General features: G+C 43.1%; 4 protein-coding genes and 1 long non-coding RNA gene across 16 annotated transcripts in view; 2 read left to right on the top strand and 3 right to left on the bottom strand.

Annotated features, from left to right (window-relative positions):
* Positions 1 to 1988, bottom strand: part of pgap1 (post-GPI attachment to proteins inositol deacylase 1) — a 17909-nt gene extending 15921 nt beyond the window's left edge. Inside the window, exons 1-2 of the mRNA XM_072700376.1 lie at positions 1881 to 1988; positions 213 to 660 (exon numbers count right to left, since the gene is read on the bottom strand). Coding sequence (XP_072556477.1) covers positions 213 to 344 — 132 coding nt within the window. The 5' untranslated portion in view covers positions 345 to 660; positions 1881 to 1988. The remainder of the gene's footprint in view (positions 1 to 212; positions 661 to 1880) is intronic.
* A 767-nt stretch (positions 1989 to 2755) lies between these two features.
* tyw5 (tRNA-yW synthesizing protein 5) lies at positions 2756 to 6842 on the top strand. 2 transcript variants are annotated; one of them, XM_023823837.2, is made up of 8 exons: positions 2756 to 2913; positions 3166 to 3320; positions 3801 to 3870; positions 4152 to 4196; positions 4284 to 4421; positions 4550 to 4637; positions 5844 to 5960; positions 6135 to 6842. In XM_023823837.2, exons 1-8 carry the CDS (start codon positions 2830 to 2832, stop codon positions 6470 to 6472), a joined length of 1035 nt encoding a protein of 344 aa, XP_023679605.2. In that variant the 5' UTR covers positions 2756 to 2829; the 3' UTR covers positions 6473 to 6842. The 2 variants fall into 2 exon arrangements, with proteins under 2 accessions (XP_023679605.2, XP_023679606.2); XM_023823838.2 differs by lacking the exon at positions 2756 to 2913 and having other exon boundaries at positions 3178 to 3422.
* Positions 6843 to 8306: 1464 nt separating this feature from the next.
* On the bottom strand, positions 8307 to 35555 carry LOC111850190 (leucine-rich repeat flightless-interacting protein 2-like). 8 transcript variants are annotated; one of them, XM_072700832.1, is made up of 18 exons: positions 35152 to 35500; positions 34558 to 34709; positions 26539 to 26627; positions 23872 to 23932; positions 22736 to 22780; positions 22541 to 22591; positions 22173 to 22205; positions 21704 to 21814; positions 20165 to 20335; positions 19905 to 19997; positions 19599 to 19691; positions 18822 to 18914; positions 18183 to 18324; positions 10786 to 10835; positions 10560 to 10674; positions 10114 to 10193; positions 9520 to 9624; positions 8307 to 9446 (listed from the first exon to the last, which is right to left on the bottom strand). In XM_072700832.1, exons 2-18 carry the CDS (start codon positions 34645 to 34647, stop codon positions 9336 to 9338), a joined length of 1533 nt encoding a protein of 510 aa, XP_072556933.1. In that variant the 5' UTR covers positions 34648 to 34709; positions 35152 to 35500; the 3' UTR covers positions 8307 to 9335. The 8 variants fall into 8 exon arrangements, with proteins under 8 accessions (XP_072556933.1, XP_072556932.1, XP_072556928.1 ...); XM_072700831.1 differs by lacking the exons at positions 22736 to 22780; positions 23872 to 23932; positions 34558 to 34709; positions 35152 to 35500 and adding an exon at positions 29242 to 29352 and having other exon boundaries at positions 26541 to 26627; XM_072700827.1 differs by lacking the exons at positions 8307 to 9446; positions 9520 to 9624; positions 10114 to 10193; ... (2 more) ...; positions 22736 to 22780; positions 23872 to 23932 and adding an exon at positions 13648 to 17175 and having other exon boundaries at positions 26541 to 26627; positions 35152 to 35555.
* A 17169-nt stretch (positions 35556 to 52724) lies between these two features.
* LOC111850214 (melanophilin) lies at positions 52725 to 67902 on the bottom strand. Of its 4 annotated transcripts, XM_023823880.2 has the most exons (14): positions 67769 to 67902; positions 63587 to 63808; positions 62108 to 62244; positions 60139 to 60180; positions 59221 to 59276; positions 58026 to 58118; positions 57742 to 57844; positions 56548 to 56744; positions 56272 to 56355; positions 55894 to 56136; positions 54029 to 54199; positions 53643 to 53804; positions 53464 to 53532; positions 52725 to 52888 (listed from the first exon to the last, which is right to left on the bottom strand). In XM_023823880.2, exons 1-14 carry the CDS (start codon positions 67876 to 67878, stop codon positions 52832 to 52834), a joined length of 1746 nt encoding a protein of 581 aa, XP_023679648.2. In that variant the 5' UTR covers positions 67879 to 67902; the 3' UTR covers positions 52725 to 52831. The 4 variants fall into 4 exon arrangements, with proteins under 4 accessions (XP_023679648.2, XP_023679650.2, XP_023679649.2 ...); XM_023823882.2 differs by lacking the exon at positions 54029 to 54199; XM_023823881.2 differs by lacking the exon at positions 60139 to 60180.
* LOC140578704 (uncharacterized) lies at positions 60122 to 62500 on the top strand. The gene is made up of 2 exons (XR_011982969.1): positions 60122 to 60539; positions 62115 to 62500. It is a non-coding gene; the product is annotated as an uncharacterized lncRNA (long non-coding RNA).
* Positions 67903 to 70846: the final 2944 nt, after the last annotated feature.

Below are 70846 nucleotides of genomic sequence, written 5' to 3'. Positions count from 1 at the left end.
TCTTCTCTGTATCGGAGAAATGACACAGTACGCCACTTTCACAACATGTGCAGAACAGCTGCCTTCGGAGCGGTCCTTTGCAGGCTTCTGGCTTCCGTAAGAAAGATATCTGTAGCACCGTGCACGCTACGTATACTCATGCATGCCGTGCATCACGTTATACCCAGCCGCCCCCCACCTCCCACCCTCACGGACCCCCACGATCCACTCACCCGGTATTCGGGGTACTCGAACATATAGGTCATGCTGCATCTGTTCTCCTCGAATCCCCACATCAGCTCCCGGAGCCCCATCCCCAGGAGCCCCAGGACACAGCTGTAAAAGGCAACCGTGACGCGTTTCATTTCTCTGCCTCTTTGTTTCGGTTGCTTCCCGGCAGCTCTCGCTTAAACCACTGTCATTCCGAGTCCATGTTCAGCCTTCCTCATTCCAGCACCTGGCGTCAACCTGAACCTATGGTGTTTGCGAACGGCAGTTTCAGCCTCTCACGATGACAGACGCGATTGACGGCCAATAGCCGAAGCGGTGCGGAAATGCGAGCCAATGAGGCTGCGAAATGTTCGGCGACGTAAATAAAGGGCGGGGCTTCGGCTGATCACTGTCCAGAGTAATACACAGCCGCGGGCAGTAACTGTAGATTCTTCATCTGTGAATGTAAAACTGAAAAGATGTTAAATGACAAAGGGCACAAATGACGTTTGCGTCCCGCAGTTGTTACAATACAAATGAATAGTACTGTATACTATTATAATATAAATTTGTTGTGTAGCTCAATATATACAATCTAATATATGTTGCAATATTCTGTAAATGTAGAATATTGCTAGGTATGTAAGCACAATTGCTTACCCGTGAGCAAAAAACCTATTCCATTTGGCATGCTTAGATAAACTATCATCAAACAGAACGCAGGCATGCTTTCACAAAAATGTATTACATTTGCAATGTTCGTCGTTTGATGCTCTACATAGGCCTATTCCAATGCAAATGAAAATATGCTACATTCAAATAAAACTACTTCCTCTCTTTTTTCCACGAGATTTATCTTTTGAGATCAATGGGGATTTGACTGAAAAGAGCTGAACAAGTTTTGCATGTGAAATAATAATTCGTTGTAAAATTATTCTACAGCACACTGGAAATGAAATTATATACAATCATTCATGATATGAAAAGTTGTGAATAAAATAACATTTTTAATCATTCTGTTCATGGTGAATTGTTTTTAGTTTCACAGACGTATTCACCTACATGGGTGGATTTCATTGCTAAATCAGTTTCGTGACCTTCATCTGAAACTATCTTTTATCAAATTATGTAGAATTTCCTGCTGTATGATCTGATTGTTGTGTTATGTATTCTCAATGCTAAGTAACTTTGTGTGGCACTCATTTTCAGGGAGGCTTTAAAAATTTAAAACGCCATTAACAATCATCCACTAAAACTTATATCTCGTATTTTTCGATGTTTAGTACATAGCCTATCTAATCGGTCTTTTTCCCACATAACACAATTTAACTCTATTGAATGAAGTCAGAATTTATTAATATCACTAGAAGGCATTCCTTGAAAAAGCTAGCAGAAGCTGTGCTTGAACAATAAAATTTTTCTACTTTGCAATACTTCAATTGCGACCTTTGGTAAGATTAAAAATGTGCCGTCTCCCAGTGTAACCTATACTGTTTCATTTTTTTAAATAAATGCAGGTCGTATATATTTCCTCAAAAGTTACAAAGAGTTACTGACTAAAATGTTGCAGTTACCAACTTATGTTACTATTCCCGGTTTTCTATTTGGAAGAATGCTTCATGTTACAAATCTATTTCTAATCTATGGTAGCCTACTTGCTTCCAGAGGATTGCAATAGGATACACACTTACCATTTATTCAATTCATTTGAGCTTTGCATATAGCGCCTTTAGCAAGAAAGTTGCTCAAAGGGACTTGACAAGAGTGTGTGGCAATCCACTGTTACATTATTTTATATATATAAAAATCGATCTATGTATTGTGACGCAATTGCATATCCGGTCTTTCATTTCCTGCTTCCATTGGCTGAGTTTTCCTACTAAAATAAAAGTTGACAAACGCTGATGTTTCAGCTACTTTAAAAGGCGATCGAAATGTTAAATAATTAAATGCACGAATTAGGAAATTTGAACGGGAACTGGTGATTAAGTACATGAATTAGGCAGAGCTTAAAAACAACCGCTGTATTTTCTATCTGAGCGCAAGGATTATATGTCCATTCAACTGAACATTATTATCTTTATAGTACACGTATAACGATTTAAATATAGGTATATGTACACATATAACGAAAAAAATGTCTTGTGACTTCTAGAGCTGATCCCATAAATTTAAAACAGAAAAATAATAGAATAGTAATTTGTATCCTTGTTGTTATCCATTTTTCGTCATTTTAATGTATAAACATTTTCTAGTTTTCTCTGCAGTCTGGGATATTTTCGGTATACTTGAACGCTGAAACCCAGCAACGGTTTTAAAACCACATTCATGTGACACACTCAGACCGCGGTTTACTGGGGTGCTTAAGGGAGGCGTGCATAGCACCCTCAAGTTATTTATATGCACCCTTGGATGGAAGTAAATCAGTCTATGACTGCGATATGATTGCAGGGACCGTGTCACACTCACTAATTTCAATTTGGACACGAAACTGCATGCTTATAGAGATATTATTAACTAGAACTTTTATTTTGAACGGTTAAAACCGGAAGTTCGTAGTGTTCCCAGTGTAACACGTGCTTTAAAATCGTTCTAAAGAGCGACAAGTCGTGTTCTGTGGATTTTGTATTCTGTAAATCTATGATGGATTGCCAAGTGAAGCTGACTGTGCCTGTTTATACAGGGGTGGATAAAGAGCTATTTCTTCGGGAGATTTACACAATGGTAAAATCACAAAAGGGCATAAATAACCACAGATCGCGACTGTATTTAGATAAAGGAGCCGTTGAAATTCCTCAGTGTATCGTTTGAAAGTTTTGCAAACTCTTAATAGTCAATCTTAAACAAGATTTTTTGTTAAATAGTGAACAACCATATATAACTAAATAGATACGCCATAATCGATTATCCATTGTAATCCGTGCATATCCTAGTACAGTGCTAACCGAGCTTATTAAAGGTGCCCCTTCTTCCCAGCGCCGCCCAGCCCTCATGAAGGGCGTAGCCCTGGGGTCTTGCTGTGACAAGTGGACGGTGGACTACCTGGCAGACCGAGGCGGAGCCAAGCCGGTGACAGTCCACGTGTCCCCCGAGCCACGGATGGACTTTCTGCACAAGAATTTCCTTTACAGGTGCTTTAAAACCATGGAGAATCGTGAATGTATGATAATGGAAGTGCAGGAAATGTGTACCAGCTGAATGATGATTTCGCACATCCAATCAAAAGAGAGCAGGTGCTATTTTTATAAGTCTGTCTGTCCTTTTCCAAATATCTTGAATAAACATATGAATGGAAATAACAGAGATATTACATAAACTAACAATTAACCCCTATTACCGGCTCAAATTGAATTATCCAATAGAAAGCAGCGCATCACTCTCGGATTAAGGATTATTAATTACTAGATATGACACTGCCACCGTGCCATCTCTATTAATTACATTCAAACTATGTCACATTGTAACTGTATTAAATACTAAAAAGTACAGGCTTTTATAAAGGTGGCTCTATCAGCTGTGATGCAGTCAGGCCTTTTTATTACCTTAATGCTACTACGGATTTAAACTACTGTTGCTCCCTCACCTTCCCGCCCTAATCTGTGCTGAATCAGGACTCTGCCATTTGACAAGCTTATCAGGAGGGCGGCAGAGGAGACACACTCCGACTTCTTTGTCTCAGAGGTCAGTCACGCTACAATTTACACACCAAAAATTAATACATTTTATACATTAATGAAGAACAGAATCGTTGAACAGCTGGGCTATTATACTGCTCCTGTATTCTGATCGTAATACAAGTCCTGTTTTAGTCTTTGATGGGCCTACCGGCATATCTCCCTGAACTAAGGCTACGGTTAGCACAACCTCTGTGTTGGTGACATTTGGCCCTATATGCTCAATCTGGCACTCTTGGTTTTCTGAGAGACGTTTACTAATGTGTTCTTGCCATCTTGTCCACGCAGAATGAAAGTTACTATCTCCGCTCATTGGGAGATGACCCCCGCAAAGTGAGTGTCTGCGATTCTTCCCGTTTGACCTTGTGCTAATGCCCAAAGTGACATTTGTATAGCTAAGGTGCCTACTCTTTCAATCAGGACCCAGCTGATTTGAGGAAGCAGTTTCCAGAGCTGGCAGAAGACTTTTGTATCCCAGAGTTCTTTGAGGCTGAGCAGTTCTTTTCCTGCGTGTTTCGGATTAGTTCCTGTGGCCTGCAGCTGTGGACACATTATGATGTGAGTTGGAGGGAAAAATCATGCGGCATTGGAGACCCAGATAACTGAAGAGCTGTGATTTTTATAAGATGGACAGGAGGAAGAGGTGGGAGAGAGGAACTGTCAGTATGAATGGCTTCTTCTCATAGGTGATGGACAACCTTCTGGCCCAGGTGAGTGGGAGGAAGCGTGTGGTTCTCTACAGCCCCCGAGATGTACAGTACCTCTACCTATCAGGTGAGACCTCCACAGCGAGCTTGCAATCACATCGTACCTGCATGTCCCAATGAATGTGCCGAACTCTCTTACATCTCGTTTCCACCAATATGGAGCCAGTGTTGGGCTGGTTCTGGCTTGGTGCCTTTTGAGAACCGGCTCGCATTTCCACTGCTTTCAAAAAATAATGGAACAGAAATGTTACACAGGCGGAAGTGAGAGTACAGGGTCATATGAATATTTTGGGGGGGATTTATTTCAATATATTTCGGATTTTAAGTTTTTATAAGCCGCCAAACCGAAATTTGCCTGTATCCACTTTTTTCTCCTTAAAAACTGTATTTCTAACGAGTTTGTGTGTGAAAGTGAGTTTATTCTCACTCGTTGTTTTACTGCTGTCCTTTTAAGGAGTCTGCAATAAAAATGTCCACTAAAAAGTGAACTTTGTTGTCCACCTTATGATCTCTCGGCCACTCGAGTGTCACTATTTTATTTATTCAACCTGCGACATGTTTATAATTTATTATTAAATCTGGCCAGCAGATCAATTTTCTTTTTCCAACAGAATAAATAAATGATTTATCATTATGCCACTAATAAGCTGGCAAGTTGTTTCATTGTTGGCAGCAGTGATATTAGACAAAACTAAGTCAGTTTTGGATTGTATTTTCCCAGTATGCGGAAGGTTTGGATGTGATAGCTCACCCCAGTTTAGTTGACGTTACAGGTCCAAATTTTGAAACCGGCATTTCTGTGGTGTCATCGAGCCATTATTTCTGGCCCAGGGCCAATTTTTTTTTTTACGTGAAAATGTGCAGAACCAGTTCTGGATTGGGAAGAAGCCTGGCACCAGCTCCGGCACCGTGTTGGTGGAAACAAGGCGTTACAGTCTCATTCACGGAGCCTCAGAGGGCTGCTTCACCTTCTCTCTAATGCTTGGCGATTGTGTATCAGCTCTAGAGGGAAAATGGAGATGAACTTTTCTCACCATATAGACAGGATATGACCATCAGCCAGTCAGCTGCTGTACTCGGCTCTGTCGTGAATCTCTGTGTCACAGAAGGATGTTGTTCTATCGCTTGCCATTGTTTGGAGGTACGAGTTCAGACTGTGATTTGCAGAGATTGAAAGCCCTGAAGTAAGCAGCGTAGTGTGGGGTGTTAGTATTGGAAATACGGATGAAGGTCACAAACTCTGAGTGCTGTCGACACCACACCTTCCCTACAGGAGATAAGTCTGAGGTCCTGGACATCGACACTCCTGACTTGGATCGTTTCCCTGACTTTGTGAAGGCCAAACGATACGAATGTGTGCTGAACCCAGGAGACCTGCTGTTCATTCCTGGTAAGAAGGCCTCAACCTCATCAATGTTGCATCAGAAGACGCAGTACGTTACCTGCTATTGAATATCTTAAGCCATTTATCGTTGCTTTTAAAATTTTGCTTAGTTTCCTTGTCACGCACTGAGTGCTCTGTCCTAAGCTGTTTACTGTCTCTTTCTTCCTGGTGACCCCCCAGCCCTGTGGTTCCACAACACCCTGGCTCTGGAATTCGGGGTGGGGGTCAATGTCTTCTGGCGCCAGCTGTCCGTCGAAAGCTACGACAAAAGAGACCCATATGGGAACAAGGACCCGGTAGCAGTGAGTCGGGCCATGCAAACTCTGGACCGGGCCCTACGGGCACTGGATGACCTGCCCCCTGATTACCGCGACTTCTATGCCCGTCGCATGGTTCTACAAATCCAGAGCCGTGCCTACTCCACTGATCCGGAAAGAACAGGGCAGCCACACGAGAAGGCAGAAAGTATGGCCACGGCAGACATGGAAACTTCCGGGTATAGCAGCCCACTTTCTTAAATTGACCAACTTGTGACCTCATCACCTATGGTGTTTATGACTGCCAGTGTCTGGGAATTGGAGGGAAATAGAGATCGAGTGTTTCTCATATCACTCAAGTCAAAGTTTGACCTCGAGAGGAGTGATATCCGTTCCTCTACAGGCCCTGAGCTGGTTCGTCTCCATAAGAGCAGATGGAGCTGTGATTAACTCTGACCTCCGCAGAATAGGGAGAGAGTGAGCGAGACACTTGTCTGAATCAGACAAGATTTTCTGACTAAAATACAACATGCCTTTTGTAAGAGGTTCTGACAAGCAGATTTCCCTGTGTATGTGTTGTGGAATTTTAAGGTGCATTTTATCTAAATAAAGCTGAATACTTGGCCTAAAAGTTCTGGTATCTGGTCACCATAAGGTTATCCCACCTCTACCCTGTCTGCTCTTGGGTCCTGACACTAACCCTCTTCCATACCCTATGCTTCTTATGGACCACGCCAGCTTCTCTTAAGTCTTCGGACAGAGCTGCATATTTTGTGTCCATATTACATCTATTTTTAAATACGCAAGTATGTTTATCCATCCACCCATCCATCTATTTTGGTTTCTCTCTCACACTGATATATTACACATAAACTATCATGTTGCAGAGCTGCATGGACTAACCAGTCAAAGGCAGCAGTGTGGCTATGGGTGTGCAGGCGTGAAATCGTAAACTTTTTCATAAATAAATATTATTTTTATTGAAGTGTGAGATTCCTTGCACTTGGTTCAATGTGACTTACTAATTTGTACTCGGTCAATGACAAGTTTTAGTTCAATGCTTTTCATAGGCTATAAAGGACAAACAGTGCCATCTACAGGCAATAGCATCACCTACAACTCGTTAACCAATACGCTGCATGGTGATATTGCAGCATGACTATCACTAGGCTTTCGGTGTATAGTACTTCGCTCAGATGTCCTGTGGCCATCAGTTCTTCAAAAAAAATACCAGCTCCACACGTGGGAAAGACACATGTAGGGGGCTCCCAGTGTCTCTCCGCTGTTTCCAGACCAGTGCTCGCCATTTCAGTTTATGGGAGATTCATCTTTTTGATGACACTTCAATGGACTGGCATCCCTTCCGGGGTCTACCCCAGCCTTGTGCCCTGTGATAGGCTCCAGACCCTGACCACTATAAGCAGTTGGAAGGTGGCTGGATGGATATTAATGATACTTCATACACTTGAAGCATTTGAACTTTGTCTTAACCAAATTCAGATCGGTTAAATAAATAAAATACTATTTTATACTGCTTAAATGTAACAAACGATCAGTTTTTTTTCCTCCAAAATTTTCATTACTCTAATGATTCTGCAAACAGCTGGAATGTAGCCTATATTACTAAGTTCTCAATTATCTCAATTGCTTCAAAATTAATAACCAATCAAACCTTAATCACAGCTAATTGAGAGCTTGGCTGGCTTTAAAGCCAACACACTGAGCTTTTGTGAGGGGGGTTATGCTTTTGCTGTAGGGAGAAATGTACTGGATGTGGCGAAAGGTTGAATCTATGGTGTTAATGCTAACGAGATATTAAAGATAACTGAAATCGGGTCAGTAGATTTGAGGCTTCTGGTAGTTTCCCACTCAATGCAAGGATTTGTGTTTGGAAGCTATGAGACTGATCATGTCTATATCTTTGCAATGGGTATGTGGCGACATTTTCATGCTAATCCTACTGTTTATACAAACCTGACCAAGCTTTAGGATGCATGAGAAACCAGCAGGAATCTTTAAGATCGAGCGATTCACCAGTCACTCAGCCATGAGCATCTCACATTACGCAGTCTCCCTACTAAACGCAACCCAGCCATTCCAGTTTACTCTTTAATACACACTTCAATAATGCACAAAGTTTACATCTCTTCTAAAAATATGTAAACATTGTGGTGCTTCCCAGAGCTGTCCGTCCCCGTTACCGGAAGTGAACGAGGAAGGGGGGGGGGAGGGGGTCGCTCCACTCTGTCTCCAGGGGTGTACGTCCACTTCGACCCCCAAGGGGTCACACAGGGCGTTTCCTTGTTTTAATATTCGATAATGCAGAACTGAGTCTAACCCTTTGGTTTGAAATGATGCCACAACTAGAATGTTCCGTGAGAAGTCCGTATCGTTGCGTTGCATTCTTTGCTGTCAATTACAAACTGTTATTACATTACAAGCTGGTGAGATCACAGACGGCAATATAGTTTATATTCGAGCTTTGTGACAAAGAAAAAACACAATGTGGACATTAAGTCCCTGACAAACAGGACTCCACCCATCTCCCTGTACGGCCCCCATCTGTGATGGAGGTTGCAGCCACAGGCACGCACATGGACACACACGCACGTCGAGTTTGGCTTAAAATGAGGTCAACGCTCTTAGCACAGTTTTTATAAGGAAACAAACACCAGCCTCCTCCAGGAAAAAATGTGAAGTATGAAAAGCCTGCCCGTGGTTAGCGATGGCGCTTCAAGGCGCCCCGATCGTGCTCCAACATGGCCGCCCGCATGGTCCGCAGAGGCCCTGTCCATGTGCTGCAGCCTACCTGCCTGTGAGGGGGGGGGACAGCAGCACAGGAGAGGGGGCCTCCAGGCTGCTACAGACACCCAACAAATTCCCCATAGTCTCATTCCCCCCCCCCAGCCATGACAGCAGGGTCGTGCTCACCCCCCCCAAGTCATCTGGAGACAAGTCTGTCATTCAGCATCTCCTAGGACGTTCATGACCTAGCGAGCGTATTTGAGCAGAGCGTTTGTCCAGGGAGACGGAGAAGCAGACACAGGTCAGTCGGTGTGTTCAGTCAGGGATGATGTGTGCGGAGCTAACAGGAGGAGATGCGGCCGTGGTAGGGACCGCCCGCCTACTGCTGAGCAAACATAGGGCTCCTGTTCGCTTTCATCTTCTCCAGCCGCTTGGTCAACAGACTGTTACTCGCCTCCAGCTCGTCGACTTTGTCCAGAGCCGACCTGAGCTGAAATGGCAAGGGGGGCCGGGAAGTAAGAACAGCGCTTAACGAGCGGGACCACATGAGGAGCGACTGTTACCTCTCTCTGCAGTTTGCGTTTCTCCGCCTTCAGGTCATCCTCGACTTTCTCCGCATTCTCAGAAGCCGATTTGTAGCGCGTCACCTGACCTTCCAAACGTATGACCTGCAGAACAGGAGACCCTGCTTATGGGGGGTACATTTTTGTCCTGCAACACATCGAGAAGTTTGGGCGGAAGCCAAAAGAATCATCCTTTACCGCCAACCACATGAGGCAGACATAGTCATTCCCTAAAAACCACACTAAGACTGGTCTGCTTATGCCGTTACGCTGAGAAAAGTGTAAAATAATACAACTCTAAAGGAAACACCCTCTGTGGCTTTTAATGTGTAGGGCAGGGGTGGCCAATCTTATCTGCTAAGGGCCGGTGTGTATGCGAGATTTCACTGCAACTGCCTAATTAGATTACTAATTAGAGGACTGATTGGCTGAAGAGTCCTCACACCTGAGTTTGAACAGCTGACCTACAGGTTATCCCAAAAACCTGCATACACACCGGCCCTTTGCGGATAAGATTGGTCACCCCTGGTGTAGGATCTAGAGCACAGAGCATACGCATCTCCAAATTACACGTAAAAACCTTGAAACACTTACATTTTGTTCCAAAGCTGCAACTTCCTGCTCCGATTTGACCAGCTTAAACCTGAGCTCACTAATTTGCCTGTTGGCATCTCCTGTAAAGGGGAATTTTTAGAACTGGCATTACTCTGGCATTACACTTATTTAGTGGTCAATATGCTTAGAAGTATTTATAAATTGTGTTCAAATGAAATACAAGATACTCTGACTTTATTTCGTGGTAGATGGCATCTTGGGAAACCAAAATGTGTGGGATAGACTCAGACAAACGATGGGATGAACATGCGTGTGTTTAACAAGCACAAATCCAAGGTGAAAATAAAAATAAAACCCACCACCCTGAGGACCCACCCACTCATTCTTAATGTTATTAAAACAGAAAAATACCCCTTGATCTGTTTTCGATGAGTCTGTATCATATTCATATGATGTGGACACTGGCAGTGAAAGGATGTCCTTACTTTGGATGTCCAGGATGTGTGGATTGGTCCCGTTCTCTAACGTCACATCATCAGGGGCCACCGCCTCGTCCCTGCCATTCTGTTTCTGATCCAGCTGAGTCTTTAGCCTCTTCACCTGGGTAAGTGCAACGGATCACACGGCTTAAGGTCTCCCTGGCATGTGGCCTGGGAGCGAGACCTTCCCCTGACCACGCAGACACGCGTGTGACGTGGTGGCCGGTCTCACCTGTTCTACCAGGTTCTCCCTCTCGTCCACCAGCTTTCGCAGTCGTATTTCTGGAAGAGACACATTAAGGTAAGCTCACGTAGACAGCAGACAGCAGTTTCACTCTAGTTTCTAAATATCTGCAGTGGCAGCCATGTTTTTAGTAGCTGTTATGAATGTAGGTTTTTCCAATATGGCAATGAACCACAAACATGCAGAAAATGCTAACATTAAGCACATTTTAGTCTATTCAACTACAGTCCAGCATCTTGAGATTACACCTATTAATAGACAAATAAGGCTAATTGTTACATTTTTAAATCACAAGCAACAGAATACTGCGTTCTGCAAAAAGAGCCCCACTATAAATAAAGCAGATGTTTTGAAAAGAAATGGGACATTTCTGATTTAATGGACCCAGTATTCAGATGTTTTATTCTATTTCTGTACCAGGACTTCTGGTGCACAGATGCTATTAAAAATGCCAAAGGCATGCTTTGGCGGTACACAGGCCAAGCCCTCAAATGTCACAAACCTCTCCCTTTCCCAAAAAGCAGACTTAAAAGGCCATCATGGAGTCCAGAAATCCAGTTCAGGCATGGAACTGCTTGTACTTTTCTGGTGAACCAGGATCACTTAATCCAAATTTAACTGACTAAAATTTGCCTAGAGATATTTTTTGGGCCGATTCACTATATCTCTACGTTCCTTTTTTTTTTTTTTTTCTTCCATTTTTCCAATTATTATATAAAAACTGCTGTGCAAAACAGGTCAGTTCATTATTGGATATACATTCTAATTTAGCATCAATGTCATGGTATATATAGGCTGCTGGTATATATAGGCTGCTGGTATATATAGGTATTTATCATATATATGTTACTACCTGTAATTCTAACTATTAAGCAATCGACTTTGAGACTAGAGATCAGGAACACCTGACCCAAGGAGGTCATCAGACGTTTCCTTTAGAATATCAGAAAGCCTAATACAAACAGGCAAACTAGTTACATGCAATAATTTATAGTCCCTTTGGAGAAGTGAACACAGTATTTCAGGGTAACAAAACATGTCAAAAAAAAAGGAAATGTTACCATACCAGAGGAGATGAGAGGAGGAGGAACGCCAAGAACACGGAGGATGGGAGCTCACTCAGGGTGGGGGGGGTTTAGGTCACGTGACGCATGCAAAGGGAAGCGATGTCCTCTAAGGGTTAGCATGCAAGAACTGGAATGGAGATGCAGCTGAGGCACAAGCCCAGCAGGGGCTCCAGCCATGCCGTGAGACAGCACCAGAGTGTTACGTTTACACTGTTATGAACTTTTAATGAAGCCCACCAGTGGTTGTCTTTGTAAAGCCCGAGACAGTATCCAAATAGGTGTAGGGTTATACCACCATCTATGTCATTAAAACAGGGTCTTCCCACCCTAACCTGTATCATGTTCCAGCGGTAGCCCATAAACATTCCATTCCCACTCCAGTAAGTATTCCCCGTAGCTATTTTATGCTAAAATGCCCACCACATGTTCGAAACAAGGCTGGACTGAGCAGAAAAGTCAGCCCAGTAAGGAAGGTGTTAAATGCAAGGACAATGCAAACACATTCCCTAATTAACATCAAGCTTAAAGCTGATTCCCCTGGTCATCCATTACATTGTTGCACAGGACAGAAAACATCGATCTACCTGTTTAAGATAATATGGGCTTCAAATTTCATTGTTTAATGCTCCAGTTGTATTGCCTTGAAAATTCTGAAACATCTCAAGCACAGCTGATGTGATTATCTTTACATGCTAAAACACAGATTATACCCCATGCCTATCAAACCAAAACGGTGTCGAACTGTCAATCGAATGCTATTACTGTCCAGCCTTAGTCTCTGATGGTCTGTAATAAGAAATTTACAAACGAGAGGAGGCCATTCGGCCCATCAAGCTCGTTTGGGGAGAACTTAACTAATAGCTCAGAGTTGTTAAAATCTTATCTAGCTCCGATTTAAAGGAACCCAGGGTTTTAGCTTCCGCTACACTAGCAGGAAGACTATTCCATACTCTAACTACACGCTGTGTAAAGAAGTGCTTCCTCAAATTTGTTTTCAAATGTTCTCCCGCTAATTTCCACTTATGGCCACGAGTTCTAGTATTTAAACTAATATTGAAATAGCCATTTGGCTGAACAGCATCCAGACCCGTTAGAATCTTATATACCTGGATCATGTCCCCCCTTAGTCTCCTTTGCTCAAGGCTAAACAGATTCAGCTCAGCTAACCTCTCCTCATAAGACATTCCTCTAAGACCAGGAATCATTCTCGTAGCCCTCCGTCGCACCTTTTGTAAGGCAGCAATGTCCTTCTTAAGGTATGGTGACCAAACCTAGGAGGCTTCAGTGTCACAACCAACCAAGGTTTCATTAATATTTTTCAAAGAAACATTTTATTTCATTATAAAAGTAATTATACTTCAGAGACACAATTCCACATTGATTGGTACATCTTTGGTCAAGAAAAGAACAAACTCCTTTCTTTAAAATTTGCTGCAAGACTGGACATGGAATACTGAACATTTAAAAAAAAAAAAAAAAAAAAAAAGTTTGCTAAAACAGAAGATAAAACAGGATTGGCATGAAATACCGCAGTAGCTTTTATATTTATGTACTGCAACCAGGGTGGATAGGGTGGGATGGGCAGAGTAACCAGTCATGGGCCTCCAACCCACATTAAGAGGAATGCAGAAGAAAAACTATATATAAACACTCAATTTAAGTCGGTTCATGAGCTTGGAGTGGACCTAATAAGGGCTTATCTTTACTTATCAAAGTGATATGTCTTTTATAAAGTCGTCTTTGTGCATCGCCAGATACTTTAAATTCTTAAATTCTTGTATCATCATTGTACTGGTGTAACGGTCATCGACAGGCAACAGATTCTCAGATACCTATAAAGGCCCTTTCTGAATGGGGCCATGGATTCCACTGCAATATTTAGACCATCACTGGCTGCAACACATTAATACATCAGTCATTAATACACCATATTACACACTCCTATATACTCAGCTCGGGTGATGGAAACAGGGTTACAAGGCACTAAATAACTTAAAAAGGAGAAATTTGCTTTGTAAAGAAAATACAAAGTGTACAAAAAAAATGTAAAATGCAACATAAACACCGTCTAGTACTGCACATGGTATTGGTCGACATTCTGTATGCGCTCAGCAAATACCATGTTGCTATGCTAACAAAATCATGTAACAAAAGCCCAGATAGCCAGTGGATATTTCACCAGCCATTAAAAAATGCTAGGAAAAAAAAACTGGATTATCTCTACAGAAATAAATAAATTTTCATGGATGCAAGCTGGTTTAAAGTGATCATTTTTTCCTCTTGTACTATCCCAAATAATATTAAACAAATGCAATCAAAGTGAAATGGAACATGGCTGGAACATTCAGTGCAATTCAGACTCCAGCTGACCAATTTCTGTACGACAAAAAGTGTTCCCCAAATTTGTGAGCCATAGTGTTACTGGGTTTTAAACCTCCGTAATTATTGACTTAATCAATCTGTTTCAGGATTTTTTTTCTTATAAACAGAGCAGAGACTGATGGAAAATCAAATAAGAAAAACAAAAATCAAAACGGGACACTACATTGTAGCCTTACATGGCATAATTTAGGAACTTTTATATGTTTAATAAATTACTGTAATCAGCGTTTACTCAATGCCTACCCAGCAGGATGTGTCCATAAATGTATTCAAACGTTTATGTCATGTACCCGGACATAACCTTATTACAGTTCATTTCCTGTGCATATGGGTCTTCCACGATCTGGCATTTCAGGCTGCACTGACCTGCCTAGGAACTAGGCCATGCGACAGTCTTCTTTGCCCTTGGCCTTGCCCTTCTTACTGCCTTTTGCTGAGCCTGCGTTGACTTGCTCTTCACTGCCCTCCGGTGGCTCTTCTGTTGGTTGGCTCTCCTGATTCTCAGCGGAATGACTCCCTGTCACAAATGCCACGGCCTCTTCCCCTTCCTCTACGGAATTCTGGACTGACTGTGACCCATCAGACATCTGCTCCACCTTCACTGTTCCCAAAACATCTGCAGATGAATTCCCCTCATCCTGTACTTCAGGGCAGTCTCTTATACTGGGATTCTGGCACTGACTGTTTCCAGATTCCTTTTCTGGTCTGGAATCAGGGTTTTCTCCTAACTTCGCTTCTGTGTCTTCATCAGCTTTTCCTTCATTTGTGGATATTTCTTCCAAACTATTGTCTTCATGTGGCCTACTGCTAATTGTATTATTAGATGCTTCCAAATTCGAACCTAAATCATCATCAAACTGGAATGACTCTCCTCCTTCTTCATCATCGTCCAGCTCTTTTGGTTGCAAGTCCACCTCTTCTAACTTTAATTCGCCCTCATTGTATTTTTCAGATATGCTTGGATTCACCATTTCCACTTGGTTTGGAACTGTTGGTTCAACAGATGTTGACTCTGTGTTTTGGGAATCTGTTAATTCAGCACCTTCCTCCATTATACACTCAGGTGGCTCCTCACAGGAGTCATTTTCCTCCTCAAACAAATTCTCAGTTTGCCCTGCAACGTCGCTCTCAAGCCCGTTGTCCTTGACCAGAACGTCAGCAGCAAACTCCTTACTTATAGTTACATGTCTTTGAGCATCTACTCTTTCCTGCAACTCAACATCTTCACTGCAGGCCTGGTCTTCTTTGTGATATCCTGACAGCTGTTCTTTTTCCAGCACCTCAGCTTCTTCACAGCTATCCATCTCCTCAGTCTCTGTTGCTTCAAGCAGTGCACCTTCACTCTCAGTGACATATTTTATTAAGTTATCCTGAGCACCCTGAATCTCCTGGACATTTCCCTCAGCCTTATTCAGATCACAATCACTTCTATTCGGGTCTTCTTGTGGGATTTGTACCTCCTTAGGAAAATCAGAGCCAACAGGTTCCTCAGTAAAGGCCTCAAGGCTGAATGTGTTTCCTACATTAGCATGCTTGATCCCATCAGCTAAGGCTTTGCTTGTCTCTTCCTCCAGGAGGGAAGAGCTTTCTGATGGCACATCCACTTCATGCTTGATGCCTATGCCACCTGCAAGGATATCTGTTTCTTCAACGTTCTTGCCCTCCAACACTTCACTGTCATTTCCTCCTTCCTGCTCTGTTTTTTCCTCCTTGTCCACCCTCTCATCATCCTGCAGTGCCTGATTTAATGTTTTGATTTCAGTTTCCTCCACAGTTTCAGTCTGACATTCCTCAGCTGAAGGATCTACTGTCGATAGATCGGTCTCCATCTCTTTGACCAAAGGAGTCCCCATGCAATCATTTGCTGTCTTCTCCTGCTCCTCCTCATCTACCTGCTTAGCTTCCTCTGGATTTTCAGTGAGTTTTTGTTTCTGTTTGCCTTTCTTTTTCTTTTTCTTCTTCTTACCAGAAGCACCAGTATTCTCTGGCTGTGAAGACGTAGTAACGGCTTGAACTGAAGCTCTCTCGGTCGCCCCCTTCTTCTTTGCCTGTTGCTGGGTGGTCTTCACACCTTTTCCCTTCTTCGGTTTTTCCTTTGGTTCCAAAACCACATCAGCAGTTTCATGCTTCAGGTCACTAGACACACTTTCAGCTGTCTCATCACCCCCTTCAATCAAAGTTGACTCCTTCGGACATTCTTCTTTCTGGTCCTTGTCTGTGCTTTCTGCAGGAGGGGTCTGTGGTTCAGCACATACAGGAGAAGCTGCACCAGCCTCCTCATCCATGTCTCTGGTGCCGTCACTGGTTTGGTTAGATTTATCTTCTTGCATAACATTTCTGACATTCTCATTCTCAGATTCCATATCTCCAGTCTTATCACTGGACTCGCATTCTCCTTGATCCACTGGTGCCATGGTTTCCTGGCGGTTCCCATCGGCTGTGCTGTCTGAGCTATTTTCTATTTCCGTTCCACCCTCCAGACTTGCCGTTTGTCCTTCGGTACTCAACATCCTCCCGTCGACCAGATCTGCGTTCCCCACCCCATTGTCTCCACCCTCTTCTTCCTTTGTAATAGAACCCTCTGTGCCATTAAGCACCATCAATTCATAATTGTCTTGAGCTACAAAGTTAGCCTCTGAATTGTGCTGACTGTAATGCATCCCAAGCCCAGACCCCATGAGGGAATCGGATTGTTCTCTCTCGGGATTCCCTGTAGGAGGCACACTGGCCTGGCTGCAGGAAATAGGTGAAGACGGCTCTCTTTCACCCTGGTTCTGCTGTGCACTTTCAGCGGCACTGCATTCCAGTGACTCCACCTCCTCCTGTTGCCTCTGCTGTTCATCTATGTGGTTCTCAGCCTTCTCCACCAGCTCTCTACTGCCCCCTTCCTGTAACTCTTTACCTTCCATCTGCCCCTCCGCGGCTTTGCCTGGAAGACCATTGGAAGAGAACTGTAGGGCCAAATTGTGTGCAGCTGCAACCAAAGTTGTAAAAATGGAATTCTTTTCAGCTGCCTTTTTTTTGCGGCATCAGTTAGTACAGAAAGAGAGAGAGACCGGTAACCACTGGGGAGGAAAATCAGCAAGGAGGGAATATAGACAGGAGACCCAAAGCAAAGTTCTTGGCCCCAGACAATTCAGAAGAAACACCAGAGAGCTGCAGCAGAACATCAGAAAAGTCCTCAAAGTCCAATAAATCTCTGCTGTGGTTCTTTGGGTAAAAGCCCCGCAAGAAGTGCAAATATACCTGCATTCGCATGAGAATCAGCCAGGGTGCTGTTTGCGTTGGACCAAAGGTGTTAATGTATCCCCACCATTCTAAACCACATCAGATATTTATGGAAGCAAATTGAGAGAGGGGGGAAAAAATAAAGTTTGACTAGCAAATCATCACATCACTCATTTTAATTTTGCGGATACGTTTGAATATGTATTATATTTTTAGGTTTTGTTCAATGATATTCCTATATTAGATCATTTTGGAACCCACTTAATTAAACCAGGGGCAGGTAATCTCAAGTCGCATGATGTGCTGTGAAATTCTACCTCTTCATTGTTAAACTGAACTGATTATCTTGATAGTGATAAACCTGGATTAAAAGGACACTGGGACCTCAGACTTCAATGCTCAGTGACAGGGACTGATCACCTCTCAACAAATTAGCAAGATAATAAATAATGAAAAACAAGAGCTTGAATCTATACAGAAACAGAAAAAAAACTAGATTTGCATGGTGCTCAGAATAATGGGGAGCAATGAAGGAAGTCAGAAAGTTTGCCCAGAAGTTGAATTTGATCGTGAGGTGTGGAGCAGAGGAAGAACATGGGAAAACGGAAGTGAAAAACACAGCAGACAAGCATGTGGATTAGTGATACAGATTATGGCTAAGCAGCTCACACAGTCAGAGAAGAGCGCTTATGCCAGTCAAGGTCTTACCTAGCATGCTGTCGCCCCCAATCTGACTCGTTTGAGGGTCTTGGGCTGATCGTGTGGCAGAGTCTGCGTTGGTAAGTCTGTCAATCACACCTTCCGTCTCTCCATTGGCGTTAAGATCAGGCCCAAGAACTATGCCATGTTTCTGGACAGGATGTACAGACTATGTTGACAATTTCATACTCCACAATTCTCAATAGCCTCAATATACCGCACTCTGGATGAGATGTGTTCTGTTTCTCTGTAGTTGTCACATCCAATGAAGATCCATAACAAATTCCAACAGAACCGCATAAACTATCGCAAAACTATTGCATTTCAGGACATTATAATTAAGCCATATCACGGTTTACTGTTACTTATACTACACTTCTGAATACTGCAGACTGCAGGAATGCACAAAGAAACAGCTTTTCATTGACGGCTAGCTCAAATAAAACGTGTTAATGTTTTACTTCATGCTTGTAATTTGGTCTCAGTACAGTTTAAAATACAGGATTCCAAATTCTAAATAGATTTAAATATGGCCAAATCAGTGGGTAAGCACTCAAAACATCCTAAAAAGGGTAAATTTGTTTGATTTCCAACATAAATTTGACACAAGTAGATGTCACAGGTGTTTGTCTTACAGAAGCTCAGTACCTTCAAAGTATCTCTCAGCTGAAGGACCTCATTCCTGAGGTCATCGCGCTCGTTTTGGATAGCATCAGAATACTCCTTCTGCCTCTCTAAGGCCTGAGCATTGCCCCCAGAAGCAGAGAAAATGAAGAGCAAGTGGAGAAGGAGAGAAGAGATGTAGGAAGCAAGCCTGCCAAGTTATCATACACTGAAAGGGACAGAGGTTTGTTTCAGTCTAACCACAATAAGCATACCAGACCAAGGCGGGCCAATAATTCTAACAAAGAAAAAGTTAGACTGATGAAAATGATCAACTGCACTGGGAGCCTAATCTAATCCTACGAAAAGACTGAATGAAGTCCCTCTTATCATGCTGGCCAGTATTCAATGGGTACAAGATACCTAAACTAATAGACTGAGGGATTGTGTCATGCTAACTCTACTGATCAGTGCTGATTTACGACAGCTGGGTATGCTAACGATACTGAGTGAAGGAGGGTCATGCTAACTGTACTTCTCAGTACTGATTTATGATAGCTAGGATATGCTAAAGACACTGAATAATGGAGGTCCAATCTAACTGAACTGACCAGTACCAGTTTATGACAACTAGGTATACTAATAACAATGAATAAGAGGCTCATGTTTAAATGTATTGATTAGTAGCTATTTGGAGGCCCATGTGAACTACCCTGATTATCTCATTGTAACTGTACTGTTCTGTCGTTATACAGTAAAAGCAGGCCGGAAAGACAGACGGGGGGGGGGGGGGGGGGGGGGGAATCGTGTAACATGGCATACCCCAATCTTTTTATCTTTCCACTCCAGAGTCTCCTGTAGGTCCGCAATCTCCCTAACATAGCCATCCTGCTTGAGACTCAACTTACGGTTCTCCTAGCCGTAAAGAAAGAAGGAACAAGAAGCAAGCAAAAGTAAGAGGGACACCAGAGAGCTGTGAAAACGCTGGGTGGGAGAGCTCAGAGGTCAGAAACAAGATGAATACCACCATCCAAGGGGACCCAGTGATAGAGATACGACGGCACCGTAAGGCAAACGAGGACCGAAGCTGAATTAAGCACACATGCTCCATATACAGTTTGTACTTACAGTGAGCAGCTCCTCGCTCTGCTTGAGCATCTCCTTCAGCTCACTGAACTGGAACTGCAGGATGTTGTGGGCGTGTCTCTCCCGCTCTAATGCCTGCCAGTGCAGGAAGCAGAGCTTCACTGGATGTGCCACTGCCTGGGCCTTCTCCTTTTTCTGATTATTATTCATTTTTAATTGAACAGACTCTTTTATCCATGATTGTTGTATAGCTTTGTCCTGCAGGAGGATTCTCTATGACCTAGTCTACTGGAGGTTCTCACCTTTGACTTCTCCTCATGCTCGCGGCGCGATTCCGACAGCTGCTCCTCCAGCTCCATCAGCGAGTCCTTCAGCACATCCACCTGGTACATCAGCTTAGACTTTTCATTGTCCAGCTGGGCATTGAACACCATGGCCTTGCGATACTTCTGCTCTACCTCCAGCATAGAGTCCTGCAGAAGCATACAAGGTCAGTAACCTGATCACCACTAAGGAGTCACGCCTATGCCCTGTGAGGGAAAAAAAAAAAAGTACCAATTTGTACCTTTGAGGTACAATAACTTGGCTGTACCCTCAAAGGTCAGCCAATTGTACCCTAGCTGTAGGTAAATGTACCTTTTTGTTTAATTTAAGGTACAGAAATTGACTCTGAGGAACAATTTTGTACCATTGGGGAACACAACTGTACCAGGGCTGCAAACTTTCTCTGCCAGTGCATCTGCAGAGCCTCCAGTAAAAATGGGCATGGTGAGCTCAAACCCATAAATGGAAGGAGACTGCCTAAAACCATCTCAAGCATACCTCACATCTAGATCTCCCAGGGTTACTAAAGAAGACTGAGTCCCCTATGAGCATCTCAGGTAATGCCACCTGTGGCTTATAAATTTTAACCTTTATCCCCAACTTCCTTAAAATGGAGGATGATGAGGACTGAATCCACAACAGATGAGACTCTCCATCTCCCAGACCACGGCTCTACTAGAGCAGTTTCACAGAACCCGGTCCTCTGTAACCACCAGCCGGTCCACATTTTTGCTCCTTCCCAGCTGGGACTGTCTGTTGATTCCCAAGGATCTGATTGGGAAACATTGTTCTAGAGCATTTCTATAGATGAGAATATGCCAGCTCCTGTTGTCAGACCAGTTACTTTTGTCAGGAATCATAGAATCTCTGATATATTACAAAATGTAACTGGGGATAATTCAGGGGATATTAGAAGGTATAAAAACTACTACACACACAATGTTTTGTCCTGGGATGTGTATAATTTTATCAATATATGTTCAGAATTGCAAGCATATATCACTGCAGCCAGGAGAGGAGTGTCCAGGGGGAGGGGTAATGTTGAGTAGGATGGGCAATGTCAAGTAAGGGGGGTATATCACGAGGGGTAGGAGGGGTTTATAACAAGGGTTAGGTTATTCAATGATAACAGTTAAACACCTCCATCTTGTGACCCCTACTCGACATTGCCCCTCATACTCGACATTGCCCCTCATACTCGACATTGCCCCTCATACTCGACATTGCCCCTCATACTCGACATTGCCCCTCATACTCGACATTGCCCCTCATACTCGACATTGCCCCTCATACTCGACATTGCCCCTCATACTCGACATTGCCCCTCATACTCGACATTGGGTTTCTGGCTGCAGTGATATGCCTCTCTAAAATTAGGCCAAAGATTGTGTAGAGATGCATATTTATGATCACACGCATTTCAGAGGGTCTCTTGTGAGTGACACAGTGTTTATCTGTAATGCACCTCCCATACCATATGTGAGCTCGGGGAAAATGTCTTGAAAGCATATGCTCACCTTCATTTCTCGCACAGACGTTTCAGGATCTGCCCAATTTGAAGCGTCACCACTTCCTCTCCTGGAGGAGGCCCGGCTCAGAGAGGCGAGGGTGGAGGTGGCCCGGGAACCCTGCGTTGAGATGTCATTCACTACAGGGTGGATGGTACTGCAGACGTGTGAAACACTCACAGCAGCTCACCATGGTCTGAGTGATGGGACTGACTTGATTAGTCTGCAGGGAAAACTGATTAATCTGGTTTGGTTTCATTGGGGAAGCCTGTCTTTTGCTTGCACTCTCTCTCTCTCTAAGACCTGTTAACATTTGGTCAGAAGTACAACTATCTATCCATGCAATGTCTCTTCCTGTCTTAGATGCAATGAAACATACAGGTACGCATCCATTCATCATTAGAGCCCCTGAGTGGAGATGCTGGATAACATGGGGATCCAATAGATTAAATCCAGTCCCAGCAGGAACAGTACTAACCTTCTCCAGGTGGTCTTTGTCCCTGTCCTCCACCTGAAACAGGATGTAGGACACACTGTGACAAGCTGGCCAAGTAGGGATAAGAAGGAGCACTGGATCAACTCAAGGACATAGAAGCTAAAGAGGTACTCTTAGTCCTGTGCAATGACATGTTAGGCCCAGACCAGTTAATCTGTAGCTGGTACAGTACAACTATTTCCTGAACAGGTACCTCTCAGTGCATATCATTAAGACATGATATCCAGACCAGGTACAATCTCAGTACATCTGGAGTAGCAGAATAATGCATGATTTGGCCCCTTGTGATGTCATCAATCATTTTTAATGGATATTAAGGGTTTGTTATTGAAGAAAGAGCCGTCACTGACCCTCAGACTCCCACGACTCCCTACTGACATGCGCTCCTCATCATCTGATATCTGAGAGAAAGACAGAAAGGTTATTAAATGGAGAAATGGTACAAATAAATGCCTAAGCCTTGTTTGTCTTCCTTGTACTCAGCTAAACCGCTAACCATATTCTCAGAGAGAGTGAGAAAGAGAAGGAGCAGACAGGGTACAGACCGAAGTGCATCTCCTTGAGTGGTAGGAATACCTCTCACTCTCCTCCTAATGAGCAGAGAGAGAAGAGGAGAGAAAAAGCGAGAAGAGGTTGAGAGGTATCATTATAAACCCAGCCAAAAACACCAAACAAACTAAGTTTACAGTGTCGACACAGAATATGGACATGCTTCATACTGAAAAGTGACAAAACACAACACCACGGTGCAAACTCGATCGCTCTCTGGCCAAGTCTGTCCTCAGGGTTCACTTTGCTTGCCTCAAAGCCAGCCCAACCCCTGCAGTCAGGCATTTCTGTCTGCACCACTGCCCCCGCCGCCCAGTACCCATATGTAAAGCTGGTAGGTCAGCCCCAGCCAGTTAGGACCTACTCAGTTCCCACTGACTGTAACTGCATCTTAAAGAAAAGATCACATGAACTACACATGAATCTGTAACACCCTGCAGAATGTGGATCACATTGACCAAGACAAGTAATCCTTCACAACTCTATGCTAGCTTACATGGACTCAACAGGCAAGCACTGGTTATGGACATCTAATCCCAGAACAAAACCCATGCGTCGAATGAAGGGGAGCATGCACGCCGAGCTGAACCGATTAATGCATGCAACATAAAATGCGACATGGAGAATTTCACAAAGCAAGTCTCTTAGCTGAAGATTGTACTTCAGGGGGGAAAATCTTGATTAATCAGCCAACGCTGACAATCCAGCTTTGTGAAATGACCTCTGATCTTGAACTTAGGGACCATGTTGCCAAGCTTAATGCCCTTCAATAACACAATTGTCTGACTATTTTTACAGAGCATGTTAGTTACCTCCAGCTGTGTTTAGAGATAGTATCAAATGGGGCCAACTAAACCAGGTAAAAGAACTGCAAGATTACACCCATCCCACTGTTATTATTGTTATAACAGGGAAGCAGAGATGCTCATGACTTACTATATATCACCAGGGCATCAACATGGTCTCATGGCAACACAGTTTAAGTCACCTTGGTGACATTAAGACGTGAGCCAAGGGAACTAAACTGTGTCTAGTTTACAGAAATCTCGTCGAAATACGAAAACAACAAGGAATATTTGGAACCGCCATCGTAATTCAGCGTCTGCGTGGGCCTCAAACACGATACTCATACCATCCACTGCTCGATGTCACTCCATTTACTTTCCAGCCCGTGAAATTTCTGACAGCAGTAAGTAGGAGGATGAAGCCACAGATTTAAAAGACAGAAAGAAAAAAAGAATGAGAAAGAGATAATAATCAATGACTTTGGCTTATTGTGCACTAGGGCAGAAGACAATCACACATAGAGTCCAAGCGAAAGTTAGCTAGAAATGCAAGGTACCCTGCGGAAAAGGAAAATGATTTTAAAACTACTATGCTTTTAAGCAAGATTTTCCATGAGCAAAAATCTTTAAAAGGACATTGGAGTAAAGGTGGGGAAAAAACACAAAGTTGGGCCTACCTTCTGGAAATTCAGGAAGCAGAGACCACAGCAGATGGATCAGGAAGCAGGGAAGTACAGAAGAGAAGGTAAATAGGGAGGAAGGGATGGACAGAGAGAGAGAGAGAGAGATGGGAGACACAGGTGAAGACTGGGAGCAGAGTGTAACACAGCATGAAAGCTGACACAGGTCTGTTTGAAGCAACACCAGCCAAAGGTGCAAAGATCTTATACCACGATTCAAAATCCACAGAGCTCTGAGAGAGGGAGGGTGTCATTACACCACATGACCAAGTTGCCTGAGTAACACAGATTCTTCTCATTACTCCTTAGGGGTCTGTCAGCTGTCTGGCAGTCCTGGCGTGTCCTGTCACTATGTCACCAGTGCATGCTGGTTCCCATACCCACTGAAAGCCACCATCGCCCCCGGGACAACATTCTCCCAGTGTCGCAGACAGAGATAAGATGGTTAGTGAGGAATTCTAATTGAATGTTAACAGAAACAGCCTTTTACAGGTTCCGGTCATTGTCTGGGAGAGGACTGGCACAGAGGACAGCATATCAACAGCACTGTAGTTAACAATATCGAAGGAAAAATCTCTCTCTAAAAATCTATCACTTGGTATATAGATTCTAAATAAACATCCTGAGTAAAACCACACAGTGCACACGAGTAATGTGAACAATGTTAATCAGACAAACATCTCATGGTACAGTACTGAGCAGACACAATGTAGCTTACTGATCAGTGTGTGAATACACATTTTTGCTCCCTCCCAGCTCCCAGGAGCAAAAATGTGGACTGTCTGTGGGTCCCCAAGGACCAGACTGGGATAGTGCTACCAGAAACTCGGAGGGTGCAAAAATGTGGACTGTCTGTGGGTCCCCAAGGACCGGACTGGGAAACAATGCTACCAGAAGCTCGGAGGGTGCAAAAATGTGGACTGTCGGTGAGTCTCCTAGGACCGGATTGGGAAACACTGCGTTAGTATCATTTTTCTGTTTATCAAGCAGGCTACAGATGGCCAAATGCAGTTAGCTGTTTATGAGGTGTAATCACAACAAAACATCCCAGTTAAAACCTAACCTACCTGTATAAAAAAGAAACATCTTCATTTAAACTTTGCTCTGTCACCTTGCTAGGAACGCTAAGCAAACGTGAAGCACGACGTCGACCCGACCGACAAACCTCGAATACAGGACTAGCTACCCGTTTCTGAGACAGTGGACAGATGTTCCCCATACGGGACACACATGTAACTAGCTGAAATTTAGAGTCTCCTTTCCCCTGCCGGTCCACCACACCCACCTTCCACAGCAGAGGGGACTCTGGGTCTCCCGTCCCTGTCACACGCTTCCCTGCCATGCTGACAACTTACGGGGCCTTGTCACGGGCAGCACGCCCCGACCACGCTGCTGCTCGTCCCAGGCGGTCTTCAGCCACCTGGGTGGAGCCGTCCATTCACAAAGCACCAAGCCTTGACAGTCTCCAAAAGCAGCTACAGGAAGATAACCCAACCCAGTCCTGCTGGACCTACCAGATCCCATACTATTCAGTTCCTCCTCACTGAAAGAGCAAGTACAGCATGGAGTGCAATTGTTCTGTGCTGGGATTACCAGCCACACTCATTTGTCCAATCAGACCTGGCTAAACTCTGAATACACTGTAATCCAGTCTGTGTGTGTGTGCGTGTTATGATCACAGGCCTATTATATTCTTAATAATATTACTGTTTTCTACAAACATGGCTTTATGTAGCATTGCACAGCTGCATGTAACCTTCTGAAAATATTTTGCTGCTACTATGTTTCAAATGTGTGTGTGTATGTGTGTGTGTGTGTGTGTCACATAAACAACCATTAAACTGCTGAACATGGCCCCCTAACAAGTTTCTAAATCAAGGTGCATTTGCAGCCTTTGAAAACAGAGGGAGATTGATAGGAGTTCCTGCAGAAATTATTCACTTTGCAAAAGTAAACATATAAAAGGTTAAAGTTGTGCCCAAGTCAGACTTTGGCTACATAATCAGTAATCTAAGCAGGGAATTTCAGCTCAAGGACTTTTGCTTCCTTGTGCATTCTGTGTCCCGTGAGAACCTTTCCCCGTTCTCCTTTGGGATATCGTAAGAGGACTCTGTGATTCTGTAGCAGAGCGTTCTGATTCACACAAGATGAGTCATTTAGAGCTCAGTGGCAGGACCAGATTGGGCCACTGAACCAAGCCGGGAGTCAAGGCGTCAAAACTGGCCCCTTCTCGGTCAACCTCTCTTCCAATTAAGGTGGCCTCCAGGATGCCTAATGTGATCACTCCACTTTGATCACACTCCGGGGGGGGGGGGGGGGGGGGGGTGTGCCCATACCTCATTCTGCTGCCACTCCAGCTCCTTCATGCGAATCTCACGAGCTTCCGCCCTGGCGGCCCGTTTAGCTGCAAGCCGGGCCTCAGCCTGTGGAGGAGAAACAAGACAGGAGAGAGGGAGAGGGGTCAGCTCCGCACGCATTGCGGCGGGAGAGGGGTCAGCTCCGCACGCAGCGCGGCGGGAGAGGGGTCAGCTCCGCACGCAGCGCGGCGGGAGAGGGGTCAGCTCCGCACGCAGCGCGGCGGGAGAGGGGTCAGCTCCGCACGCAGCGCGGCGGGAGAGGGGTCAGCTCCGCACGCAGCACGCCAGCACATTCACTCCCAGTGTAAACACACTCGCACTGGATTACAGTGCTCTGCCCCATCTTACTGACCTCCATTACGCTTCTCTGCTAAACTTTTCTTTCACTTTTGAGACCGCACAGGATTTATTTGATTTCTTCAGCATCTTAGGCTTTAGCCCATAGGGCACAACAAGACTTAAAATAGCAGCCGTTTGTGCCACTTTCTAGCTTAATCTTAGTTGTTTTCTCATCATTCACTGAACTGGACCGAACAACACGGCAGTAAACGGGAGAGTTTACAGCTGTGGTGAAACATGAATGCAGAGGATTTTCAGAGGTTATCATAAAAATAAACTTCTACTCTACATTATGGAGCACAAACATAAAAAAAAGAAGAAGTGTCTCTTTCAGGAAGTTCAGAAGATATATATTAATCTTAAAAAAAACAAAAAAAACAAACAATAGTTTGAGGAAAATGCCTTCCGAGGCAGTTCAGACCGTGAGCAGACTGGTAATTTCTAGACAAATACTAATGACCTCCTGAGCCAAAAAATGCCATGTGTGCACTTCATAAGTAACACCTTCATGAAGAATGTAGTTTTACCTGCAGTTAAAATGAATTTTGCTGCTATACACAGTAATACAATTTTGTGGAGCTTGCTACATTGTAAACGAACAAAAAACGTTTATGTTTTGTTTCCATTCTCAAGCATTACATGTGTGGTCAACAAGAAACATGTTCAAGCGTAACTCACTTAAGAATATCATTAAATAGATATGAAGGAGAAACGTTACGACAGCTGTATCGTGGGAGTATCTAAAATGAAGCCAAAACATCCCTGTAAATGTAGTAAACCTTTGAAAATGTGACACAAACACTGTCGAAAAGACGCCGAAGAAGAGGGACCCAGAAAAGCCACCTCAGGACCGGGAGCTTGGCGCGTGGCTGGAAGCGGAGCCAGATAGCACAAGGTGACCATGCTTATGCCCATCTTGATTTCAACTGCACCGCCTCCACCAAGCCGTAGCTGTTGCTCACACACACTTAGACACTCACACATTGAGTGTGACGGTCACACCCGTACACAGTCACGGGCTCACGTGTTCGCGCAGTCACACGCACACAGCAGCCTCGGGATATACAGGCTTTCACACCGGGCTGTGGCCAGAAGCAAACTGAGAAGTTTGGCATGAGACTGTTACCGCGTGGAAGGCGCACCAAAGCTCGCTGCAATCCCAGCCAGCAGCAGTGTCTGATAAAACTGGGGGCCTAACAGCTATAAACATGGCTGGTGAACACAAATCACCCTAAGACTCTAACCTTGTGATCTACATAGTTCGGGATACTACAAGACTAGGCTAAGTATATTTACTTCCTTGTTAAAACGTGGTACAAGACAACAGCAACAACCAATCCCTTAAAAAGTATGACTCAACTAGTCATCTGGAACATACAAAAAAATCAATACAAAACCAACTAACCGCAAAAAACAAGTGTTGCTCTCACCTGCTTCTGGCTGACCTCTGACAAGAAGTCCATCTCTCCTGAACATGAAACAGCTTCAAAAGGTTCCTAACTCAGCTCCATACCTCTCCAGCTCAACGCCGAACGACCCACTTCCCCTGGGCAGCTGAGAAGCCTGTTTATTTTAAGCCTTTATGTTGACCGGCTCCAACTCCAGATCAAGTTTAGTGCCGTGCAACTGCTCCTGATGTAATTCCAGACTGGCTCTTAGCATGACACTGCTCCTGCTGCACCATCTCCAGGTGTCCCACGGCACAGAGCTCTGCACAGCTCCAGTTCCACTCCAGCGTAGCGTGGAGCCTGTAGCCTGTGTCTCGCCAGTGTGCCTATCCGTCTGCGTCACAGTCCAGTACCGGTGACTCAGCATCCTTCCCTGGTTACTCATTGGAGATGGAAGTTAAACATTCTCCAGGCAAGATGAATGTGCTTTTAGACAGCGAGATAACGCAGTGACGACTTCTATGTGTGGCTCCATCCTGTTATGCTTTGGAAAGGTACTTAATCCAGATTATAGACTGCAGATTTGTAAAAATACGAACATAGAATATGAATGGCTCAATAGGTTAATAACCTGCCTGAGCACCCCCCAGCCAGCAAGGGGCAGCACTGAATGGAGTCCATTTCTACTGCAACACACATCATTCGCTGCAGAGCAACTCCTCAACAAGGACCAAACCAAAAGGATGTTTCTGCGACCACAGTAAGCAACCAATAGACCATAATCACCGAAGGTGTAAATGACAAAGAGAATGGGGGTGTTGTAACCCCCAATAATCAAAATCAGCCAATACCATCCCCAAACCCCCCCTAAATGGATGGAGACCTATCCCCCCCCCCCCCTGTTCAACCCAAAGCTATGTCCTTGATAATGATACACACATTGCGTCACTTACATTTTTTTGACTATGTTGATCTAACGGCCGTGGCGTTCTTCCTACGAGTTTAGGTCGGAAGCTAACAGTTGACCCAGTGCTGCAATAACAGCGCATTGAGACACTGCCCCTAATAGTTTGAGGAAGTTAGACAGCTGACTCATACTGAAACCCAAGAGCACAGAAGGCCCAGATGCAAACACATCCTTCCTCTCCGCAAGGAAGAGAACAAACTGAAGCCCCCTCCCCCTTAGTAGTAACAGTCCTAGTAAAATGAACAACAGAGTAACTGCTTTTACCTAATGCTACTTCCTCACCATATAGCTCACATTGCATGCTCTACCTGCTATATCTGTCTACTTTGGGCTCCATACATGGTTTTTTTCATACAGTATGTTAGAAGCGTTTTACATGCATGCTTAATCCAGTAGGGATGACGTCCATTATTGGCCACTCAAGAACACTTTGGTCACCTTTGTTCTTCTTCACCTATGCCAGGTGCCATCTAGCAGGACTTCCTCAATTCGCTTCTACGATGACCTGCTGCCATGTCACAGATCCACAGGTTCAAGGACTTCACACTTTGGTATATGGTGGCCGTTTATTTGGGAGGTGCTCCGATTGGTTGAACAATGCGGGTTACGGTACGTTTGATTGGTAGGGTGTTGCTGGGGGTGGAGCCTGGAGGAGCCCATCTCACATGCTGCCATGCAAACAAACCGGAGCTCATTCTTAGGATAATCTGAGCTCAGGTTTCCGCCTCGCTGCAGTCGCAACAGCTTAGGATTTTACGGACTGGGCAGCAATATTCTGCTACTGCAAGTCCCTTTGGCCTATGAACAAGCAACACCTACAAAACTAATCTGCCCAGGTATGTCACACAAATATCAAAACAGAAACGTACTGAAGATGCCAAGAAAAGAGTTAGACTGGTAAACTGGAACTTATCTGCCAACAAAACAAGGAAAGGACTGAGAGGGCAAAGAATGGAAAACCTAGAAGAAACTAAAAGCAGGAAGTCAGTTCTGCCCAGGAATCATTAAATCTTAAAACGCAACCAAATGCATCCACTAGACAAAGCCACCCCCTGCTCTGAACTGAAGAAGCAGCCCAACAGTCAGGTCTCAGTGGGAGTCAGAGAAGTGCTAAATGCAGAGAAGTGCACCTGGACTATGATATAAATTGAAAGATACATCCAGTAAAAGTGGTGCAGTGGATACGTTTATTCATGTGCTTTCTTGAATGATCTAAGGTCCAACACTTGTTACATCAACATGGTTATGGAAGACATACACCAGACTGGATATAATGATCAGCGACCCTCTGAAGTGGGATGTTATCAGGAAATAATCAATGTTCCCAAAGTAGGTTTTACACAGAGGTGTAAGGAACATCTGGACCTATAAAATTACAGAAATACTGGCTACAGAACCAGAAGACTTAGCCAAGCCTTACAGGGCACCAGGCAGTGATTCAGCAATTGCTACGAAATCCTTAAACAGTGTATGTGACATCTGCAAGTCTACTGGATGGCACAAACATCAACTTGTGCTGTATGGCCATAAATGCTCCTCAGATTGCAAGCATAATTGCTTACACATGGCTAGCAAAAATAGCCCTCTCTCATTCTAAGACCATAAGCTACACTTTGGTATTTGGAGTTTGCTTGGGCTTTCCTGAAACAGGCTGCTCACAAACGCTCGTCATCAGTAGGTCTGCATGACGGCTTCCTCGGTCAGCCGTCACCTTCCCACAGTGCCTCAGTATCCGCAAGATTTCTACTTCTTAATTTATGCCTTGGATGTTTAGCTGATACTTTTGCAAATTACACGGTAGGATCCACTTTCACTGCTGTCATTCTGGTTTGATACATCTGGTACAACAGAAATCCCTTCCCTAGAGTTTGACCTTACATCCTGTGGGTCAGCAGCCCAATCCCTTTTCCGCTGCTCCCCGCGTCTTGTTGACAGCACGGCTCTCTAGCAGTCAGCAGTGTGTGTCCTTCTCTCTCCTCCAACTGCACTCTACCTTTGGCCCAAACCCAGAAATCATGAACAAACAGGAAAGCGATTGCAACAACTGTCTCAACAGACTTATTACTATCGCTGGAAGAGACAGGCCGCCCTCCTGTATTTATTCCATGCAGCAGAGCATGAAGGTCGTGCCAGTGAAGACGAGTGCGGAACGTGTACGTGACCCTACGCAGCACATGTGTGTATGCTGGTATGTGCATGTCAGGGCATGTGATCTGGGGAGTGCAATGTCATATAACAAACACTTCAAACGCAAAACAGGTATTTTGCCTAATGATATGAGCCTGATCTATTAAATCAGTGATATTTATAGAAGACTGGGAAATTTTCCATTTTCTGTTTTTGGAACTTTGATCACTTCCACAGAAGAGTCAGTCATGTCAGTCAGAGGGGTTAACCTATCAGCTGAAATAACTGATGATGTCAAAGATTTCCCCGCTTCCCCTTTAACTTGCACGTACAAAGACCAGCGCCTATGATGAAAAGTTACTCTAGTTGCTACAAGTTAAGGACCAGAAGCAGCACAAGCACTTGGCATGTTGCTTGACGGAGCATCAAGCAAGGCCCATTATGACTGCATATTACTGTCCCATTCATGAGTAAACAAAACTAGACTAACTAGTTTAACTAGTTTAGACTAACTAGACTATTCCCATTTAGGCTTTTTGCTCTCACACATTGCATAAAGTCACACACTGACTTATGGTGGTTTACCATGCAAACATACCTTATAAAACCGCCAAGTGTGCATTTCTGGAAAATCCCACAGATATTATCAAAGGAAGACTAGCCATTCATGCAGCTGTAAGAGAAACAGCTCCGGAAATGCTGCCCTACTGTTGCCTGACAGTTATGAAGTTTGGCTGAAATCCTGACGCCTCATTTTGGTTACATTTACTACTTTTTATTCCTATTTTTGAATTGTGCTTTTGCATTTTATTCAGTTGTATATGTAATTGCTGTTATTTAGTCTATGTGAATGTACAGGCAGGGAAGAAGCCAATATTATAGTAATATTCCCCCCCCCCCAAACATCCATGTTAATCAGGCCTAAATTAAGCATTTGTACCACTCAATTTTACCACATTTTGCAAATAAAGGAACTCAAATGAAACATTAAAATTAGAAGATACTGCTTACCTCACATATCAACTTGTGACAGCGGAGATTTAGTGATGATAGTATGTGATCAGTTCTTTTGCAGATTAACATAATGTTCCTATTCTGCTCTATTGTGAACCTTAAAATAACCCTTGACCAAAAACAAATACTTCTGAATTGAAAACACGAACTAGGGCATATTAGGATTAAATGAACCAATCCATTTAAAAATGTATGATCTTCAACAGCTGCACCTCACTTGGCCACAGACTGTACAATATAAACCAGCAGCACTATTTTCTATGACGACGTTTACCTAGAAAGTGAATTCTTTTGATGGCAGCTTCCTGTTGCCGTCTCCAACAGCCCCTCTAGTAACTAGAAAATGGCTAAAACCACAGACGCAGAAATGAGAAATGCAAAACCTGCCATATGAAATCCATAAATCTAAAACTGCAATAAAAAACATGCAGGAAAATCCTGACAAGTTATAAAGGGGGGGGGGTCCTTTAATGTTCCACAACATCAGCATCAGCTTTGGGGTTTGGGTGGGGATTACAGGGTTACAGTAGCTGATGTCTGACCCTGGATTGTGACGCGGTCTAATCGGCTCTGGATGCCGGGATTCTCCGATGCCCGGTCCCATCAGGCAGTAGGGTTTCTCAAGCCCGAATGCCACAAGCAACAGGCAGGAGACCAAGGCATGAAAATGCAGTAAACAGCCTGCAGACTCAGTGGCACTGAAAAGGATGGTCAGCAGCTTATAATGCTATACGGTGTTATTAAAATTGGAGACGCAAGCTGGTTAGGAACCTGCATTCATTTCTCAAAAGGTGCAGTTCTAAGCACCATAGGTGACTTCCTGAATTAGCCCAAATGTGTGAGTAGGATTTTAAATGCTCTGGAAAAAGTGCCAGGCAAGCAAAGGACGAAGATAATTAACAAGCTACACCAAAGAGAAAGTGCCCAATTCAAATCTAGGAGCCTCTTGCAGTCTCTGGATTTAACCATCACCTACCACGTCACTAAAAGCATGTGTAACTACCCACAGGTATTTTTAAAAGGCGGGGGGGGGGGGGGGGGGGGTATATTTAGTAACAAACCTCTTAATCCTTCGTTAAACGCTAAAATGTTAAGAAAATAATCACCTCCGTGCATGTTTGAGTATTAAAAAATATATAATCAGTCCAATTTCTACAGTAGTTCACCAAGGTAAATAAGGACAGCAATCTGGACAGTGTACATGTTTAGGATTAAGCGTGAATATAACAACCCAGACTGTTGTATTTGGTGACCCATGGTGAATACCAAACATACAGTTCAATAAATAAATACTGTGCAATCTATCAATGACGAAACCGTCATCATGGCTGCCAGTTATAAGGGGAAGTCCCGTAAAATAGCAGCGTGGGGTTGGAGTGGCTGAGCCGGACTGCGGCAGCGTTTCCCACCCTAACTGTCCGGGTAGAAGGAATGACGTTTCATCCACAGGATTAACAGGCAGGCCAGCTCACACACCCATACGGTGTGAATGTCGGATTGTCCGCTAATGTCTGATTGAGTGTGTATACATACATACACACAGGGACATAGAGGTCACGCGTTATAACCTGCCTACTGATGGAAACCACCGATCGCTTACGGATTTATTATACAGGAGGGGGCGGCCGACTTAAGCAAAGACATATAAATAAAAAGCAATGTGTAGACAGTCACCTCTACAACAAGTGAGGGAGGAGCGACCCCCACGCCGAGACCCCTAAGCGGAAAGTGCAATGCATGCAAAGCGCCGGCTTCACAAAAGCTTAAGCTGCAGTAAATGGGTATATTTCCTTTCATAATCTCCCGTTTTGCTCCCTTCTTTGATCGTTTCTATCTCAAATACCCAGAATGGAGGTAATTTCTAAGCAGTTTGTTTTAAATAGTGATACGATTTTTGTTTTCCGTGCTACAATGTATCACTGGGTTTTTATAACGGCAAGCCGAGACCTAAGGGGCCGGCGCAGCGTCCACGCCGCTTCACGGCCGCTCACAGGCTGCTGGTGGCCTCCCCCTTCCACATTCATCCCCACATAACCACCGAAGGTGTTCGATCGGATTATTGTAACCGATCGTCTTTTGGGTTCTCCGAAAGAGCAGCGGAAAGGCTCCGAAATGCAGGCGGATGAACAGGCACCTCCGCCGGGCTGATTCACTCACTCACCTCCCGGGCTATAAGATTCAACGCGTCGTCCTCGGCCGTCAGTCTCTCCCGGTTGGGCATCCTCTTCCTTCCAGTGTCCTGGGTTCCCATTTTTGGATTTTGCTCATGTATTTCTCGCCGGTTTGGTGTGTGAAAAAAGCAAATCGGAAATCCTGGGAAAATGGCAGACGCAAAATTTCAAATAAAATGAGGCAGACGGGCACAGGAGGTCACTGTAAGGTATTCACTGCCAATAAAAGTCAGAAGAAAGTACAAATCATCCGATCCGTTCCGGCAGCTTATGCTATAAGAAATAATGGTCATCTAACTAGGCGCTGGGTATAGTCACTAGCGCATCCGACGGATGTCTTCCTGGATCTGTCGTCTTTCTTTTCCGAGTACAATGTGTTAACGTATCAAATATGTTGACATCGTACATTGTTTCTAAGCATATGTGCTTCGCACACACTGCATTTTGATCTCACTAAATAATAAATAAAGGCGATTTATTCGTCCCTAATGTAGCTAACTTTGGCTGGGAAATCCGCCATTAAATTTCCCCAAAAGATACAACCTATGCAGTAAATAAAAAACACAGCAAAAGGGCGACCGTACCGGCCCGAGTCAGGAAGCTGCCGTTGGGTCTCCTTACGGTCACCGCTGCGCAGCGTCCGCCCGCAGACACATATATGGAGTTAAATGGAGCCGCCGCGAAAAAAAGTTACATCGGGGTTTCAAGGCGCGTCAGCTGCGGGCGGAGGGCGCACGGCAGATGGATACCCGTTCCGGGGTACAGCCCATATTTTGAGACTTCACCGCAGCGGGACCCGGTGCTGCTGCACCCTGGCCGCTATTTTTCAATGGCTAGCGGTGGGCGCTTTATGAGACCCCCCCCGGCCGAGTCCCGGAGCTGCACTGGTGGCTCAGATCGCCGGTAGATATTGTGTTATTTCTTTAATGTGCGTCATCGCCACGTTTAAAGCCGCTTCTGTGCAATGTCAAGTCCCCCCTCCCGACCTACATTACTTTTTTATTGATTCGATCCTCTAATGCATTGGTGCAAAATAACCCATTATTGTTCATAAAATTAAATGAGTATGTTAAGTAGGGATAATTAGCGGTTATCAACGTTATTGGTATGAGAGGGGTAGAACTCGCACAGCGCCAGCAGCTCTGTTATTATAAACTACCAAACATGGTCATGTTACAAGCCTGCCGATCCGGGTTCCCCCTAGCGCGCCGTCTAACCGCGTTTGCGTGTTTGCCGGCTGCCGGGCAGGCAAAATTAGCCTATCATTATATAGGCGTGGTTCCTGGGGGAATAGGAGGGTTCAAATCGCCTTTAAAAAGTGGGAAATGGGGATTCCGATTAATTTATTTAGCTTTATCTCTGCCCGTCTCTCTCTTTCTCTCTCTCTCTCTCTCTCTCTGTGCTTGACAGTCTATTTGTGGCATGTCTCTTGCACACGTACTCCCGCATTATTGATGCAGACCCTTCGTTCTGAGAAACTGCATTGTTTAATAAAACGATATTGCAAGACCAGACACGGCAAAGAAAAAACAGCATTATTACTGTATGGACAATAATAATAATAACTTGAGCAAGGTTTATTTGTTTGTGAGAAGACTGGAATTTACTCACTGAGTTTTACAAAATCATAATTAAGACTGATTGTAATGTTTGTTTGGGAAAAATAATTGTTGAAAAAAATCACCCACTTGACCCAGGTAAACTTGCATATATTTTCATTTCCTCTCTGAGTTAATATATTTTAAATAAATGTCTGTTTGTGGTCCTTCTATCACTCCAGTGTCTCTGCACCATCTGGCCGATGCCTGCTTCCACACACAAGAATGACAGTCGCTACCCCTCCGTCCTTGAGAACGCTGCAGCAACCGTGATGCATTCAGTCCACATGCGACTCGGTCCTGCAGCCGGCTGATGCAGGCGCAGAGATGTGCAATGCCCCTCTCAGTTTCACCACCGTAAAAACACTGCCATCACTCAGCCCCTGCCATTTTCCCACAATGCCAACATTTATGTTACCCGACCCAGCAGTGGAAGGGGGGGGTTTCAGGGATATCTGTCCCCATGCCTGTCATGGCAGGGGACCCACTGTAAAATTTACCCCCCACCCCCCCAGTTGCCAAATTTGATCAAGTGCCCCTTTTCATGACAGACAATCATGCATAATTGATGTAAAATGTGCAAAATCCAACATAACAATTTGCCCCTCCTGTGTTCCTGACCCAGCTGCTTAGATACACACCCCATCCAAGAAGTGCGGGCAGCCGAGAGCCCGAGCCGTTTCCCCTATGAAATCAGAACCGTCCAGTTAAAATGAGCCTGGAATCACTCCTGGAGAGTTTACTGTGATCCTGCGTGAAAGGCAGTTAAAATGGCACACCAAAGCTATCCCAGCAATGCTAACATAAAACAGCTGTCTGCATGAATGGGCAGCTGTCATCAGTCCCCCTTCGGTCACCCAACTGAACTTCTTGACCTTGAGAGCACCTCGCAACAGACATCTGCGGTGAATCTTGTGGCCTCTGGCCCTCATTTACAATGACCAGACATAGGTGCCAGAAGTTGTCATTCATACTTCAGGCCGTAATTCTTAAACTGGCATTTCTCTGTGCCATCAACACTGGCAGTGGGTGCGCAGTCATTCCTGAGGGACAGGGAAGTTAAGAATCTTCAGACAGCATTACACGTTAACCAGATGCATAAGTGAGTCACCAGGGATGATGTTGAATGGATAAGGAGTCCGATGCCAATGGCTTTAGCTGGAAATGTGCAATGCTGCAGTTAAAGCAGAGACACAGCAACCCACAAGGGACATTTTCAAATCGACTGTTATTAAGCATTCATTAACGTGTCCTTCTGTGGTATGCAATATGTTCTAATCATGGAATATGTTTTTTTACATTAGTACTTGAAATAACGTCAGTAATACAAATTGTTGCGATATGGTAACTCCGTAGCACAGCATAAAATGATAAAAAAGTAGTTCTTCTTGGAAATTATCAATACTATTCCAATTAAATGTGTATATCTTTAATAGATTGATATGGTTGTACACTTGGAACTCAAAGCAAAAATCAATGAAATGAAATAAAATAAAGCAGGGACTTTAGAGATCTGTGCACCTTGCCACCTGGCAGAAAACGCTGGTTTTAATTAATGCGGTGATGTCACACGATGAAGACTGATATTGGTTAAAGAAGTGAAACGCAAGCCCCTCCCTTGTTGGCCCAGGGACACACTGAACTCTGCAAAATCAGGACGTGCTTGGCAAATTTCACTACCTGGATAAGTGCCTCGTAGGAAGCAAACAAATTTCAGTGGGTTACGGTTCAACCAATAATCTTACCATTTGGTCTGCTGCAGTTCCGTTGTGGTACAGAGTTGCCATACGGTACCATACCTATTTTTCCATTGTGGTACAGAGTTGCCATATGATAACATTCATATTTTCTTATGTACTGTCAAGCTATGTTAGTTAAAGCTGATTTTTGAACAGCAAATAAACCCATATGTACAGAAATCTGTTTAGTTTTACAGTTTGTGGGGCACGTTAACATTAGTCTTCTGTCTAAGAATGTCCTTTGATATTAAAAGGCCACAAAGCTGGCTACCTTAAGGCCTGGCCTTTTCATTCCAGCACATTAGTATGTTGTACGTTTTTTCTGAATAATGAAAAACTGCAGTGAAATATGCTGCAAAATGGCAAAACCATAGATCGGGCTTCCCCAGTTCCGGTCCTAGAGAGTCAGTCTGCAAGACAATTTGCAGATTTCCCTGCTCAAACGCACCTTATTCAAACTCACCAGCTAATTGGCAGGTTTATTAGCTGGTGCGTTTGAGCAGGGAAATCTGCAAATTGTTTTGCAGACTGGCTCTCTAGGACCGGAACTGGGCAACCCTGCCCACACACACCAAAACGAGAACTGACTTAGAAATGGAAGTTTAAATGGTTAAATTGACTACAGCTGTAGATATAATTGTCCATTCGTTGTGAGGAGGAACTTGAAGGTAAACTTTGTCTGGTAACCGTTCGCTTTTTTATCAGGCATCAGGGTGTTTTTAGGCTGAAGTGGTTAAGGGAAAATACTCTATGGGTACTCTATGGGCCTAAATTATGGGGGGGGGGGGTTGTGACTCCCCAATAATCAAAACCAGCTAATACAACCCCCTAGACCCCTTAAATGGATGGAGACCTCAACCCTCCAATGCTCAACTCAAAGTTATGCCCTTGCTCTATGCAGCCAATGACTATGCACTTCCTTACATTAGTGCTACGGGTTCGAATCCCTCCTCTGTTCCCTGAGTTTGCATGTTCTCCCAGTATCACATAGGTGTTTCTCTACACTCAAAAGGCACAGAGGTAGGCTAATTTTTGTTTCAAAATTGCCCATTTTATGTGTGTAACCTTGTGGTAGAATAGCATCCTGTTCAGGCCCAGAGAATGGGATTAGCATTTGGGAGGTGAAACGAGGGGTATTAAGATAAAAAAAAAAAATGCAGTATGACTCAGTAAAACATATTTTGACATTTATTTGGAAAATATCTAAATCTATTTCTCAGGACAGCATGAAGGAAGCCGCCACTGAGTAAACAACATCTGTAAGAAAAAGGCACCTGAACATCCCTTCATGGAACCTTGTTCTGAGGAGGCTAAACGGTAACTTTTGTTTTAAATGTGACCTGTTCCATTTGGCAGGGATCCCAAAGGCTACGGCTCCATCTCCACCAGTCCTACACCCAAGCATTGTGTTGGTACCATTATGTTGTTGAAACGCTTTTCCTTGGCAGAGTAAGAATTGAAGGAAATGGGGCAAAATCGAAGCCTTTGCTACAATTAAACTACTTTGAGGCTGATGAAAACTTCTGTAATCCCATTGGATGGAAGGACAATGGTACAAAGCACAATATCAAGACTACAGTGGAGTGACCAATCAAAATAAACGCATCCTAGCTGATATAGAGGCCGTTGGCACTCTTTTAAACTGCCAGTTTTTAAGCTGTAAATTCATGGGAATGGTCTCATTACTGATCAAAGCAGCCTTCACGGGTCAGATAACTCCATCGTGGTCGACCAGAAATAATCAGATTATTTTTCCTGAATGCAGAAACAAATGACGATGTTTATGAACTCATTAGACTGAATTCTGGATGTTTTTAAAACCTTGACCCCAATAAACTATACCAGATAAAAAAAAAAAACATGACATCATTTCCATGATGTTAAATCTTGATAAAACTGCCTAAAAAGCCTTTGAAACATGTTGAAAGAATTTTGAACAGATTTCTGCATTAATAGTAATGCGACGTCTATGTGAGGCAACCTGCCAAGATAAACCTTTAAATTTCCATGAAAACAACAGCTGATTGGCCAGCGATTGCACATTTCCTGTTTTATGTGTGAGTAAATTTGACATTCCGTGAGATTCTGGTATATCATGCTGAAGTTTTTTTATTTTTTTCAAATCTTATTTTGTAATTATTTGTTAATTTATTTTCTTTGGGCTGAGCTATGGGAAACCTTGTCTGACTATTTCATTGTGAAGGGAAAACCCTGTTTAAGTTTGATCTGATTATTTCAACAGAGCCTATAAATCAACAATGGATTGTGAGTATATAGCCAAGTACTGTGCTAGTACTACAACTTGCATTGTTGTAAACATGGATTATCTATAGATGTTTTAAAGGATTCTCTTGAAAGCTGTTAATTGAGTTGTCCTCAAGAACACTCTCTATATTTTGAAGATATCTTTATGTAGAATTAGCTCAACTTAAACTGCAAAACCCTATTAATTAACGGAAATATAAAGTTTAAAAACAAAACAAATGGTTTAGCCTGGTTAAGAGCAAACACCCAAAACCTCAAATGACCCCAGTCTGCGGGCCAAAAAATAGAACAGGAATTCCGAGTGGAGCCACGTTTCCTCTTCCAAATCCCATAAATGACAGCTGTCTAGGGGAAAAGAACTTAGGCAAAGCAGGAAGAGAACCAGCAGGATCTATCATCACCGCTGGGACTTCTGAGAGAAGCATAAATCACAGAATAACTACATGAAACACATAAAAGAATACAAACAAACTGTTTGTAGACACAGAAGTATAGCACTGTGCCCCTAACTCTGTGGTTGTTGTTATAACCATTGAGGAGTTTTAAGACAGGTAGAACAAAAAACCTCCTGTGACAGAAAAAAACTCTGCTTGCTTTTCAGTAGTACAGGATTAACTAAGTCAAACTTAACTTTGCGATGGACTGGCATCCTATCGAGCATGTGTACACCAGCCTTGTGCCCTTTGCTGTCCTGGATAAGAGGTTATAAGATGGATGGATGGATGGATGAAATAAACCCAAACAGCAATCAGGTCTCTGAAATACTCAGCATACACTAGAGTAAAAATGCCCACAGAGATGAGAGGGACAAATATTCAGTGACCTATGGTGACGATCAGCTGTGTGGTCATGATGGTAGATCTGAGAGACAAGAACCGATATGGATGCCTTTACTCACATGAAACAAAGAAAGAAATCAGGCAGTCATTTACTGATACAGAACTGTATTTAAAGATGAAACACTGCAGGCATCATCCCATCATTTACAGATTACAGCACTCAAGGAATCATACGATAAATTACAGATCAAACATAAAAAACTGATACAGTAGTGAAACACTGAAGAATAAGAAATGAATTTGCATTTTGAAGTAGAATACTGAAGATTTTTCTTTCTCCAACAGAGGTACAGTTTAGAAAATTTAAAATTTAAAATATAACTGTTAATGTGGTAGAGTAACATTCTTAGACTAATTCAACACTGCATTACATTGTGAACACGTTCAGTGTGTTAAATGTACAGACGTCGCTGGCTGGTGGAGTGGCCTCCTTTATTTCCCAGCATCCTCATTCTCTAGCACTTTCCAGCTGTGTTTCTATTTTGTTTGAATACACTGGAAAATCTGGAGCATAGCTCTGCCTGGCCTTAAAATTTCCGCAGGATGTAGGCAAGTACAGGAAGCCACTGGCCAATTTAAGGTGTTCGTTCAATCTAACAATATGTAATTGTTCTTGTTTCAGTGTAAAGTTGAGCCTGACTGACCTAGCCTGATTCCTTCATATTAAGAAGTCAGAATGTCCAGTGAAAAAACACTTCTGGCTGAAGATGGTATTTGATCCCTCCCAGATCTGCTAAACTAACTTACTGTGCCCCGTTCTGCACTGGCCTTATAACATCTCATATTCAGTACACTGAAACTAAAAACAATTTTATCTGTTTATTGCTAATTGTTAACTGTTCATTCCATTTCATTGTCCAATTGCACACTCTTTCCATCTAATCAATTTTTTTAAACTATATTTTACGTCTAATTTTGTCTTATGTCTTGACTTTGATGTCTATATTTTATTGTCTTATTTCTCAATAAGTTTATATGTCATATCTTTGCATTTTATTTTGAATTATGACCAAGAGACACAAAATTTCATCTCAGTGTAGCACTCATGCATCATAAAGCGGAAGCAACAATAAAGATGATATGAATTAGGTATATTAACTTGATCCAACTTGAATGCATTTTGTGGTACCTATGGACTAGCAGAGAGCCTGATTAAGTGACGGTAAGAATTTCTTTCTGTTGCAGGTAACCGATGCACTGTGTTTCATCAGTACATTTTCGTCTGCATAAATATAAGTGCTTCCTTTTCCCGAGGAGCCATACATAAAATTCAACACAAGAGGGCAGCAGAGTCCACTTAATGCAACACAACACAAGCAGCTGGTGAAATGACTTCCGTAAGAAAACGTATTGAATAAAAATTTAATTTTAAAAGGTTACAAGAATCTATTGTTTATTTGAAATAATGTTCACATATTTTAGATTAACACACATGCTATTATTATTATTATTATTATTATTATTATTATTATTATTTTTATTTTGCAAATATTCAATACATAGCTTAGCAACATTTAAAAATGATGACACAAGTGGCCAGTACTACGAAGCGGGGTTACTGGCTTATCAGGGTAACTTGTCAGATTTAAGGTACCACAGTTTAAATGGACTTCATATTCGTTCACTTACATTTTGCCCAGACTACCTTAAATCTGACTAGTTACCCCGATAAGCCAGTAACCCCGCTTCGTAGTACAGGCCCCAGGCCCCAGATGTGCGCGACGTCAAAGCACCATGGGTAAACAACGTGTCTTGCTGGTATCCACCAGTTCTGCTCATGGTCAGAGTTTCCAGGACTGAAAGATTTTATGAACCCCTATTGTTTTTGAACCGACCATTGTTTTTTTAATCAAAGCCACTGATTTGGCGGGGGAAGGTAAAGCAACAAGCCCAGTTTTGCCAGGCCAGGCTTGTACTTTGGAGGGCGGGGGTGGGGGGCACACTCTGAAGTACTGAGCCATCATAATTTATGACTGAGATGTAATGATTTATGGCTTGCTCGCAAAACAGAGAGACTGTAGGGCTGATATCCTCCCTTTGCGTTGCTGGATTCCTCCGTTATCCTAGTGTGGGAATAATTAGAATGATGGGGGATATTAAATTTATTTGTTTGCCTGCAATTTGACAGCCTAATGGTTAGCAGGTGGGGCGAGTCTGTATGAAGTCTAGAGTGTGCATGGGAGGGACTGGACCAGGCCTGTGGTTAATTGCCAGCTAAGGTACATTGCTGACTACTCCCCCCCCATTCTGGCAGGAAGACCCACTCCATGGCCGTCTTTGCATTTTGCCCTTCCAGCTTTCCGCTGGAAACCCTGATAGCGAAACCATTCCATCCTTTTTTTCTGCAGCCTCAGATTTCCAGCTGAGCTCTGGATCAGCGCTTCGTCTTGCAGGGTTGCGATTCTTCTGCACTCCTTCAATATATCTGGCACATAGGAAGCGTGAACTCATCTGTTATCTTCAGGAATGCCTGCCCTTATGGCAAACATGTTATTTTTAAAATATGAGTTGCTAAGAGACAGCAACTGCCTGTGTGGAACTGACACCTTCTCAGGTCGTATGTAATGGGGTTTGTAGCTGAAAGAAAACCTTAGAATCACAGCTTTTTAAGAATAACTTTATTAATGAAATATGCAGCTAAATGGCTGTGTGCTCGACGCATACAAGCAAAGCTTTTTGGGGGGGGGCTGGCTCTCTGACAGTCCTACAGCTTGGAACGCACTACACCATATTCCTGCTTTGCTCTAACAAGGCCCCCCTATGGCTAGAAAATTAGCATCACTCTTTGGATTTGATACATCTCAGTATGAAATGTATTCAATGTGGGGGTCCGAATCGCCCCCGGGGCCTATGAAGCAGTTTCAGGAGGTCCATTAATTGACAAAATTTACAACCACCTAGTTTACAACATGAACACTTTAATATGAGGACCCCCCCGCCCCCGAAGCAACAAATCTCAGCGCCCCTCCTGGTTCTTAGTTCTTATTTACTTTTAAAGTCACGTATTAGTGGTGGGGGTCTGTCGCTCTGGCCTGCTTTCCCTTGGCCGTCACTGATTTAATAAAGCTTGACAAACCCTGTGTTAGATCTTAGCGGGACCCAAGTCAACTTTCCTCATCTTCTAGTTGGATTCACCCTGGGCTTGCAGCACCTTCCAGCTAGACTGCCATACAACCCCCCCCCCGCCACTTTGTATTTGGCTATTGGCACTGTGGTGGATCTAGGCACAGTTACAATGAGCAGTGCAAATCTACAACATCAAGCCTTTTAATCCCCAAGAACTTCACTTCCCAACCTGAGTCACGTGAGTGAGGATATCTGACATCTTCCTATGGAACACACTAATAAGAAAAACAATCATTTCTATACAGTTATGCATGGCAAACACATCATTCTCAAAGGTAGAATTTCATGACAGGAATTTGGCAACAGTCACTAAGATACTTTACCCTACATGAGGATATCTCAGAAGAATTCTGTAAAGGGTATATAAAGATCCTTAGGGGGATCATTCTGGTCACTGGGGATGCAGTGAATGGCTATGAGATGCCACTGGAAAAATATAAAGGACAGAGATCTTGGTCATTCCTGCTTTACTATTTACCCCCCACACCATGGATTGGAGTTTACAGGGATCTTTTGTATATTTCAGGAGGAAAATAATGATATCAACAAATGTTGGCCTCACTTGCCTGGGATCCTGCTTGGGAACGAAAAAGTACAGACTCAGTTAAACATTTTAGCACCAGCTGCATGAAATAAACAGCAAAGTCTCTTCTCTGAGCTGGAATCCAGTGTTTCACTAAGGTTACGGTCAGCTGCTCTGTGTTTGAAAAGCCATCTGGATAGCATCTAACTATAGGGACAGACTGCACAGGTGCTGAAGATGTTAGTTCTGCTGTATATGTCTTGCTTTTTAGCCATGTAGCACAAAAAAAAACGTTTTTTTTTTTTTAAATTAATCTTGGCAATGAACTGTAAATGTTTCCGAAGATCATTGTGTGCACAAATGAACCTTCCAATTCGATGACTCTTTTCCAGTTGCCATGACAGCAAGTAAACAATGATGGCTGTAGACTAAAACCAGCTTTCATGCAATCTTAACCTTCGCTCTTAAAAACGGAACATTTCCAGTTGTATTAACTCGGCAAGAAACCACATGAATGATCCTGTATATGTGTGGGGGAATGTCCTGTGGACAAATGTGTCTAAGACTGACCTCTTAGGTCACAATTGCAAACAATAGAAACTGATTTTCAATGGTGGGGGTGACATGGTCTGAAGCTGTGTTTCTATCTTCTGGTCTGGATTACTCACCATCCCCATGGAAGTCATGAGTCATAATAATTCTGGAGGAGAAAATGGCCCCCCAGCCCCACTGCCCCCCAACCCCCCCCCCTCCCCGTGAGTAGAAGTTGAGCTGAGAAAATGCATTGCTTCATATCCCCTACTATTCTAGGAAATCTGCCCATATCAGAGGGTGTATTAAGAGGGAGAGAGCTGACGCTCAATGAAGATGAACTGCTGAGACATTTCAGTAAGCTGCTGTTCTTTTTCCTATGTCACACTGGAGATGGACATCAGCTGCATCCAGGAAAGGCTACAGATTCTTGGATTGGGTCTTGGGGTTGTTCTGGATATCTTGTATGTCTTTATCGTCTTGCTCTGTGAGATCATTCCCTAGGAGGGTGATTGTGGCCTTACATATTCTGTATGTATGTATTATTTGCTTTGAGGACTGTTGACTTACACAGAGTTTTGGAGTGGTTTTAAGTCCAGTGCAATTACAGCAATCTTCTTGAGGACTTCCATGGTCTCTTCAGGTCATGGCATGTTGTGACATCAAAACGGAGGACATATTCGTGGTTTGGATGACATCATGGTTACCTTCTTAAAATTTTCTAGTCTTTAATTAAGTTAGTGCTAAATAACTCGACACTTCACTCATTCTACTATGTACACATTCTAAACTATTTTTATTCTACAAAATGCAATCGTTTTCATTTCCATTCAGCAGCGGGGTTACAATTTATCTGTGTTCCCTGGGATTTTAACCTATGGACAATGACGCAATGCTCCACTTATTGAGCTACGGGAGCCTCTCAACCATACAACACAACACAAATAATTTGCTTTAGAATGATACAACTGGTTTTGGTTAAAGAAGGATTTCTTGTAAGAATGAATAGAATGACATGACTGTTTTGGGCAAACTTTCAAGTCATGCAATTAAACTAGAGCAGGGGTGAGTAATCATATCCGGAAAAGGCCGCTGTGTATGCAGGCTTTCACTGCAACTCCCAAATTAGATTTCTAATTAGATGACTGATTGACTGAAGAGTCCCCACACCTGGGTTTGAACAGCTGACCTAAAGGTTATCCCAGATGCTTGCATACACACCAGCCCTTTGTGGATAAGATTGCCCATCCTGAACTAGAGGGCCAAGCAGCTATATTACATTCCTGGGTGGTATAGCACATGAATCTATTACTTTTGAGTGTTTTCAGTGCATTACAGTGTGAATATCAAAATTCCATGATGAACTGAAAGTATTTAAGCTTAATACTTATGAATATGAAATGGAAGTCAGAACATATTTTTTCTTAATAATCTTTACTCATAAAGAACTTTCCATGCCAGTTCACTGTCTTTTCGGCGACATTCAATTTTGACAGTGCAATGAGGAGAACAATGATTGAAGAGGATGTCCAAAGGCTTTATGCTGCTCTGCGGTTTCCAAGCACAGAACATGTGGACCTTGCTGGTTAGCTAAGTATTAAATACAATGCCTTATCTATCCATGCCAATCACCACGTGCCAGAGGGCAAACAAAAGATCCGGAATGTTAGGCCAAAATCAGCAACCCGACATTCAGCGCTTCTGTCTGAACACGTCCAGCATAAAAGCAACATTTAAACAGATTTGGTTCCAAAATCCTGACGCAAAATATGGCACAATAAGCAATTTGGATAAAATCTCCCAAAATGTATTTTAAAATCCAGATGTTACCATTCAATACTAACAGAGTAAAAGACAATAAGATTACTAGACACTTCAGTCCTCACTAATAACATGAGAAAAAAAACTTTAAAATAAACAAAAAAGTTACAATCATACAGGACGTCCATAAAGTCTCTTTACAATTTCAAAAATGTATTACAAAGGCAATTGATGAAATATCTTCATCAGATTTGTTCTATGTACTCAGTGGCTATCAAAGTTTTTAAATCACATTGCAAACAATGGTGTGGGACGTCACTAATCTTAAGCAGAGGATCACTGATCCCAGTGCCACCACTGATGAGGGTTTGCTACAGCGAACATGGCAAGGAATCGAGTACCGTCTTGATGTGCTTCGTGCAACTAATGGTGCCCATATAGAGGTGTATTAAATGAGGCAAAAAAAAAATTTGTCATTTTGTTCCCGTAGCTGTCTTTTTATATGCCTTTGTAATACATTTTTGAAATTGTAAAGATACTTTATGGACAGCCTGTATATTTCTTGAGGAGATGAGAATATATACGTATCAGAGAATTTTCAACATTTACTAACATTGTATCAGTAATCACCTTAAATCAGTCAGAATATCTTCAACTTGTGTATAAAGTTGTGAAAAATCCCATTCATTGAGATTTACAAGGATTATTTTGTTATAGCCATGTTCTTAAATAACTTTCATTATAGATAACTTTACATTTTATTTCATGAGGCACCAACTAATATGTTACCGTATAACACAGAAGTGCACAGATTTTGGCCCCTGTAGGCATTACATGGGAGAGTTTAAAGACAAAGTGCAGGAAGATGGTTTTTACATCTGGGTGAGAATAACAAACACTCAGATCTAAAGGATTGTTTCGTCTTTCTGGACATTTAAAATAAAGAAAAGTGTCAGAAAGTCGGGACATGTTATTAATCAGTAGGAGTCAGTGGATTGGAAAGGAACTGAGCGCAGAGATGGATGCACATCTTAAAGGTGCATTCTGGGAAGATGGAAAGCTTGAAGGGGATGATCCTTTAAATGAAAGATAACCTTCGAATGGATCCTGATCCATTGCCACTTCCTGGTAGAGGGAACGTCAATTGAGAGAAAAATCTGGGGGTTAATACTGAGCTCATACTTCCAAGCTAGTTGCTACAACAACCAAATCTCTACCCTAAAACCCATTTACTTACATTTTATTTAATATAAAATGTGCCCATATGCGTGTGTTTGTGTCAGTCTTCAACAAATATGAAATGCAGCCCAGCAATGTTGCTTAAATATTTGTTATACAGAAACCAACCATAATTTATTAACCTAATCCTCAAGGCATAAAGTAGAAACTGATAAATTATTTTGCATAAATAATAAAATAACACATTATTTTTCTCAGACAGGCCAGATGGATTGCTACAAGGGCAGTCACAGAATTTGGAGAACTTTGGAGCAGTCATAACGAGAGATTATTGCGTGACCCCAAAGATGTTCTGGCAAAGCATTTGACACCTCTAGACTGGGCAAGACCTTGGCCAGTCTGGGTTCAGCAGGAATGGGGAAGTGGTGTTGGGCAGTGGAAAAAAACATGTTGTGAAACTCTTTCACGGGCGGGTATGCACTGCCTGGTGCAGTGGTTAGCACTGTTGCCTCACACCTCCCCGATCCCGGGTTTGAGTATCCGCCATGGTTCCATGTGTGTGGGATTTGCATGTTTTTCTGTGTCCTCCCCACAGTCAAAAATAGACTGAAGTTAACTGCAGTTACCAAAATGCCTGTAGTATTACATGAGTGAGTGAACATTGTGTGAGTGCGTGAGTGTGGCCTGCGACAGGTTGCCACATCCTGTGTTGTTCCCTGCCTTGTGCCCAAAGCCTCTGGAATTCGCTTCAGACCCCCTGTGATCCTGAATAATACAAGCAGCTACAGAAAATGGATGGATATGCACTCCCACGAGAAGGTAGTGCAGGAAACGTCTGGTAAATGAGAATCTGTCAGTGCTTTGGATGCTATGCCCAATGTCTCTATTGCTATGATGGGCAGAAGCCAGGACTTCCTTCACAGAAAGCGTGGGAGGTGCTGCCTTTCGGTCCCTGTACGAATGGAGCAAGAGTCGTGTCCACATGCTTGGAACAAAGCTGAAGTTGTTTAGGATGGGTGTTAGCTTTTGGCGGTGATGCATGTTGTCTCTGCTCCTGTTTCTGATTTCCATGGGCAGAATATCAGGGCTGAGCTGTGGCTGGGGGGCCGTCCGATGGAGGTGAAACCCCTGCTATTTGCAGATGGTGGTGTTTTCTGGCCTCATCTGACCTGTTCCACAAGCATGCATGTGAACAGTTGGACAGGGAATATTCATCAGCACCTCTAAATGAGAGCTGGGGGGGGGGGGGGGGTAGCCTGCCCTTAGCGAAGGAGTTTAAGTCTTGACAATAAGTGATAATATGAGTCTGACAGTCAATCAGCTCAGAACCTGTAGTTTTATTGGTTCTGAGTAGGTCTGTGATGATAACGTGGTAAAGAGCTCATCTGAGCGAGCGGGCAGGTTGTGTATAGCTTAATCAGCATCCCTGTCCTCAGATAGGGTCATGAGCTGTGGGGCATGGACCAAACACAAGGTTGCACACTTAAATGGTCCCCCAAAATGAGTGAACTTCTGTGACCTTGGAAAGGTCTAGCCTGGCATGCTTGGGCTGCTGTGACAGGAGCAGCAGTATGTGATGATGATGCCAATGTGACATCTCAAACATTTCCAGTGAATTATCTTCAGATATATATATAAATTGACTATCTGTGTGGATTAGGTTTATATTACTTTGTGGGGACCAAATGTCCCCCCCCAGAATGTAATCAAAATCAGTTTTCTTGACATTGTGGGGACCATTTTTCAGGTCCCCACAAAGTTCTGTGACTGCAATAAGAAAAGTAAAAATGGCAAAAGTGTTGTTTTTTGTTTGATTACTTATGGTTAAAGTTAGGGCTTGGTAGGGGGTAATGTTGTTATGTTGTGATTAGCATTTATCCAAAAGAAATGAATGGAGAGTCCCCACAAAGATATAATTGCAAACCTGTGTGTGTGTGTGTTTGCATGGATCACATTTTGGAACTAAAATGTCCCCAAAGTGTGGTAAGACCTGAAAGTTCCTTATTTGGATATTATAAAATTTTATAAAAATCTGTGAATGCAAAAAAAAAATAAATTCAAAAAGTCTTGTATTTTATTTGTGTGTGTGTATATATATATATACATATATATACAGATAGAGAGAGAGAGAGAGAGTGTAAGCAATGTGCAGCCAGTGTAGCCAATCCCACATTGGGTTATTTTTTCCAGCTTATTTTCAAACATCTCACTCCACAAAACCCGTGTGTCAGTTTCGATGAAACAGTGGGAATAAACACCACGTCACAAAATCAGCTATGACCATAAATTACGCTTGAAAGTTCCATGTAGGTGTCAAAATAATGTTTCACACGAGGAGTTCAGCCATGGGACTGTTTCAGAGCCAGAGATTCGGTTGTTGCTGTGGACTAGCAGAGATAAAAGCATAGAAAAGACAAATGTGCTGTTGAATAAGCAAGAATTTGAATCTTCGGTGGCAAACCTTTACTACTTCACAAACAAGTAACTATGTGGAACACAGCCTGAAGCATGATAGCAAGTCAACAGAGCACTGAGCTAGAAACCCAGTAGGTTTAAATAGAAGCAGCTGGGGAGGCAGGATCATACTCAGGCTCCGTTCAGCAGAAGGTCTGACCAACTCTAGGGTTAACCTGAAGTGGAATCATACTAAAGTCCCTTTCAGACATGCACCAGCTGATCCTTTCTAGACATTACCCAGAGGGGTTGTATGTGTGAATGTAAATGTCCGAATCAGTCGTATGGACGTTAAACGGACGTGAAGATTCCAGATCATTCCATGACCCCCATGTGTGAATGGAGCAGGAGAATTCCAGAGAATTCAACACGAACCAGTGGGCACGTTGGTGATATTTCTATCACGTGAATGCCGCAAAAAAGGAAGAGTACAAATATTTGGGGGTGAAAACTGGCTAACTGGAGAGACGACGAGATTCGGAAACTTCTGCTAGTAGTGCTGTAAACAAAACATTGATTTACACAGCATACTTCTTGCGTCATGCTCTACCCAAGGGTCACCCCTCGTCTAAACCAGCCAGAGTAATTCTAGTAGGTGCGAACGCTCGTATACGGAAAATCTCCGGTTGTGTGCCACGTGTGAAAGGGCAGCTCTGGAAAATGTCCGGACCTGATTCTCTGGACAATGTCTGGAGTTCATATGTATAAACGGCTTAAAGTTCTCAGGGAAAGAGAGGAGATTCTGCCCAACAGTCAAACCTAGATTGCTAGAATATGGAATTGCTGGTCTGTTACTGCTGATGACCCTATTCTCTAGATCTCATCATAACAGGTCCGTTAACATAGGAGGCTTCAGCCCCCAGTCCATGGCCAGTAATTGGGGCAGCGTGTGGCTCAGTGGGCTAAGCCTGTGTGCTTGTAATCACAAGGTCGCCCGTTCAGCCTCAGCATGTCTGTGGGTCCTTGAGCAAGGCCCTTAACCCCCAGTTCCCTGGGTGCCCCAACAGGTGGCTGCCCTTCACAGACAGCTTGTTCTACAAAGAGCAAGTTGATGGAAGCATAAAAAGAATTTCCCCATGAGGGACAATAAAGGTTAAATTAATTCACCAGGCCACCAAAAGAACACTGGGGGTTCTGCAGAGGTGTTTGCTGTTTTCCAAAAATAAACTACATATTTTCAAGTTTTAATGATCTCATGTTTCCACATTCTGTTTACATCTGAAGAATGGAAATGGTTAAAGTTCTGAAAAAAGGGTCAATTAAAAGACATCAAAAGGTTGGGATCCCCTACCCTAACCTGCACTTCAGCGGATCGATACAGAGTGCAAAGCAGCAGTGGAGAGAACCTGCAGGCAGACCCAGTATTTGCTGTGATTGTATCTTTCAACTCGTTTGGAAAAGTCTAGATAATCTCTTAGAATAACATGGAGTTTGTGGCATTGGACACAGAGGTTCAGTCTGACCTGTTTGTCACGTAGCCACCACAACACTCACCAGGAGAAGCGATACAAAGGTGATGTCATTATCACGCTCTGAACAATATCATATATCAATGTTCTTATAAGTCATCTAAACTTGTCATTATTAAAAGAGAGGAATTAACAATTAATTACACTGGTCAACAAAGTTTTACTTTCTTTTTCTCACACAAATCGAAATAGGTGAATCTTACAATATCTAATCATAATTTCCCTATCATGCAAGGATTTTGAGTGACACAGAATTAAACTTTATGCAATGCGTATTTTTGCAGTATATGGGTATGGTGGAAGTGACTCATCTGAAAGTGTAATGATGATGAAGTGTATGATTTTCTGTTGTACTTGGTCTCTTTTAAAGGTCCAGCAGAAGTCAGCAATCGTCCCCTTAGTTGTCCTGTGACAAAATCTTTGTTGACCAGTATCATTTAATAATCATACATCATGCAATTTAGTTTTAGTGCATGTAGTTCGAAACTTAGCTATGGAGTTTTGTGGAAAAATACAAAGGGCTTTCATCCACACACACGCTGATCATTCACATGCTTGTCCTTTTTTCGCTTCTGCTGAACTATTCAGCTACTTGGATTTCTGACAGAGAGCTTAATTTCTCCATTTGAGCCAGATGAGTACCGGAGAGATTTATCACTGATCGAAAACCAGCGGTTTTAAGCTGCTTTTATTACTCTCATAAGATCTGATCTCATTTCTCAGTGTCATGTGATGATGTTAAAGGAGCTACAACGTTTACAAATGTGCAGGAAAGTGGGCTCAGATCTTACTTGCTGAAGAGTTGTTAGGGACCATTCGCCTCTGTGCACCGGATACCTGGAAGGGAAGAGAGATTCAGGGGTGAATAGTGCTCCTGATTCCTACATGGGCGACCTGGCCTGTCCTATAGCAGCTTGGTTGGTCTTCAGGGATGCCCATCCTCCTACACAAATCACTTCCACCTGATTATTCTCTACTGGCTCAGCACCAAAGTCGAGTTCTAGAGCCTCCTTCTGCCATATCAATAACCCTAAGGCAGGGGTAAGTGACTCTGATCCTGAAGTGCTGGTATCCAGCAGGTTTTCTATCCTACCTGATGAGTTACTATCTGGTGATGAGTTAGATCAGGTGTGATTCATCAGAGACCAGGTCGATTAGAAAACCTACTGGATATCGGCACTCCAGGATCTGGGCTGTCCCCCCCTGCCCTAAGCTTTCAAAGAGATCATTTTACTGCTTTAACACTAAAAAAATCAACACTATCTACAAATATTCAGCCTTTGGTTGCATCCCATTTGCTGAGGAATATAAAATATAGACAATAATATATGATCAAATATGGCTATGTATGGTATTAAACATCTTATCAAATCTGGGTATTTTGTGACCCGTGAACAACGTTTTCCATTCACCTTCTTCCTTGACTTCTCTGACCCTTCCGCCATACTAAGGGCAGCTATCCTGTTCTCTATGTCGGAGACCTGTGGAGACACATGTGAGGCGTTAGTGCCGCCTGGAGGGGAGCTGGAGCCACGCCGGCGTGACCCCTCTCTGCAGGCCCCGGAGGAGACCCCGAGCTCTGCGCAGCTACCTCGCTCTCAGTGTTCTGCACCCTGGCGGCGGCCAGAGCCACTTTGTCCTCCAGCTCGGACAGCTCAGAGTCGGTGTACCCGCAGTAGCGGCTCTTTGCACTTTGCTCCAGGGACTTCAGCTTCCTCTCCAGGTCGTAGGATTTGCCTGTTGTCAGGTAGACCTGCAGGACGGCGGATAGCAGGAAGGCTACGGCACTCCAACCCGGAAGATCTGCTCATGCAGCATGAGAGTACTCAAAGCTAACACTCTGGCTTGGTAGGATACTATCACGCAAGGAAGTTTACTGTAGGTCTCTTACATACAACTTAACATGTTAGAGGTATGATCGACATATTTTAGCCCTTGCAATGCTGCCTTGACAGAGATGGGTACAGTTAAGCTTACATTTTCCTCAAGTGCTCTGTAAGCCTCATCAGCTTGCCTTACATCTGTCCCCATTAAGTGGTATGTGTCATTAGGGTTTGACGGAGCCAATTCGGTCAGCGCTCTCTCAGTGGCATTTATGGTTCTTAGAACCACAGTAGTGATGTCACAGAGGGCTGCCGCACTGGATCTCTGAAAGCCATGTAAAGGGAACAGGAGTCAGTGGACCTGAAGGCCACCGAATGGGAACACAGGTTAGTCAGCCAGAGCACTATGTTAGTCAGGAAGGGTGAGCATCTATGGGTTACAGTGCAGCAGCGATGACAATGCATGACCTTGGTCCTTATGGCCGTGAGCTTAGGAGGGTAGACTTGAGCACTGTGGTAACACTTTTCTTAAGGCCATGTTTTTAGCAATTTATAAATACATTCATAACAAATAATGATACATTTATAAAGCATTATAAACATGGCTATAAATATTTATCAAAAGCCATAACACCTTATAACCATGTTCATCATGCATTATGAATACTTCCTCATCTATAATGCACTATAGACACCTTTATAATGCATTATAATGGTTGATATAAGCATTAAGGATGCTTTGTACTGCATTATAAAGGTATCTATAGCACATTATAGATGAGAGCTTCATAAAGCAGTCATAATGCATTATAAACATGGCTATAATGTGTTATGCCTTTTTATAAATATTTATAGCCATGTTTATAATGCTTTATGAATGCATTATAATGCATTATGAATGTGTTTATAAAGTACTAAAAACATGGCCGTACGTAAAATATTACCGGGGCTGTTAGTAAGTATGGAATAGAGTAGGACACTTGGGTCTGGATCAGGTGACTGTGACTAATTGTTTGGTAGCATTTGGACTGTTGGTTAGTGCGGAGGAACTGTTGGACCACCAGGCTGCTAATCTTGGGGTAGTGTAACGTAGTGGTTAGAGCAGCCGACGCTGGCCCTACACTCTGTCAGCCACAGCAAAGCAGCGGTTACGACCCTGAAGTCTGCATCTTCTCCTCCTGTCAGAAAAGCGGTTAGAGCAACCATACAGCCAGGATATAAGTCATCATCTTGTGAATTTATTTTAGTTTATTTTAAGTGACGTCCTTTCTAACACAATAGGTCCAAAGTGGAAACAAGTGAAGGATTAGAAACATACAGAGGGACGAATGTCATAAACAATAACAGAAAAAACTGGGATGACAAAGATAAACAGAAGGTCCTCCAAACGTTCAAGACTAACTGGCCACAGCACCCCTCCACTGCATGTAAGCAAGTAGTATGTGTGGAACTGTTGATATTACCAGTATTTATTTAAAAATAATTACCTACATGTATACATACTTGTATTATTCTATGCGTTCAAAGTTTAATTACCGCAAACTCTCAAAATGAGTACAAAAGCGATATCAAAAATCTAAAGAACAATTAGCTATCTCATGAACAATTAGGAAGTAATTATTTCCATCAGGTTAGTCTCAGAATCACATATATCCTAGGTTAACCCTTAGGGTGACTGGGTTTCACAAGAGATCAAAGGGCCCAGAGTTTGGAGATAGATGGGATATAGTTTTCCCCATATTGGCAAATTGTGATTTTTATTGTATAGTGTTTTATCTCAATATGCAGATATACTGTATTAGTACCATCAACATGAGTGTGTGGAGTCAATGCATGGTGTTAGTTTAAGGTGCTGAGTGTGTCTGGATGTTGTAGGTAGTTTGTACATTATTCCTGTTGCTAATGAGTTGGTTTGTGTGTGACTTAATCTGCATGGACTCGCTATGCCTCGTGGGTTTTCTGTAGAGTCTTTCTGTATGGCACTTGTGTTACTGTGGCTGATGGCATGCTCCTTCTCACCTTTTGAGCGTCTGAGAGCTGCTCTTCACTTGAGGAGCTCATTACCCTCTCCATGGCGATGGGGCCCCCCAGGGCTGGCTCTCCCTGCACCCTGTCTTTCCTCTGGGTCTCCTTGGGGGTTGGGGGCACTTTGGCCTCATCCTCCTCTGAGGAAAGGCCCTTGTCACTGATATTTCCCGTCAGCTCCTGTAACTTCCTGCTCAGCTTCACTTCTTCCAGGTCCACTGCAGAGTGAGAGTCCAGCTGGAGAGAAAGCAGGTCAGTCCAATGACAGGGTAGCTGACAGAGAGTCAAAGTACACAGTAACCACACAGCATGAGAGGTGGGTCTGTCGAGACCGAGAAAAGCAGTGTCTAGTCTCCCTGAATGCTCTCCCACCTGCTGAGGAGGTTCGACCATCTTCTGCTCCAGACGACTCAAGAGGCTTTCAATGGCTTCCATGCGCTTGGTCAGCTCAGTCATCTATAAAGTAGCCATCAATAGGGCGGGGGTTATGGATTATGAGGGGGCGGTCTCAGACTTAATACTGAACTCACACAAAGAACAGTACTTTTGGGATGACCTTGAAGCCTTTTGATTGGCTGACAGTCTGGATGCCTCACAGGTATGACACACCCTGGGCCTCTGCACACTGAAACACACACACGCACGCACCGGCGGAGCACTCTGGTGTACATTCTCCTGGGATGAGGCGCGGCTACGTCGCCGTGGGGGCAGCTGGAACATGGGGAAGCGCTCGCTTCCCTCTTCCTCTGAGGTGTCCGGCTCGCAGTGAGGGTAGCGCTGGAACGTCCCAATCTTGGACAGGGAGCGGGTACGCATCATCCGATGGTCTGGGAAATGGCTCTCATCTGGAACAGGTGGATATAAGCAACATGTTACTCCTAATACCCGATTTTAGTACAAAATAAAACTGACGAAGAGTAATCAGACAAGTAATATTGATCGGCTTCAACACTGGATTATTCAGTGTCTGAAGATTTCAGGACTTTCTAACTACTAACTGGTCTGATTACTGCACACACTTTAAATAATATGCAAAACATATCGTGCCAGGAGTGACCAGTCTTTTCCGGAAAGGGCCGCTGTGTATGCAGGTTTTCACTGCAACTCACTAATTAGATTACAAATTAGAGGACTGATTGGCTGAAGAGTTCTCTGGGTTTGAACAGATGACCTAAAAGATAGGCCAAAAACTTGCATGCAGACTGTTCCTTTGCGGATAAGATTGGCCACCCCTGTATTATGCCATATGCAATAAATTATAATCCCACTAATTTACAAACAATGCAATAATGACATAACAGCCGATGGGATAAAATGAAAACAATGCCAGGAAAATAGCTCATTTAAAAATCAAAATCAGTCTATTGGAGGTCCTGTGTTTGGCCCAGTCGATGCTTTATGAAGGTATTGTGTGACATATTTTGAACAGCAATCTTTCATTTGATTCCCATATCCCATATCCTGCATGATGAATAATATCCTTCTTCCAGGTCACATGTGAAGAACTGTTGTGCTTCTGTTCTCCTCTCCCCGCTCGAAGGTGGCTTCAGTTATCTCACGGCTCTCACTGTGTCAGCAGAACAGGACTGGGCCATGAGTTAAAGACCTCAGCGCTATTCATAGTCCCAAGCAGAGCTGCACATCTGGAGCTCATACTCTTTGTTGTATAATGATCTTAAATTAGCGGATGTTTAAAACCTGCCTTCACATAAATTTGCTTTGACGTACCTAAAATCCATTCATTAATTTCCTTTTGTCAGTGGTCGAAACAGCATTATGCTCAGCAAGACACAGACCACACTAGGCGTTTTAAGAATAGCATGGGCGTCTCTCGGTGCTCACCATAACGAGACAGTTTGTCCAGGCTCTTCCTGCGGCTGTAGTGGAACTGTACCTCTGTGTTAAACTCCGGATCTTTCCCTGGTCTGTATTGTTCCTCCAGTACCTGTGACTCACCATGAAATATCAGCGCAAGCTGTCAACATTACGCAACGTACCACAGGCCTGGATCAGATCATCTCTGAATGAAGACAAGCCCCCGTGAGAGTATTCTGGTCTTTACAGCATATGATCAGAACCAGCCGTCATTAGTGGCAGAATGGGAAGAGGGAGGAATGACCGGATACCTGGACAGACTGTCGGCGGGAGTGGCTGGAGCACTCCTGTTCCATATCAAAATCCAGTGGGTGGACGGAAAGGAGACGCTTGGTTTTCCGCATCTGAAAACATTGAGAGTAACGACAGAGAAAGTTTATAGACATGGTCTCACCGAAAATGATAGAGATTAAGCTATTTTTGGACGATGGAATTCCTGGAGACAATGGAGATTACAGAGATATGACCACTGGATGTTATGGGGTGTCCACAGCTCCAAACCACCGGAGACTGCAGACAGACACTGGCGATTATGGGTGTGAAAAAGAGCTTCACGTCACACTGGAAAAATCCTACGACATACACCTTGTTTACAAACATTATCAAAAAAATGTAGGCAACACAAATAACAGGGACGCCCTAAAAAAAACCATAAAGCCCCCCCCCCCATCCTTAGTCAGTAATGTGATTACCCAGTGATGGTGGGGGGGCTCTGGCTCAGGTCTGTTTCCATCTGGGGATCCAAAGCCCTGCTCTATCGGACAGTAGACTGGGATTCATATACCAGTACTGCCTTCATAAGGGTGACATTAAACAAGGTCCATACGACCTGTAAATTGGGCCTTTTTTGTTTTGTCAGGATGGTTTTAATCTGCTTGATTTCTTCTGGTTTGCGTCTTGCTTACAGGTTCGTGGTCTTGGACACCTGGTGTTTTGTCTTTGGGTTCATGGTCATTGCTAGCAGTTGTCTAGTTTCCGGGTTTGTGAGGTTAGTCAGCAGGAGTTTGTCATTGAGTTTTGCCAAGCTCCCTGAATGCTGTGTCATGACAGTCATATTGTGTGTGTGTGTGCGTGTGTGGGTTATGTATATATTACATCATGGGGACCAAATCTCCCCACAATGTGATAAAAGCTGTTATTCTGATGTTGTGGGAGCCATTTTTCCGGTCTCGACAAGGGGAAACACAATTTTATAAAAAAAAATTTTAGGTCCCCACCAAGATCTGTGAATACAATCAAAAAACCATAAATGCCAAAGGTCTTGTATTTTGTTTGGTTACGTATGGTTAAGGTTATGGCTGGGTAGGGGTTAAGGTTGTCATTGTTGGGATTAGGGTTATGTCCATAGAAATGAATGGAGAGTGTCCCAAAACATTTACATGGAGTGTGTATGTGTATGTGTGTGTGTGTGTGTGTGTGTGTGTGTGTACGTAGACCTTTGCTTACCATCCTGTAGCGCTGACCATCTAATGCTTCATCCTCTTCATGACCATCATAATTGTCTGGGGACACAGGGAGAAGGTTTGTATGAAAGAAACACTACAGAGACTATATAAATGAGAGAGTCAACTTTATACCTGATTATAAAAACTTCATACAGCCCTTGCTACAGAGGATTCACTTAGCCCTAATTACAAAGGATTCACATGGCCCTGATCACAAAGGATTCAGATGGCCCTGATCACCGAGGACTCACATGGCCCTGATCACCGAGGATTCACATGGCCCTGATCACCGAGGATTCACATAGCCCGGATCACAAAGGATTCACATGGCCCTGATCACCGAGGACTCACATGGCCCTGATCACCGAGGACTCACATGGCCCTGATCACCGAGGACTCACATGGCCCTGATCACCGAGGACTCACATGGCCCTGATCACAAAGGATTCACATGGCCCTGATCTTAGAGGATTTATAAAGCTCTGATTATGGAGGATTCACATAGCCCTGATCACCAAAGATTCACACAGCCCTGATCATAGAGTAGTCACATAACCCTAATCATGGAAGATTCAAACAGCCCTGATCTCAGAGGATTCACATAGCACTGATCACAGAGGATTTATATGGCCCTGGGTATAGGGCAGTGATTGGCTCTGTGGGATAGGACCCACTTTGATTAGATGGTCACTGTTGAAACTCAGTGGCTCATGTCACCATTAGGCTGTTGAGTAAGGCTATTAACCCCAGCTGCTCCAGCGACATTACCAGATACTGCTCTCTCCTCAACTTGCTTTGGATAAAAGCCTCTTATAAATAAATGTATACTTAATGTACACACAGGCTCCTTTTGTGCCCACATCCCATACACATCTCCCTCTCTCTCTCCCTCTCTCCCTCCCTCTCTCTCTGTACTCACGGCGAATGTCAGGCGTGCTGTGTGTATCATCATCACGCGGACCTGTGGAGATTAAAATGGTGGTCAGCCCTTCCAACACAGACCAAACCAGAATATTTTGTGCCTGGTTTGGGAATTCTAGACTCAGCCGGTTACATTTTTATTCAACATAATGGCAGCTAATACCTGTGATCCAAATTTGCTATGATTTGGTATGGACAGTGATGGCATAGGGCTGGATTTTGATGGATTTCCATGGCAACTAATCTCTAGACACATACCTAGAGCTAATCTCTAGATCTCTAGAAGTCCAGCTGATCCTGGTTGGACTAATTGCTTTCTTAAGGTATTTATAGAGGCAGCTGAGTTGGTTTGGAAAAGTCTTGGGAGGGTCTTAGAGGGGCATTGCAGTCAGACCTGTGGTGAGTATGTTTTGTGGTTGTTGTGTTGCTGTTGAGTATTCTTTTTTTAATTGAGATTAAATGCATTCTGATTGCCCTTCTTAAAGGGGCCTTGTCCCTTTTCGTTTCATTATGCTGGCTCTCCAGTACCCTTGCTCCGCTTTTTACCTCTGCTCACAACCTGTAAAAAAATATGTAAAACCTACAAATGCAAGCTGGAGGCCTCCCTTGATGTTCCTGATAGGTAACAGCAATAATACAGCCACAGTGTGGGACGCCTCTGTCCCCAGACACTCTGTGGTTGAGCTCTGCTTGATAATAAGTAGCACTATGACCCAGTGAAAGTTTGACATCAGCGTTTCTACCTACAGAGGGCACTTTTGTCTCCTCCTGTGTACAAGTAGAGCACTGCAGGAGGATAAAGCAAAACCGCCTAAATCACGTGACCCTCGTGTAGCGTTTATGGATGCCCCCCCCCCTAAAATGGGCAGCTGGAGACTCCTATAATGTAGCCAGGCAATTAGTTGAAAGAGAGGGTGGCTAAGATATAAAAAAGACTGATAAGTTTATATTCGTTTCACTTTTGCTAAATGGCAGTGAGACACTGAAGGCTTGTGTAAGCGTTCAGGACTTTCACAAGGTAGGAGGGGAAGGTGGTAATGCAGTGGTCTGGATGAGGAGAATGGACTCACAGCATCTCGTTCTCAGGACCCCTGCAGGATTTTATCTCTGGATGTGCAGCCCCCCTCCCTGACACATACTCACCCCGACCCACCGGCAGGGAGATAGGTTGCCCTTGATTAAATCTGTCTGACTACCTCCTGCACCCACCCACCCAGGCAAAACTAACCAAAAGGGAGGTACTTCAAATTGCTTACTTGAGTAGAGGCAACCTCATACACCCCAGCAACCTTCCTGTCACATGAAATTCTTGTTTCTTAGGTGTCTTGGTGAATATTCATTAGTGGAAGACCAGTGAGTTGGCTCTCTTGGTGCTTATTAGCGGAATTACTATATATATTTTTTTATTCTGCAGAAAACAAAAGATCAATCTATAGATCATGTTTAATGATGAATTAAGAACATGTTGCAGGCCGGAACTGTGAGACCACTTATAAACCATCCAGTGCAATCATCTCCATTATTTCTGTGGTTGTGTCTTTAGCTTTGGTGCTGCTAACTTTGAATATTAATAAAGTTTTAAAATCAGCTAGCAATATCGGTATGTCAACACTCAACAGATATGTAATGTGCATTTCTACATATTGTTTGTTCCATCTTCATAAAGACAGTATGCAATGCAAAATAAGAAAAAGAAATATATTTATAATGAATTGTGTGAGAAAATCACAACCTGGATTCTCTGTGGAAATTTCAGATTCATTTTTTTTTTTTCCCAGAAATGTGTGGCTGCTCATCGTTTTACATTTGTCACAGATATAACTAGGCACAAAAAAGTAACATTAACCAAATAAGTCTAAATTCCAAGGATACACACAGTGCACACAGGGGAACAGCTGCTGGCGCCCATGTCCCGTTCTTAGAACCATCTGGAACTGACTTTGCTCATCCTGTCCTTTGACACTTACCTCTCAGGTCCGTCAGTAAGCCCTGCTCCCCGTTCAGCCTCTGGGAGAGTGAGCGCATCACCTTAGCACTGCCGAATCTCTTGAAGCGGGAACGTACGTTGTTATGGAACCAGTCCAACGTGCCCGTCTTCAATACCCTATGCAAGCAGGAGGACGGCGCTCATGAGCATTTGTGACACGTTCCATGTGAGTCATGGCAGGAGAACCACAGCACCCAGGTCCTCTGGCTGACCAACATTGAGATACTGAGAGCCAAGCATCTCCCAAAGAGTTCTTGTGTGCAACAAATCCTAAATAAAAGCATGTGTGCATAAAAAAGGATTATATAGAGTACGGTGAGAAATGCACACAGATGACTGCCACCCATGAGGTTTTATAACATGAAGCTCCATGGTCCTTGTGGAAAAAAGCCTGTGTTTATGTTCTCGCCGTGGTTCTATAGACTCAAATGTGCCACAGACTAAATAGAGTGACAGATAATGGAAACTCAGGGTGGGAAAACAACAATATTTCAGACGTTGGGTTTATACATCAAGCAGACATTCATAAAGGTAATTGTCACAACAAAATTTGTCATTCCTGGTGGTTTTTTGGGCAAAGTTACTACAACAATGTTCCAGATCTATGTTTAGAGTACATATGTAGTTTTCTAAAAGGAGGATTTTAGGTGACTGCAAAGATAACAGGCTGTAGGCTGCAGCCTGCCTTTCAGTGAAGTTCCTGCTGTTCCTTTCACTCTAAAAATGCATTCTGCTGGGAAGCCGAACAGTGCGGGGGCCATCTTGGCTCGCATTGGCTGTCAACAGCTGGGGGGGAAGCGGGCGCTTCAGAGAGGATTTTGGACTGAAGGGCCCTTCTCTGGGTTCCAGAGGTGACCCCTGGTCTAATGAAGCCATGCTTACGGGAAATGGAATCTCACAGGGCTAGCAAAGCTGCTGGACATCTCCTCAAAAAGCTAAGATGGAGACGTATGGCATGTCTGTGCAGGTCATGCTGTATGTATCGACCTACCATGGCTGCACAAACTGCTTTCAAATTCGAATTTGCATGTTCTCCCTGTGTTCATGCTGATTTCCTCCAGGTATCCTTTTGCTGTCCAAGAGCATGCGGTTAGGTGAAACGATATCTTTAAGTTGCCTTTAGTATATGATTGCCCATACGACCCTGCCATGGACTCGAATCCCATCTAGAGTGTCCCTCACCTTGAGCCCAGTGCTTCCATTGGCACCCAAGACAGGATAAGTGGTTATGGATATTCAATGGATGGAATGGAAATTGTTTCTTAATCTTGTACTTGGGTACTTGGGTGACATAGTGCCTCACACATCCCCAGGTTGGATCCCTGTTTCTGGCTGTGTTTGTTGGTTTTATTAAAATACCCCAAAGCCATATCCTGTAGGTTTGTGTATCTTATGAGTGATCTTCTGTCATGGGTGCGACAGGTTGACCTGGTGCTGGGTGAAGGCTCGGAGACCTGACCTGGACATGCAGCAGGGATCGCAAACCCAGCTCCTCTCCTTCTTGATGTAGTGGCTGCAGTTTTTGCACATGTAGAGCTTGCAGTCTGCACATTGCCGGCGACTGTTCACAAGGAACTTGAAGGGTTGCAGGCAGTGAATGCAGTAGGACGCGGTCAAGCTGGGCTGGCCGGCCAGAAGCTCACGTTTGGAGTCCTCCTTTTCGATCTTGGTCTTCAGATCCCTGTCATGGCCGATACAGGAGTAGAAGGCAGCTTACACTCCTATAGTATAAAATACTAAACTGTTCAAATTCTCGCAACTTTCATTTAAAAAGAATTATTGCATTTCCCAAAGCAAGGTGCAATAAATACCTCATTTGGTTTTATGGTTGGAATCAAATTGAGGAATAAACAATCAAGCAAGAGGCCTGCTCCATATAGTAAAAAACTGAAGTAATATCACATTTTCTAGCTCTGGAAAAAGTCACTTTTCATTCATGGACTTATATAACAACATAGGATTAGTTGCATTTAAGAGCTGGATGTTTTTATTGAAGCAGTTGTGGATTATAGTGTAGTAAACCAAGGGGTCAGCATTAGGAATGGTGGACCATCTATGGCATAATAGTCAAATTACTTTCGGATGTCTTTCCTCTAGATGCCGGTAGAGGAGAAGGTCCTGAGGAAATGAACGGATTGCCAGCCCAGCTGCAATGGCGGGAGTTTTTTTGCCAAAAATCACAGAACAGCAGCACGACTCCTTAATCCAATAAGCAAGCTTCAGGCTTACATATCGGCTGCATGTTGATGTAGAAGATTCCCTGACCGGGTTATGGACTCAAGCTCTCCTGCATTTGTGTCCCTGGTTTGTTCTGGCATGGAAAACAAATGCACTGTGCATCCAAAATGAAATCTTGTGACTGTATAAATGACCCCCAGAAGGCTTTCCTGGGTTTTTGCGGACAATATCCCTTCCACAGCCTGGTTACAGCTTCCCTTATAATCACTGTCCACCAGTGATTTGGCCCTCAGCTATATAAAACAAGCTCAATGAGACCAAGTAAATATATGTCATAATTAAACAGTCAGGAGAGAACTGGAAACTCTTCTCCATGTTTCATGTTTACCTTACTTATGATTATAGTTACAGGCATCACGTTAATATCTAATAACTAGATTTATCCCTGTAAAGGAGCTAAACACTTTCAGATTGATTACAAAATATCTCCAGATATTGTGGTATAATTATTAACATTCAAAGAAATTTTTGTATATTTTATTTGTGTAGTTAATCGCAGCCACTAAGCAACCAAAATTAAGCTGGTATCCAAGGATCGTAACTCATGACTTGTAGGTCCATTCATTAATGAAAAATTAAATCCTTTGTGAAATAATGCTCGCACGCAGAATCACTGAGAATGATCTGTATACAGGCAGAGCAAGACCTAGACTGAGTATCAGACCCCTGGACTTCAGGAAACACATCTGTGTTGTGTAAATGTGTGTCATGGAGAGCAAGATAGGGTAGGCAGAGATAATTTCCCCACAGGGATCAATAAAGAATCATTTAATTTCTTTTCATTTCATTTCATTTCTTTTCATTTCATTTCACATCAGCCCAGTTGGTTATCAGAAAGGCTTTCTTGGCCTTATTTTGTTACTAGTGACTTTTATGACCAATTACATCCAGTTTCCTTTTTTCTTTTGTGACAGTGGTAACCAGTGTATATAACCGTACTTCATGCTTAGTAACCATAGTCTCACATGCCTCCTTACTCCCAACATGCAGCAATAGACTCTCTGTATATACAATGGCACCTTGGTTTGCGAGCATAATTCGTTCCGGAAACGTGCTTGTAATCCAAAGCGCTTGTATATCGAAGCAAATTTTCCCATTAGAAATAATGGAAACTCAGATGATTCGTTCCACAACTCAAAAATATTAATATAAAAGTGATTAATACAAAATATAAAGTAAAAATACATAAAAACAAATTAACCTGCACTTTACCTTTGAAAAGAATCGTGGATGGTGTGAGGGAGACGAGAGAGAGGAGAAGAGGAGGATTATTTTGTAGGACAACTTTTACTATAACTAATAGAGAGAAAAACCATCGCCTCAGCTGTGATCATGTGACACTAGGCAAAGCGTATACGTATTACTCGCTCGTTTATCAAGTAAAAATTTATTTAAAATTTTTGCTCATCTTGCAAAACACTCGCAAACCAAGTTACTCGCAATACAAGGTTTTACTGTATTTGACTAAAATGTAACACTGTTGTACTATGTATAATATTGAGATGATTTGAAAAATGATCCAGACCAGATAACACACAATTTTGTTTATATAGGATAAAACAAATCTTAACTAATGAGTTAATCTAAGCTGATAGGAGAACCCATGCCATTATGAGCATGATAATGCAGTTTCCTCATGATCTTCCACAAAAATACCAGCCTGAGAAGCCCAAGACAGCTGAAGAAGTTTCAGATTTCTTCAGCGATTCTTAGGACTTTTTACTCCGGCGCTGTGGAAAATGTTCTGAGCCAGAACATCACATCCTGGTACGGAAACAGCTGTGTACAGGACGTTAAGGGACTGCAGAGAGTGATTCGGGCAGCAGAGTGCTGCACCAGATCTTCTCTACCATCTCTGCGGGACATTTATACCAGGAGATACTGGAGCAGAGCAACCAGGATCATCAGAGACTCGTCTCATCCCAGCAGCTGTCTGTTTGAGCTGCTGAAATCAGGCAGACGCTTTAGGAGGATTACAGCAAAAACAGAGAGACTTGGGAACTCCTATCCTCACGGCGTAAGACTCCTTAATCAGGACATGCCACCACTACACCCTTAATATACACAACCCATGTAAACCCTTCCCAACTGTCACCAATCTGTAACTATATTTCCATCCACCTTTGCTGCTTATATTTATATTTATGTATCTTTATACTTATGTCACCTGCACTTTAAATACAAAGCTCTCTCATCATATGCACAAGTACAGTTTTTTAACTTTAAGATTATTTCTTATATTATACTGCTGTATTTCTCTTAGTATACATTTTTAGTTATTGTAACTTTTTAGTTTATTGATTTTTAACTGTTGACTCATTCTTAATTCTATTTTTGAATTGATTTGCACAGTCTAAGGGTCGTTCAGGGTACATTTCACTACATGTTGTACTTGTATAGCCATGTATGTGATGAATAAAGTATCTTGTATCTTGTATCTGTCTCACTCCCTCCAAGGAAACACTCAAAAGCTGAATCGTGTTTTACTGCCTTGAGCAGCCGTGGAATTTTCTGGTGTAAGTCATACAGCATAATAAAACCCAGTTTGTTGACATGCCCAGATCGTTAATGACCAGTTGGCTTCAGAAAAGAACAAATTATGAAAAAATAATATACATTTCTGTATTCATGTGTTCGCTATAATTTATATGGAAAATTTACAGTTTGTATTTGTTGTTGCTTATAGCAATATTATGAGTTCTTAAGTGTCTGGCCGTTGTTAGGTGTTTATATGTGCTTCTGCCCTGAGGTTTTCCATTTGCGGCTCACGCTTTTGGCGTCTCTCAGTTCTCTTTGCAGGGCTGTTGCTGATGGTGCTCAGCTTCTGTGAGCGAGCATCTGTGAGCGAGCATCTGTGAGCGGTCCAGCTTTGCCAAGGCCTTAGTGCTGTGGACGCCTGCCTTGTGACTGAGTCCTGGGCACACGGTGTACATCTGACTCACAATGGCAGGCTTTCTGCTTCTCTTCCCGAGGCCACAGTCACACAGCATGTCAATCTGCTCCACACGGCCCAAAGAGCGGCAAGCCAGCCTTGTCAGCCCTCCGCAACCCTCCCAGATAAGTGTAATATTAAGAATTAAACATCAAAAATGTCGGAACATTCATAGCATTGTGTTGTATGGAATATGCTTGCAAAATCACAAACTTGTCGGGAAAGTGCTGCAACTTTCCAGTGGAATAAAGAGCTGTGACCTCTGTAGGAGTTATAGTTTATGGTGTAGGAATTCCCATAGCTGACCATCTGACCATCCTACGAGTCTGTCCACATGAAGGATGTGAATTTATAAGCACTTCAAATAATTGCAGATTTTCCATCCTGGGAACAATCAGCAGCTCGTAATTTCCAGGTGTTGCTGTACATCTAAGCCAGTTTGTCCATCAGCTAAATAAAGGGAGTACTCACCCCAGTCTGTTCTCCTCTTTTTTCCTCAGGTCCATATCACGCTGTAGAACCTTCCACACATGCTTGGCCTCCTCATCTGTCAGCTTGGACAGGTCCAGTTTCTTGTTCATGGCAGTGATGGCTATGGTGCCGTCTTCACTTCAGCTCTGGCTCTTGGGCAGAGGCCCCGCTCTCCGGCTGTGGAACAGTAAAGTGTCGACTTAGAGGTAAAAGAGGGCCTGCTGTTTTGGAGATGGGATGTGGTGCCATTATCCAAGCTACTCTAATAAAACTATCAAGCTGACTTTTGTAAAGGGTCTCTTAGCAATGTAACAATACACAACACCAAGTCCTGATCAAAGATAGATATAACTCCTAGTGTCTCCATCCATCCATCCATCCATCCCAGAGTTGCCAGCTTTGGTCAGCTGGCTGGAGTGAGATTTCCAATTCAACACAAGTCTGCGCACTCATTTAAATGTATGTAACAGTTTTATTACCTTTGTAAATAGTAAACTACCCCAACGCTTTTGATGTAGCTAATTTTAGGTTTTGTAATGGAATAATATAGATTTGCTGTAAGATTTCTTGCATGAGCGTTAGAGTCTGAAAGTGTGATTGTCATGTCAGATGCATGAGAGCTGGCAACCCTGCCATACATCCATCCATCCATACATCCATCCATTCATCCATCCATACATCTCTGGTTGCTGTCTGTCATCCAGACCCCACACTGTGATTATCCAGTATCTACGGGTGACATATTACCACAGATGCAAACATCCATGGTTCAGCCAACAAACTTCACAATAGATATGATGTATTTTACAGCTGGCTTTTATTTTTAATGAAGCATTTCATTTTAAGATGTACTTAAAATATAGCGAATTTTGCAATAGTACAGCAGTGGACTTCCTCCACTGGGGGATACACTGGCAAACTTCATGCATATTTTGTTGAACCATGTTGGATTTCTCTCTCTGAATCATATAAGACTTGTTTTTCAGAATGTCTCCCTGTACAGTTTCTCTCCGTCTATTCAGTATCCTTTGTACCTATTAGAGAGGCTTTCCTGTACAATATACACATCACTGCCGCTTCATCCTACTTCACATTTAACTCATGTTTCCATAATAATAACCTGCAGACAGATTTTTCGGCCAGATCTCCAATCCTGTGTGGAAGTTATGTCATGGGTCATTAGCACTCAACAAATCATTATGGTCTGTTAGTCATTAATTAATTTACTTTTATTCAAGGCCCCACCACTGCCTGAATGTGTTTTGTGAGATAATCTGCTCTGCAATCAGCAGTTCAGTCATGTTATTTGTTACAACCCCTCTTGGTTTGTAGATGTTTGTAGTCCCCTGAACACGGCTTAAAGGCATATTGTAAAAAACCTCAGCTAAACTAGCGAGAGTCTTTATGATCACATGACTGTTCTTCGGCATGGTGTTCAATGATACATTTTCATAACAGAACAGAGATATCTTTGTCCAAGTAAATATATGCATGTTTTACCATATCTATTACATGTTTATCTAATTCTACTGTGTTGATTCTGTCGTGTTGAAGAAAACATTTCATAATGGTGAAACCCTGGGTCCTCCTGTGGATCTGAAAGTTTTCCTAATGTTTCCACACAAAAATAAGTTTTAGGGAGTTTCCATTCACACCAAAGCTTCTTCATTAATGCTCCATCTTCGACAGTAAGAAACATGATAGCGGACTGTCCTCATGATGACCAGATATGTGATTTTATCAGTATTTACTCTGCAAAGAACATGACTGTACTGATCATGCAGAATAAGTTACTATTACTGTTAATAAATACCAAAAGTATCCATATAAAAGAATATTTTTTAACATAACTAAAATCTTACAAAACATACACTAAAATATATATATTTTTCAATGTAACACTCTATATCTTGATGTCCTAAGGATTCTGGTATTTGAACACTATGAAAGTGGCACAGCCTATGTATCATGCTGTAATTTATCATTATAACAAATCAGTATAGTAATTAAATAAATGTAACAAATTTTAATTATGTAGTAGCTCTCCAAAAATAAAATATGAGATGGGATTAAAGTCCAGTATGTGACACTATTCTGTTAAACATACTTTACAGACACAGATACACGGTATCCAAAATATTATCATACGTATAATGGCACAAACAAGCAACATTACTGAACATTACTAACTTAACATTACTAACCTGACATATGAGGAGTTTCGGGTGCTGGGAGTTTTTGCTCAGAGCTGCGTACGGCTGTTTCGCTCAGTGCTGATGTGGTATGTTAAATTAACAATGTTAATCACATGCTCTCAGTCAATTTAGGGAGGAATTTGAAAGATCGCTGGTCTCTCCGCCTTCTCTGTTCATACCAAGACACACTGGGAATACATAAGTGATTTATATAGTTTTTGATATAAATGAGGCGGAAAAGCAGGGTTACTTAAAGGCCCAGATAAACCTGTATCGATGTCTCTGTGGTTTTCTTGTTTGTGTTCCTTCATAGTTAAAACAGAACATTAATGAATACTGCATATTAGTGTGTCTTATGCTTATATCTGGTCCTGTAAAAGTATTTGCCCATTTCTTTCCATAGAAACTATATAAAATCAATTTTGTATGCAATATACAACTTAATTGCTCTTCTCTGTGCTTATTTCTCATCATTCATGAACCCATCCATGCATTTTCTACACCCAGTTGTGCTGTGCATGGTCTCCTGGACGGCCCCCCAGCCACAGCTCAGCCTTGATATTCTGCCCATGAAAATCAGAAACAGGAGCAGAGACAACATGCATCACCGCCAAAGGCCAACACCCATCCTAAACAACTTCAGCTTTGTTCCAAGCATGTGGACACGACTCTTGCTCCATTCGTACAGGGACCGAAAGGCAGCACCTCCCACGCTTTCTGTGAAGGAAGTCCTGGCTGCTGCCCATCATAGCAATATAGACATTGAGCATAGCATCCAAAGCACTGACAGATTCTCATTCACCAGAAGTTTCCAACACTGCCTCCTGGTGGGAGTGCATATCCATCCATTCATCCATCCATCCATCCATTCATCCATCTTCTA

The sequence above is a fragment of the Paramormyrops kingsleyae genome, chromosome 16 (genome assembly GCF_048594095.1).
Source record: "Paramormyrops kingsleyae isolate MSU_618 chromosome 16, PKINGS_0.4, whole genome shotgun sequence".
In the NCBI taxonomy this organism is placed as follows: domain Eukaryota; kingdom Metazoa; phylum Chordata; class Actinopteri; order Osteoglossiformes; family Mormyridae; genus Paramormyrops; species Paramormyrops kingsleyae.
The sequence above is the reverse complement of the archived record's forward strand: the minus strand, read 5'-3'. Positions and strand labels throughout refer to the sequence as shown.

Bases quoted from the DNA above. Each gene is read 5' to 3' on its own strand.
- LOC111850190 (XM_072700826.1), bottom strand. From the start codon at position 29,337: ATGCGCTGTTATTGCAGCACTGGGTCAACTGTTAGCTTCCGACCTAAA. The intron at 19,998-20,164 runs GTGAGAACCTCC...CTGCACTGGCAG, and splicing joins AGCATGAGGAGAAGTCAAAG to GCATTAGAGCGGGAGAGACA. The intron at 19,692-19,904 runs GTAAGTACAAAC...CTTTACGGCTAG, and splicing joins AGAGCGAGGAGCTGCTCACT to GAGAACCGTAAGTTGAGTCT.
- LOC111850214 (XM_023823880.2), bottom strand. From the start codon at position 67,878: ATGAACAAGAAACTGGACCTGTCCAAGCTGACAGATGAGGAGGCCAAG. The intron at 56,745-57,741 runs GTGAGCACCGAG...CACCTGTTCCAG, and splicing joins GGACAAACTGTCTCGTTATG to ATGAGAGCCATTTCCCAGAC. The intron at 56,356-56,547 runs GTGCGTGCGTGT...GCTACTTTATAG, and splicing joins TACACCAGAGTGCTCCGCCG to ATGACTGAGCTGACCAAGCG.
- tyw5 (XM_023823837.2), top strand. From the start codon at position 2,830: ATGATGGATTGCCAAGTGAAGCTGACTGTGCCTGTTTATACAGGGGTG. The intron at 3,321-3,800 runs GTGCTTTAAAAC...GTGCTGAATCAG, and splicing joins CACAAGAATTTCCTTTACAG to GACTCTGCCATTTGACAAGC. The intron at 4,638-5,843 runs GTGAGACCTCCA...CCTTCCCTACAG, and splicing joins ACAGTACCTCTACCTATCAG to GAGATAAGTCTGAGGTCCTG.